This window comes from Manis pentadactyla, chromosome 5 (assembly GCF_030020395.1).
Source record: "Manis pentadactyla isolate mManPen7 chromosome 5, mManPen7.hap1, whole genome shotgun sequence".
NCBI lineage: Eukaryota > Metazoa > Chordata > Mammalia > Pholidota > Manidae > Manis > Manis pentadactyla.
The window spans coordinates 160545262-160617350 of record NC_080023.1 but is presented as its reverse complement, the minus strand read 5'-3'; the positions used below and the strand labels follow the sequence as shown (position 1 = coordinate 160617350).

General features: G+C 43.3%; 2 long non-coding RNA genes across 2 annotated transcripts; one reads left to right on the top strand and one right to left on the bottom strand.

Annotated features, from left to right (window-relative positions):
* Positions 1-19261: 19261 nt before the first annotated feature.
* LOC130683953 (uncharacterized) lies at positions 19262-31670 on the bottom strand. Its single transcript, XR_008998089.1, has 3 exons — positions 31474-31670; positions 24415-24520; positions 19262-19593 (listed from the first exon to the last, which is right to left on the bottom strand). It is a non-coding gene; the product is annotated as an uncharacterized LOC130683953 (long non-coding RNA).
* Positions 31671-36304: 4634 nt separating this feature from the next.
* LOC130683895 (uncharacterized) lies at positions 36305-66347 on the top strand. The gene is made up of 4 exons (XR_008997950.1): positions 36305-36690; positions 39259-39423; positions 62700-62881; positions 63359-66347. It is a non-coding gene; the product is annotated as an uncharacterized LOC130683895 (long non-coding RNA).
* Positions 66348-72089: the final 5742 nt, after the last annotated feature.

The following is a 72089-nucleotide window of genomic DNA, read 5'->3' as shown; positions in this document are numbered from 1 at the left end:
TGTCAGTGCACTTCTTGGGAGAATTAAACCTAATGATTTGAACATGGCTTAAACCAGGGCACAGATCAATGTCATGGTCACTTTTAAAGGGATGATATATATGAATATTTCTCATAGACTGCCTAGCTTATAGAAGGTGCTCAAAAAATTCCCTGGAAGGATAAGCTGTTATGATAGGATAAGGATAAGCTGATAAGTGTGGGATCTGTGGTTCTTAATCTTGGGTGTGCAGTGGAGCTGTTGGGAGATCTTGTGAAAATAAGGATTCCTTCCTGCTATTCTGATTCAGTAAATCACGGGTGGAGCCCTGGAGCTCCTCAGGTTCTCTGATGTGGGTTCCCTTTGGGTTACCCTTTGACATTCCCTGGACTGGGTTGATGGATTATATGGCAGGTAGGTCAGAGAGCCTAAGACTCAGGCTAAGTAACTCATTCTGGGTTATGCAACCAGGAATGAGAGACATAAGCCTTGAAAGAGGCACAGAGAGTATTCTAGAAAATGGGGTGGAGGTGAGGGGCAAGATGGTCCTAGGAGTAGGAAGAAGGCACTCCAAGGGGAACTGGTGGTATTCAAATGCACATACTTCCAGAGATTCTATGACTTTGATGCTTGTGAGGCCCTGTGCCTTTCATGTATGATCCTTGCTCTGCTGAAATAAATTCAAGATTCAGTTCAGCTGTTTCCTCCCCTAGGAATTCTGCCTTCTTCCCCTAAGGTTTAGTTACTTAGCTTATCCAGCACAAAATGATCTCTTTCATTTCTGTATCCTAATGACCAAAGAAAAGCTGTCATGTAGGAGCTTAATCAATTGATGATGGAGTTTGAACGGCTTAGCCGTTTTCTAGAATAGCTAGCAGGGACATTGAGGGGTTAAGCTCTACCAATATACTTTATTTTGTGCAAGGCTGCTAGGACATGCCACCAGCAAGGTGATGAGATTCCCTAATCTTGTAGGTTCAGAACTGGGGTCAGCAAAGTTGCTCTGGGGGAAGGGCTGAAATATTCCTGTTCAAGTGGAAATTGTGTGGGGATGGGCCATCAGGGAAAGCCACGGGGACCAATGGGGAGACTAGCAGTGTTAAGAAAGTATAAAGGGGAAAGGAGAAGGAGGGGAGGGAGAGAGAAAGAGGATGGAGGAGGAGGGAGAGAGAGCAAGAGATTTAATACTACTGTCCTTCTGTGTCTAAAATTACGTGTATTGTTCTCAAAGAATATTCAGAGCAGCCCCCATTTGGAATGTTAGCTAACTTGTCCGAAGCCCCATCATCCATGAAGAAGCAAATTCAGGATTTGAATTGACTCTCTGCACTCCAAGGCTGGTGTGCTGCCTTCTACACCCTGTGGACAGGAAAATGAGTAGCATGCTTGCCCTGGGGCCAGTGTCTCATTTCTGTGGCCACACTGGATATCACCACATAATCATCCTTTCTTTCTTTTCCCATTGATGCCAAGTAAGACCTCAGAATCCTTCACAACAACCATGTTCCTAGAACATACCACCTTCCTGTAAGATGTAGCATTTAAGATCAGACTTGCTGTTTATTTTGTTCAGCATTAACCCCTTCTAGAACTCAAGAGAATTTATTTCCAGTGGCTATTCCATTTGAAAACTCTGGGTATGCCTACATGCAATCATTATGTCGTGTATCTTAAATTACATACTGTTCTGTGTCAATTATATCAAGTAAAACTGGATAGATTCATATTTGTCTTTTGCCAAATTAAAATAAATAAAAAGTAAAAGAAAACTCTGGGACCCTGACTGTATTTATGGGGGGAAAGAAGAAAAAAAGAAAACTACAGTATTGAGCAGAGTTTGATTCTCTAAACCCAGACTGTGAGAAGATGGGAGTTATGGGGAAAAGGTATAAGCTATATTGGCAGCGAGAACTGCCAATGATCACAATGAAATAGAAATAACAGCAGTGTTCATTACCGAGTGCCAACTATGAGGCAGGAATTAAGGAAGTGCAGTATGTGAATTATTTCATGTACCCTTGACAATGACTTTATGCAGCTTACAGATGAGAAACCGAGGCACAGAAGGAATGTTTACTTTGCCCCAGGGCATACACCTGGAAATTAGAACCCAGATTCCAAGCCAGGTTCCCGAGCTGAGGTCTTTGGCAAAGCCCAGCATGCTCAGGTTTAGAAGGAAGGGACACTGTCAGATACCCCAGACGCCCTGAAGTCACTCCTGGGCCATTTCCCCTCCAGCCCCACTCATAAAAGGTCAGGGAGTTATGGGATGGGGGTGGAGATCCTAATCCCATCATCCCCATGGTTTATGCAGAAGTTAGTCATGATTTCATGGCAGCCCTGGCCAGTCCCTGCCCTGCTGTCACGTTGCAGAGCCCTGTAACTGGGCGCCCTGGGGAGGAAGTTAGCACAGGCAGGAAATGACTGGGCAGTGGGTTTCTGGGACCCCAGGGACAGCGATTTCAGGCTCCTGCCCTTCCCTTCCTTTTGCCACCACAGTGGAGTGGAGGGAGAGGACTGGGCATTAAGTGTCCCCTTCGTGTGGGGTCGCTGCAGGGCAGTTCCACTGAGGTTTCTCCCATCAGCTCTGTAACCTGACCCTTCGGATATCCCTAGTTTTAAAATGAGACAGCTGAGGTTTGCGGGGAGTGGGACGCGAACTCACTTCTGTCTGACTCTACACTGGGTCTCCCCAAGGAGAAATCAGGCCTGAATCAACAAGGAGCCAATCAGCACAGGCGAGAAGGACCGATACGTTCCCGAGAAATGATTTTGGGGCTTTGAGCCAGTTTTGGCCTCCCTGGGCTCGGTTTCCTCCCTTTTCCTTCGGGTTCCAGGGAGGCCTAAGTGTGACTGCACGTGCACAGACCTCCAGGGGAAACTTTCTCCCACTTCCTGCCATCATCAGGTTCACTGTGAAAGTACAAGTTTTTATTTCTCCTGGAACCATAAGATATTACAAAGATAGATGTGGTGGCAGGGACTAGGTTCGCCTCGGTGCTAGTTGAGGAAAATGTAAACATACTGACAAATCCTTACTTGTTGTTCAAGATGAAGGTGGCTGTATAGAATCCTATGGGGCTGGGGATGCATTTGCAGTTTTCTTGGGTGATTTTCTAGATTGACTAAGAGGGATCAGCATGACAATTGGCCTTCTCCTGACTGAACACACAGGCTTTGCGGTGAGCACTTTCAAAAACTATCATCTCTTTCCCAGGGGCTCATGTAGACCCTTGATACCCAGGGTGTGGTTAGGGGATCACCACCATTATCACCATCAGGACCTTGGCAGAAACACCGACTCAGGCCCCAGCCCAGACCTGCTGAATCAGAATCTGCATTTTTACATGACCCCTAGGTGACCTGTGTGCACATTACTGTTGGAGACAGGCTGATGCAGACAGCTTCCCCCCCGCACCCCAATCCCTTAGTGGAAGTTTCCATTTAAAATTAGGTTACAGCCTTTCAGGGTTATACAGCCTGCATGTACAACATTTCAGGGGTTAGGTGCCCCCCACACTGCTCGCCAGAGGCTTGTAGGGGCAGAGGAGCTTCCGGCCGTCATGACTGTAACTCTCAATTTATTTTTGTCTTTGTTGCATTAGAAACTGTCTAACATATGTGTCTATCCTAAGACAGAAGAAAAATGTCTTTACACCAAGATGGTGCATCAGTCAGTATTTATTATTATTTTTGTTCTTATGACTTTAAAAATGTTCCAGAGCATTTTTTTTTTCTCCTTCCTACTTTTGTTGAAGGGGAAACAGTTTGGCTCAAGGTTTGAGGATCATTTGGCTCTTCCATGGGCCACTAAAAGCTACAGAAGGAAAAGAAGAGAATTGGTCTTTGATGTGGGTGAGAGGCAGATAGAGTGGCAAGAGGCAGACTCTGTCTGGGGAGGTGCTGGGAGGGAGGACCAAGGAAAAGACCTCTGGGATGGAGGTGATTTGGGACTCAGCGACTGTGTTGGGTTGGAGTTCCAGCCCTCCATGCTCTGGTCTTTATTATGAACAGACATTTGAGATTACCCAGCCACAGAGCCTTCACAAAAGTGGGAATGTGACTCCCTTCTCCAAGTGCCCTCTATAGCCAGTGGGAATAGTTCCTGATCCATGCTGTGGGGTCTTCCTTCCATAGGAAACACAGACTCCATAGCTCTATTGTGGGTAGAATTGTGTCTCCCAAAAAGATGTGTTCAAGTCCTAACCCCTGCACCTGTGGACATGACCTTATTAGGAAATTGGGTTTTTGAAGATGTAATCAAGTTCAGAGGGGGTTCATACTGGATTAGGGTGGATCTTAATGCAGTGACTAGTGTCCTTCTAAGAAGAGATACCAGTCCCTTTGGACACAGCCATCCGCAGGGACAATGCCATAGACGATAATGGAGGTAGAGTTTAGAGTGGTGCAGCCACAAGGCAAAGCACACCAAGGACAGGTGGCCACCTCCAGGAGTGAGGAGGAGACCAAGAAGGTCCTTCTTTAGAGTCATGAGAGGAAGTATGGCCCTGCCTGTGCTTTCATTTAGACTTCTAGGCTCCAGAACTATGAGTAAATAAATTTCTCGTGTTTTAAGCCACCCAGTTTGGTAGTTTGTGATGGCAAACTAATCCAAGCCCCTAAGAATACAGGGGACTCCTGCATACCTAGTAGGTGGTGGCAAGGAGCCCCATGTCTCTCTTTTTGGGGGGCTCTGTGGAAAGGAGGACCCCCCTCATTCAGAGAGGCGTTATCCTCATAGGGATCCCAGCCACAACTCGGATGTTGATTTACCCAATTCTTGCAACCAATCTACCTCAGTTTGAGAACACCCATCATTCTACATGTCTAATCTTGCATGTATCTCACATAACTTATTGCCATTGATTTAGAAAAAAAAAATTCCAGTCTCTAGCTTTCTCTAAGGCTTTGATCATCTGTAACCAGCCAGAGGAATGGCCTTTGGGGGCCACCACTTAGTTACGGTTTTCAAGCCATTTCCCCTATTCATGATTTTGCAACTGCAGAGTGCAGACTGCTGTACATTTGCATAAAGCCACTTTATCCTTTTTCTTTCGGGTTCTGTAAAGCCACCCAGCACCCTCCACACATGAGTCACATGCAGCGGCCCCCGGGGTGGAGGTGCCTTCTACAGCTCCTACACCCTCCCCAGCAGGCCTCCCTTCCCTCCTCTTCAGAGCTGTGCCTCATTTGCTGCTGGGCAAAACTCAGTCTTGCTGCAAATTTCGGTGCCTGCCTGTTTGTGCGTAATTGGGTTGGATTTACATTAAGAGGGTTCCCTGTGGTGAAAACCACACTGCTATTTCCAATCTGAAGCTGCATAAAACATTCAATTTTCTAACTATCCGTCAGCTGTTAGTGCTGTGAAAAACGAAGTCTGCCCGGATGGATGGGAGGCTCCCACTCAGTCCTGTAAACCCCCGATTATTTGTGCTACCAGAGGGGATAATATTATATGGTTGTGGATAATGAAGTGTTATTCATCTAAGTATCCACTCATTCATTCAACAAGTATATTTGAGAATCCAGGCTGTGTTAGGCACTGTTCTGAGTGCCTGATCAGATCAAATCCTTTCTCGATTAAAAACTGGTTTCTTTTTGCATAATCTAAACTAGTGGTCAGCATATTCTTTTTGTAGAGGGCCAGAGAACGTATATTTTTGGCTCTGTGGGCTATGAGGTGTTGGTCGCAACTGTTCAATTCTGCCCTTACAGCTTGAAAGCAACCGCAGACAGTATGTATCAGGATGGGTGTGGCTGTGTTGTAATAAAACTTTATTTGTAAAAACAGATAGCAGGCCAGTCTTGGCCTGTGGGCCATAGTTTGTTGGCCTCTAATCTAAATAGCTTACCTTATCCTACTGAGCCCTGTGACCTGCTTCCTGCCTCCTTCCTTGTGTTCACCATACATGGCTCTCCCTCCCATTCTTTCCATTTTGGGTACAATCCCCTACCTTTTACTCCAAGAACCACAAAGCTCTTCCATGCCCCAGGATCTTTGCATATCCTACTCCCTCTACCCTAAGAAATTCTCTCTTCTTGGCTCTTTACAAAGAGAGTTCTTCATGTTAATGGGGTAATGGGATCACATCAAATGCCATCCTTTGTTTCTTATGTGACAGCCTCATTGGATGGAGCCTCCTTTGAATGCTTTTCCCACTGAAAGTGCCATCCTTCAGTGTCTCTTGCGTCATTCCTTTAGTTTCCACCCTTGGAAGGCATAATGCACACATTCATTATCCTGTTTACTTGCATTTTGGTTTTGGCTTCTGTGTCCCTTCCCCTTCCTGCCCTTGCATTTAAGCCCCAAGAAGGCAGGTTCCCTGCCTGTCTCATTCTCTGCTTTCTCCTATTCTTGGCTTGATGCTTAGGGTAGAGTGGTCTCTTGACTGACAAAGCAAATATTTAGGACCTCCCAATAAGTAATTATTTAATTAGTAAGAGACATCCCATGACTTCTGGGAGCTCACTGTCCAGTAGGGGACAGACAGGTGCACAAACTCAGCATACCATGTGAGGAGGATCATGGCAGAGGCATGCCTGAGTCAGGGGCTGGGGGATACTGAGCAAGGAGGCTGCCCGAGTCAGAGCAGCCCCACAGTGGATGAGGAATAAAGCAAGGGTCCAAGGCACAGACAGACAGTGGGAAACAAGAGTGTGGGGCAGGGCAGGTAGGCAAAGAGCTCCACATTGCAGGCAGAAGCAGAAAGGGAAGGGAGAAGGTAACTGATGTTTAGGGAACATGAACTAGGGGACAGCTACCCATTCGGGTATTCTGCATACTTTCCTTGCAATGGTCTTTCAGTATAAATATTATCATTGTTATTAACAAATATTATGTAAATATTATTATTGTTCCTGTTCTATAAATATAGAAACTGAGGATCAGAGAGGGTAGGTGACCAGGCCACAGCTACACAGCTGGTAAGCCAGGATTCATACCTAAGTCTTCTTTGATCTGTGTCATGTGACCCAAGATGTGTGGTAGGGACGATGTATGTATTAATTAGCCTGCAGTTATTGTTAGGAAGGTGTTTCCTGCTCCCCAGATCTTGCCCTGGATTTAGTTATCTTCTCTTGGTCTCTCTCTGATAAGCAGGTGAAACCCTTGGGGTAGCTGTTTGCTCCTCCAGCTGCCCCTTTCTCAGGCCCAGCCTGCTATGCTGGATGGGAGGGCAGAGTGGGAAGAGGCCTTTAGTGAGCATCTGAGCAGCTCATATACTCTTGATCTCATGGTTGCTTGTGATCTTCACAACAGCCACATCAAGATGGAAACTGCTGTCCCATTTTACAGAGGAGTTAACAGCTGCTGGGGAGGGTTGACAGCTTATAGTCTCCAGTAAAGGACCAAGAGCCAGATGTCCAATGCCTGCCCTGTGCCCCACCTCCACCCTGCACAGCTTGGCACCCTGAAGGCTGACTGAGGTGGGGCCCAGGGCTTGGAGAGGGTGACGAGGCAGCTGGCTTCAGGTGGCCTCTCTGCATGGTGATGGCCTCTTCCTAAGTAGAGACAGAGAGGGGACAATGGGAGCCCACCTGTGTAAGCAGGGACATCAAATTGCCTGAGGAGAAGCTATTAGATATATGAGGAAATTCTTAGCCAATTCTGCTAGAGAAAAAAGTGCTTACCATTTTTTTTCCCCCACTGAGTGTTCATATAAACCTTATGGGTGATGGAGACGAGAGGATGCTGCTCCTGAAAGCCAGCCAGTCTCCTCCTCCCCAGGGGGATTGGGAGTGATTTCATTCTGCCAGCTAACGTTGTTCGAGGCCGACTTTATCTCCCCCAGTGCTCATCAGAGCTGCTAATAGGCCCTTCAGAGCTCATAAAGAGATGACCAAATCTGGCGCTGGGGGCTCCAGCTCATTTATCTTCGGCAGGCCCGATCAGATCTGATTTTGTACGCTGACGGCTGGATGCTCAGGTGTGGTCTGGCCCGCATCTCAGACACCTGCTCAGTATGGCTGGGGCCCTCTGACCCCCAGGGCTCACTGCTCTGGCATGGCGGACAGACACTTACCTGCCTGCCAGCCGAATCGACCTGTGGATGAGAAAACAAAGGCATTTAGGTCTGCAAGGGAACATGAAGCCCACTGATGGGAGTGTCAGTTACCACCTGGGTACTCCACATGCCGCAGTTGTTTCTGGGAGTGTGTGGGTGTGTCCATCCCGTGAGCCCTTTGCCTCTTGCTATGTCTATTGTCAATCAGTTTGTAAGCTTATGCAGAGGGAGAATGTAAAACAAATGTGAAGTCCCAATACACACAGATGCATCCCCCACCACAAATATGTTTACCAAATCCCTATTTAGCACCTTTTAAAGAACCAGTAACATTTTGCAATCTTGCAGACAAATGCTTTTTAGCTGAAAGCTGGGCTCATCTTTTTCGTGAATATCTCTTCTTCCTCTAATTAGATGAGACAGTTTGCATAAAAAGTGATTGGGGGATTTCCATCAATATATTTAACACATATGTTCTTCAATTAAAGGAAATAGTGAGGGTGATGATAGTATCATCACTAGCATTTGAGTGCTTATGGTGTGTGCCAGATGCATGATGATCATGTACATCTCATAAAAACTCAACAGAGCAAATCACCATTTTACAGATGAGGAAACTGAACATTAGGAAATATTCTGGTGAATGTTGCTTTACTATTGCTAATAATAATGTTCTACTATTAGAGTAGTTAAGTTTCATTAAAAGAATGTTTGGCTACTGTTGCCTAACAAACTGTCACATAACACAATAGGATAGAACAACATACATTTAAGTAAGGGCATAGGTTTTGTGGACCGGGAATTTGGAAAGGGCATGGCAGGGCTGTTTTTCCTGCCCTACGATGGCTAATGCCTGGCCTGGAGATTCACGAATGGCTGGAGTAACTGGGAAAGCTGTAGTTTGGAACAGTTGGGCCAGAGGATTGGCTTCTAAGATGGCTTCTTCACTCCCATGCCTGGCCTGCACTGGGCTGGCCAAAGGCTGGGTTCAGCCAGAACTACAGACTGGAGCGTCTCCACGGCCACTCCAGCATGATGGTCTCAGGAGAATCAGCCTTCTTATGTGGTGGCTTAGGACTCCAAGAGTGAGTTCCTGCAGAACCAGGCAGAAGTTACATGGCCTTTTGTGATCTCTCCTTGGAAGTCACATGGTGTCACTTCTACTGAATTCTATAGGTTCAAACAGTTCCACGTTCACTCCGACTTGAGGGAAGGGAACAGAGTCTCCAACTCTCAATGGGACAAGAGTCAGAGAACCTGGTGCCATGTTTTAAAACTCTGTCAGAGAGGTTAACTAACCTGCCCAAGATTTCAGAGTGAAGAAGAGGCAGCCCAGGGATTCAAGGTCAGGTAATCTGACTCTAGAGCCTTCTTTCTTAGTGACCATATGATACCTCTAGTTTTGCTAGACCTGCAATAGATGCCAAATTTATTAAATAAACTATGATCCAGTTTAATTTGTATCAATCTGTAGGGAAGACAAAGAAATAGACAAGGAGCATTCTTTCAGGGGGTGGATGGGAGACTGGTAAGAATCTGAAATCAGGCTGTGAAAGGGAATTTTCAGGAGTGTTTCCTGCCAGGAGTATTTTCACGATCAGAATTAAATCTGAGATGCATTCAGACTATAGAGGAACAGAAGAGATTTTCTTTACCTAAGTTTTTGCATTTACTCTGTGGAAAGTTCTGCCCTCATAGCTGAAAATAAGAATGGTGGTCCGGTACCAGCCAGTGGGCTCAAAGAGTCTGTGGTGTTTCTATGAGCACTGGGAGAATCCATAAGACCTGACGCTGGGGTTTGCCAAGAACTTAACGTGAATCTGTGGAGCCTGTGTCTGCATGTGTTCAGCCCAGAAGCAGCCTTAGGGCATGTTGAGGGAGTACGGCGCGGGCACCAAAATGGCTGGGCTGGGCTCGGAGTTTGCAGGGTTTGCAATCTGCCTGCAAAATCGAAGGGTCTTTGGTGGTGATACCTCCTGCGACTCTCTTCGTGGGAGATAAAATTAGAGGAGTGACTCTTGTGGGTACCACATGGGCAAGAGGCAAAGAGATGTACAGACAGATTCACTGGAGTCATTTGTGCCCAGCTGAGGCACTTAATCCAAGCTTTGGACGAAGTGCCCTGACTTTGCCTTTGATTGGCATCTGGACCACAGGAGCAACAACTGGCCAGACCTGTTCTGGCCAGCCAGGGCAGGGCACGGGAGCCTCCTGCCTCACCTGGAGAGACATGTATTCACAGGCCCACAGTCAGCTTCCCTTGAGGCTGGAGGGTTGTGCCAGGGAGAAGCACTTGCACAGGCCCCCTCAGCAGGCCCTGAGTCGCAGCACCGGGAGGTGGCCTGGCTGGTGATACAGGCAGACAGGACTGGAGTTCGCTGGCAGGCCCAGGCTGATTATTCACTCTGATGAGCAGTGTGTCCCCTTGTTGGTGTTTGTGCAGCACAGAATGAGATCTCTCCCACTGAAATGAGGTGTAGTCTTCTCCTGTACTAAGAATCGCTGAGCCATTTAACACTGAGGGTTTATCAAGAACTATGCTGAGAATTTTCTCTTGGGGTGCTTTCTCCCAGAAGCAGACCCAAAGACCAAGATTCCAGTACGAGTAGTTTCTTTGGGAAGTTGAACACAGTCAATGAAATAGGGGAATGATACAAGGAAATTCAGGCAGCAATGAAGAGCGTAGTATCAAGCCAGCTGTCACGGTGGGCAGTCGGAGCCTACACCCATGGGGATGCTGTGGAAGACTGCGTAATGCACACTCTTCAGAATCATCCCACCTGAGGAGCCCGAGAGCTGGGGTATTCATACACCGGGTGCCGGGGACACTAATTCCTTAGCACTTCTGGCCCTCTGTATGCCTTCGCACACATACACATGCACACACACACCACACACACACACACACAATGAAACTTTCTGCAGTTTTGGCCACATTTTATAAATAAACTGACTCTTAGGCATACAGAGGCAGGGGTGGGAGCAGGAAATCCACCTGGGCTCCTTGAAAGCCCCACGGGGCTGGGCGGGGCCCCAACGGCATTATCTCACTTCATTCTTGTAGCAATCAGATGAGGAAGGCACTGTTTGTACCCATTTTATAGATAGGAAACTGAGGCTCAGAAAGAAGAGGTCTACTTGAGTGGAGTTGCTGGAGTTCGAGTTAAGAGCATGACTCATAGGTTTAAACAGTGAACTACACTGCCTCCCTAAGTATAAAGTTACAAAAGTGAATAGGAATTGGCCGCCCCAATTCCTCTTTTCAGAGGTGAGCAGACCTGGTTGTATTTCAGGAAATCATGGTTTGACTCCTAAGGGCAGAGTTCAGGTAATGGAGCATTCTTATTTTAAGGGACAAGTGGAGGTGGGAACATGTCATGCTGGGGCTAAGGGAGCTGGGATCTTGTACAATTGTCCTTGAGCTTTCACAAGAAGGGGCAGGGATGGGAGGCAGACAGAGCTGGGGATGTGAGCATGGAGCTGATGAGAATGGGCAGGGAGCAGGTAAGGGACAGAAGGCGGAGATCCTCTGTGTTCCACAGGGAGTTATGGGTTTGTCAGGCTGGCTCGAGGAAGAGGACAAGGTGCCCTCTCCCATCCATCCCTGTGCCATTTGCGTGAGCTTTGGGTGACTACCCGATCATTCATACCTACCTCTGCCCTACCACTTCTCTTGCTCTTCTAAAACTTCTTGAAGGTTTATCAAGGAGAGGCCCCTGAAGACCTCCCAAATGTTCCTTCTAAACCCTTAGTGTGCTACACTTAGTCTGAAGACCCTCTTTCCCCAAACCCTATTCCTTCCAGTCCCCCAAGCTACAGAGGCTGCCTTGAATTGAACCCAGGCCCTCCAAACCCTTGAGGATCAGGTGGTTTGGACAGTAGGCACACTCTCCAGCGGGCAGCCTCTAACTGTCTCCAGCAGGCCTTCCGCAGCTCTTATTCATATTCCTATTGGCCCCCAGGGCTATCCCAGCATACCTGGGGACCTCGAATACTGGGGAGGTGACTTAAATTCTACACATAAAGATAAGGCATTATGATAGTTATAAGGCCCTCTTACTTTTCTTCATTTATTCATTCGTCTAGTGTCCTTTCCATCTAACCACTCAACCTACTATGTGGCAGATATTGTGTCAGGGACTAGGCATGTGGCTGTGAAGAAATGTCAATGCCTAGGCTCCCCATGGAGCTTAGAGTCAATTTGGGGGACAGAGACATAAAGTTAACAAGCATAAAATATATTCTAAGAATAACTATTGCGATAAACGACTGCATAATAGAAAATAAATGTGATGAGGATAGGAATCTACCAAGATAGGATGGTCATTAAAGATTTATCTGTGGAGTAGATATTTTTAAGCAGACATCTACTGAGACGTGGCAAGGAGCTAACCATGTCAAGAGAGGGAAAGAGTGTTACAGGATCTCGGACATCGTGGATGTGGCCCTTGAGGTGAGAAGTAGCTGGGCAACCTCAGAAGCAGAGATGAGTCCATCCCATCCCAGTGGGTGAGGGGGAAGGTGGCATCAGATGAGGCTGTAGACGCAGAAAGGAGATGGGTCATGTAGGGCTTTATGAGCCACACCAAGGACCCTGGATTCTGCTGAAGGCAAATGAGAAACCATTGTGGAATTTTCAGTATGGTGCTGACAAGTTTTCTTCATTAAAAAGAAGTGACTCCAGACACTCTAGGAAAATAAGATTACAGCAAGGAAAGAGTGGACTCCAGGAGACCTGCTTGAAGTCTGTTGCATCTGTTTGGTGACAGATGATGGTGGTGGCCTGATGGAGATGGAGACATGACAAGATGGAGATGTGTTTTGGAAGTTGAAACAGAAGGATTTTCTGAAGGACTTTATAGGAAAGAGCTCAATTCTTTGGAAAGAATCAGGAGTCCACCTTGTTCAGATCCCTCAGGACAATAAATTAGACATGTGTTGACTCATTGCGGTCTGGGTAATAAATGGAAAACAACCAAACAAAAAGTCAGACTTAAATCACACACAGACTCTTTGATGGGCAGAGTACCCTTTCCCTGGAAAATGTACACATATGCTTACAAAAATGTTGGGGTACAATTTCAGGCGAGTTCTGGCTTCCTGAAGACCCTCCATGGACCCCCACCCAACCCACAGTGGACTAAGAGGGTCATATGTCTGTGGATCCAATATTTAAAAATACATGAACTAGAGACTGACTCTGACTCTCCATATTCTAGAAATCTGAAACTTGAAGAGTGGACAATGGCCAGCTTCCTTTCAGTCAGGTTTATACATAATCAATCTCCAGCCTATGTTCTCCAGGACAGGAATTCCATGCATCTCCTTCAGGGGGCCCTGCGGTGTTGTGCCACGATTAAAATGCAGTCCAATCCTGTTCCCATTTGCTCAGTCCCCTGAGAGAGAGGCGGGCCCAAGTGAAGAACATGGGAATATGAACATGGGGTTATTAGGATGGTGGTATTCCGGGTCATTCTTTTCTAATTTTGAGTTTTCTGTTTTGCTGGTATAACATTACTTGAGCAATACATTTTAAAAACAACCCCAATGAGATTGGAGTTCAGACATTACATCCAATTTCAGCTTAAAAAATAAACAAAACAAAATATCCAAAAATAATCAGTAAAGCTTTTGCTTTTCACCAGTAGATGAATTTTTTTTTCCCTCTGTGTCTAAATTTTTTAAAATTGTGTCTCTTTCCCATGTGTCTTTTAAATAAAAAAGTTAAGATCATACATTTCAATACATCTGAGATGTGCTTATGTTATGCATTAGTCATCAGAACTTCTTGCTCTTCCCAAGATTTGGGAAGGCTTGTCATGACTCCATACCTGGCATATGCTGTTCCCTCTGTCTAGAATGCCCTGTCTGCTATGCTTTCCTGAGAAACTTGTACTTGTGTTTTTTTTTAGGAGGGAAGGAGAGGTCCTCTTCTCAGCCTTCGCAACTCCATAGACAAAGGTGTTCCTTCTGTTTTCTCTACTCCACCACCCAGTATACTCTGCTTACTATGAGCAACTCAGTTTTCTATGAATGAGATGATAGGTAGTGTCCAGGTCACCCTGAGATATCAGAAAAATGACCTGAGGTCAAGTAAGACAGTGGCACGGGCACATCTGCATTCGGAATGATTTCTCTTACGGCCCTGCAAGGGTGGAGTGGAGGAGAACAAAGCTGGAGATGAGCATGATGGTCCAGACAAGACCTGGAGCCCTTGACTTTTGGGAAACCTTGCTGGTACCTACCAACCACGTGTCCTGGCTGGATTTCTTTTTGTTTGCTAACTTTGGAGGCTGATAGAGCGCCTGGGTCTTCAACAGATTTCATTTTCCTCCAATGCAGTGCTTCTCACTGTGTGATCTGTCTGCCACTGGGGCTTGTCTGTGGATTTTTTTTACCAGCCTTCCATGAGATAAGTAGAGACTGAGAATAAGCTTTCATAACCGCTAATAAGAACTTCATTTCCAAGTACACTATCATTCTTTTCTAGTAACTCATTTTTATTTTATTTTACTCAAGTATTGGCAGGCAGTGGATTAGAATGAAATAAACAAAAGACAACCACATAAAACCAGCCCTTTACCAGAGAGAGTTCTGGACGCACAGTGTCATGTCCCCTGTGGAGTTTTCTCTCTCTTTTTCTTTGCTGCGGGAGGAGGACTTTTGCTATTTGCTGGATTTTAATGAGATCGGATATCAAGCAAGCTGAGTTTTAGATACTTCCAATTGTTTTTACTTTATGGGTATTTCCTGGTCCCTAAGATTCAATTTCCCTCTGGTTATAAAACTGCGAAGTGTTTGTCTGGGTGGAGAGCGGACTGTTTAAATGTTTAACCCCACATTCCCACCTACATGTATCTCTCTGCCTTTAATTAATAGACGTCATATTTTAGAGTAGTTCCAGGCTTATAGGAAAATTGAGAAGAAAGTAGAGAGAGTTCTCACATACTTCCTCTCCTCTGGCACACAATTTCCCCTACTATTAACATCTTGCACTAGTGTGGAACATTTGTTACAACTGACAAGTCAATGCAAATACATTATTATTAATAAGGAAAGTCCGTAATTTACATTAGGGTTCACTCTTTGTGTTGTGCATTCTGTGGGTTTGGACAGTTGTATACTGCCATGTATCTGCCATGACAGTCAGGGTCACGCAGAGGAATTTCACTGCCACAGAGTCCCACTGAGCCACCTTGTCATCCTTCCCTAGCTCTCTCCGAGCCCCTGGTAACCACTATTCGCTGTCTCCATAGTTTTGCCCTTTCAAGAATCTCATGTGGCTAGAGTCAGTCGGTAGCCTTTTCTATGCCTCTTTCTTGTTCCTTTCCCCCCAGTCTTCAGGGCCCTTGTATCCTCTCAGTACACACAGCCTTCCTCTAAAAGAGAACAGAAAATTAAGAAACTGAGAAAAGCCCATATCTAACTTGCTCACAAAATCATTCAGTGTGAAAGGCATTTGGGGGATCATTTCCTACTTCTTCCCATCTTCCCATCAAGAACTAAGCACTGACTTTCTGCCCTTCTCGGGAGAGCCAGGCCTCTCCCTCCGGCTTGGTCTGCTCACTTCTTGTTTTCCTAAAAGCAAGGGCCTCTTTGCCTGCGCCGTGTCTGCGGGGTAATTACCTTGTGTCTGTTCTGCTGCCTTCAAATAATTTTTCCCACCTTCAGAGCAATTGCTCCCACTTCTTATCTCTACCATGATCCTCTGCAGGGCGCAGGAGACCTGTCTCTTGGCTCTTATATTTTCGCTTCTGATGTTAAAATGTCCCCTTGAACCTGCATTTACAGACACCAGCAAGCCCGAGTGTCTTCGCGTCAGCTGACACATCTTGGGGGCAGGGTGTTTGCAACTACAGCCTGAGCCGGCTGTGGGATCAGGGAGCTGCCGAGGCCAGGGGAGGCCTGGCCAGGGAGCATGTTTGGTGAGTGACGGGGTTATTATTATGAATGCTATGTGCGTGCAGGTAAAGTTCTGTGGCAGGGGCACTTACCTCCCTTTATCTTGTTTAGCTGTAAAGACAGACATCCATACACATACACATATGCAGAGACAGAGACTGGGCCTGTCCACGGAGGGGGAAGTGGAGTCAGACCGAGGATCGCTCCCACGTTCCAGAACCATCCTTCCACACAGCCTCTGTCTTCTCAAAGCTTCCTCTTTATTGCTGGCAGGCCATCCTCTTCCAGGGGGCATGAGTATCTCTTAATCTTAAATTGGAGGGCTGATCTCCCTTCTTCTCAGCTTTCTGGTTCTAATATTCCTCCTCTCCACTTATATTTTTTCTTAAGATGTAAATTTCTCCCTCTGGAATATTTTCTCCCACTTTTATTTCTTTCAAGGAAAAAAAAAAAACAAAAACCCAGCCTAACAGTGATCTTAGCCCCCTTGCCCAGGAATAGCACTTCTCGGGGGAACCCACCTCTCTTGCTCTTCTGCCACGTGTGTCCATATTCTGTGTTGCAACGAGTTGATCATCATCCCTTCAGGCCTGCTTGGGAAATGTGGGTCCTGTGTGTGGGCCTCATGTCCCCAGAAAGAAGGAGAGTAGGCATACCCAGTGTCAGTCATCTGGGGGCCAGGCCATACTTAGCCGGAAAATTCAGCCTCAGGAGGCACAGCAAAGACCTCCCAGTCTGTCCACTTCGGTTTCAGCCTTTAAGGAGACTGGTTGTCTTTAGGGTGGTTCATGTGTCAGGGGTTCAGGATGGCGTCCTTGATGCGAGGTGTGGTGGGAACTGGGAAGAGGCCCCTTTGCTAATGGCCATAAGCCGAAGGTGGGCAGCAACCTTCATCTTGGGAGGGAGCAGTTCTGGTTATTTCTTGCCTGTTCACTCACTCCAGTGGCCTTCACTTAAGACCTTTAGGAAAGCCTTATTGGAACCTTAGAAACTTGTCTCAAAACCCTGCTGAATCCAGGGAAGACCTTGCCTTGCCGTTTTGGGGGAGCAATAAAAATACCTGTCGAGGTCAGCTGGAGCAGCAAGGAAGGTTCTAGAGTTCATGTTTTTAAAACATGCCTCCTGTTCTAAAGTAATCACAATATGCTGATCACCATTATCTTCTGAATCTTAGACATCCTACGAAGTGACACTGCTCTTGCTTCTATTTTACAGATGAGGAAACAGGACATTTGAGAGTGTATATTCCAACTGCCATCTGACATCCTCTATTTTCTGTTATCCTGGGAGGATCTGTTTTGCAGATTAAAAGAGAAAGTTGAACATTTTTGTTACATTTCATAACGTGCAAAGCACCTTCATGTAAGTGGTCTTACCTTGCTGGCTGAATTCTGTGTAAAGCACGATAGAGTCTTTTATCTTTGTTTTTTTTTTTTTTTTTTAATTTTAAAAGCAGAAAGCTGCAGTCCCTAGGGATTATGTAATTTGGAAACCACATGCCAATAGATGGAGGAGCTGGGACTCAAAATTATTTCAATTTCCAGACTAATCTCACCGGTGTTTATTTTGGCCTAATGAAGAACATAACCAGGTATGAAAAAGCCCAAGATTGGCAATAGTCTAATAGTGCAGACTGGGATACAGAAGGACCCCGAGCCCCACAGAGCTGCTCAATCAGGCTTTCTGTATATTTGCTTGGTACATCCCCACCTTGTTCTAGAAGTGACCACAAGGACTTCTCTAGCTGTGTCAGATATTTCAACGTGTCAGTTAATAGGCTCTGTCAAAGAGCCAACATAATGTGGAGAAGAGAAACAATCACGTGGATACCTTGGGCCTACAGCTGCTTTGCCAGTTCACAGAACACTAAGGGGAGCATCTGAAGGTTTTTTTTTTCTGCTTAAAGGAATCCAGTGATTGTTGTTTTTCTCTGTGTCAACCACCGCAGGCTACTGACAGACCGTAATGCCCTGACAACTCCCGAATGCCAGAGGAGAGAAGGGATTTACGTCTGAGGACCTTGACTACTTTCATGAGCAGGGATTACCAGCTACGCACAGTCTCAGAAAGAATATCTCTTACAGGTTGTGAGGATAAGCTGAGGAAACATTAGCCATAGCTCGCTGGATTCATAACGATATTCCAAGACAAATGTTCCTCAGGGGCTGGGCTTTTATCCTGCGTCTGTCACGCACTCAGGGTGTGACACGGGGGAATGTTCTTTCCCTCCCTGAGCCGCAGGTCCCCATCCATGAAGCAGGGAGTTTGGGAATCTGAGGTCCCTGATATCATGCCTTGAACAGGGTCAGGTTGGGAATCCAGACGCTTAGGCTTGTTGGGAAAAGAGGCAGCCAGGATGGGCAGGGCTTGTGTTAGGTGATGAGAAAGGGGCACAGTGGCCAGGACTTGAGCCAGTCCGGAAAGAAAGTCAAAAGAGGTTTGATCTGGGGGCTGAAGAGGACAGCAGGAGTGGTAGTCAGGCCAGGTCAGATTCTGGGCAGACCGCCTGGTTTGGGGAATGGCATCAATGTGTGGGGAGAGGCTGTTAAGGCCGGACAGGTGGCAGGGCCCAAGCCAAGTGGACTGGAGGTCAGGACAGGACATTAGTTCTAAACAAGGCGCCTGGGTACACAGGAGGCCTGGGTCCAAGCCCACTCATCCACACTTGAGTGGGTGGCTGCAGACTGACCCACTGTGGGTATGGGAGATCCCTACGGGAGTTCAAAACTGTCAGCCATTCTAGGCTCACCTGCTTTCTTGGGGCAAATATTGGGTTTTCTTGGTTAGAAGGTTGGAGAAGCTAGACAGACACCTATTGAGCTAAAATATGGTATTACCACTTTAAATTAAAAAAGTAATAGCTAACACATATGGAGTGCTTCTTCTGTGCACACTATAAGTGCCTCATATGCATGAACTCATTGGCAGGCTAGTTTTAAAGCTTTATCTTGTTAACCACTATGGCAACAGTCAAAAAGTATTTTTTTTTGCAAAGGTCAAAACATGACCCATCCCCTCAGCACTGACCCACACCACCATCGAAGAGGCCCAGCAAACCTAGGAGTGGAGAGGGGCAAATGGAAACCTGTTCAGACTGAAGACTCTCAGGAAGCAGAAGCCCTTTAAAAGGCTCCATCTATGTGCATTTCATTGGCTGACCTCCCTTTCCTATGAGGGTCAAGGGATTAAACTCACTCACATGCTTTCCAGTCACCACAGCACCTTTCTTGTAAGGAGTCCATGCCCCCAGGCTAGAGGTGACTCCAGGCACCATTCCCCAATCTCCCCTATAAATAAATATCCCTTAGGTTCCTTTAGGCTTTGACCTAGGATGGCTATGGAGAAACTGACATGGGAAATTAAAAAACTACAAGAAATGTTTTCTAAATGTTTAATTGCATTTATCATAGGTCTGAAAATGTAACAGGGGTAACACATACTTCCCTATAATTTTCTTCCTTTCCCACCAGGCTCCTTGGGAATCAGATGCACCAGACACGTGGTAGCTCTCCAATCCTGATGATATATCCACAACATCGTCTCCTTGCTGCTGCTTTCCCATCTCTTGAACCCCAGTAAAAATGCCCTTGTTCTGGCCTTCACTCTCTCTTTAATAGCTTCTTGGACTGTTCTCTTCAATTTCCCCTTCATTCTGTCATCAGCAGCAGCACCGTCTTCCTGCTCAAAATCACCCAAGAGTTCCCGTCACCTGCAGATGAATATCCAGAGTCCACATTGCACATCCAAATCCCCTAAGATCCACCCTTAAAACCACCTCTCCTGTCTCAGCTCTCTCTCATGAGTTCCATAATCTCCAGGCCCAGCAGGCCTGATCATGTTCTCAACTTCCCTAACTTAGTCTCTTCCATCTGTCAAAAACCTCCTTTCCAATCTCCATCCGTGACTAATTCATACTGGGAAATCCATCTCGCTTTGCAGCATCCAAATCAAAGGCCAGCTCCTCCAAGAAGCCTTCATATCCCTCTTGTCTCCAACCTCAAACCTCATCATTAGAAAGGACCACAGCTACTCTAAATTCTCCATTTCTGCTTTCTTGCCTCTCTTTGAGCTCCTCTCAATTACCTGTGCTTATGTCCACATTAACCTCTGGCTGGGATCATTCTGAGTGAATCACTCCAAACCCAAAACTGTCCTGGCACACAGTAAGCTCATGGGAGTTTGGCAGATTGCAGCAGTGGCCCCCATTCTACACCTCTGTCTGTATCTACACCCTTTGCCTTATAATTTTGTAGCACCCAGGCATCCAACTGACTCTGGGTTTGAACATGACATTTCCTTTGACCAGCAGAATGAGATGGGAGGATGATGTGTTGATTCTAAGTTCAGACCCAACATGCATTGCATGTTTCCAGTCGCTCTTACGCAGCGTTGCTATCGTCACAAGAACATAGCTAGGCCAGCCTGCTGGAGGGAGGGAGATAAATGGAGCAGAGCTGAGTCATTCCATTTGCTGTAGGTGAGAGCAGTGTAAATAAGCCATGTGAACTTGCCCAGCGAAAGATCCGCAGGGCCTCTAGATAACCTCCCACCTTACCCAAAGGCATAAGCAAAAAATCCTTATATTGGATGCCTCCAAGGTATTGTGGGTGTTGGTGACACAGCATTTTAACTGGAGATAACTCACGCAGATGGTAATTTGAACCAAAGTGCACCCAGCCAACAGCAAGGGTTGGTAGATAGATCAGCGCAATGTTCCTCCTTTAAAGTCTTAGATATAAAGGTGAAAAAAATATATCTACGCCCACACACACACATATTGGTGTATATAGATATATACCAAATTATGTATGAAGTTAAAATAATGTATACGTATACACATACTATATGCATACACACAAATATATGCTGTTCTATATATATATATATATATATAAAACATCTGTTTATTTTCATTGATTTGTCTCTGGAAGCACACGTAAGAAACAGCAATAAACTCCTACAGAATGGGATAGGGGCATAGGGCAAAAGAAAGAATTTAGAGTTTGTTTTATATTCCTTCATGTATTTCTTGACTCTTAACAATGAATATATCACAATTAATTGACAATCAAATTAAAATAAATAATTCATGCTAATGTAGAAAATTTAAATCTGTAAAAAAGAATGAAGCAAAAACCTTAAAACTTCTCAAGCATTTTCTTTACATATTCCTTCTTTGCTTTTATTATTCGGACACCTCCACTCTGAGATGAAACATGCATTACTATGATTTTGCCAATTATTTGAACATTTCATCTTTACTATTTGAACTTTTTATCAACTTATATCATGTTAGGACAATTATATAAGGTCAAAGGGTGGAGATATTTGCCTTACTTACTATAACCCCCAAATCTTTAACCAATCATCTGTGCCATATTTATTTAATAATACTACCCCACATTTTGAATTATTTAAAACTCTTTATTTTGCATTTGAATTACTGTAGTTTTATAGTATGTTTGACATTTGGTAAGGCAGATTTCACCTTTTTCAAATTTAGTTTAATTTTTGCATTTTGAGCCATTCTCATGCATTTGTGTCTAGCTGAATCAGAAACAGGCTGTCAAGCTGTCAACAAAGATTCAAACTGAAATTTGAAAATTTTGTCTCTCACTAAAATCTAGGAGTTTTGTTCCTTCCCCACACTTCTCCCTCCTTTCCTCTCCTCTTCCTTCTTGATTTCATCTTCTTGTTTTCATTGATTACTATTTAAATAATAATGCTTTTCCACATCCAGAAAATAAAAAAGAAACACACTGATCAAATCTCAACAGGTTGCATTTTGTTTTTGTTTTTGCATGATGCTTTAGATATTTTAAGGTGGAGATCTGAAATATAACAGAAATAAGCATATTCTTCTACCCAAATTTCCCTTCACCCTCCACAGTTATGACAGTTAGGAAATTGGTGTATTGTTTTTCTTTGCATTTTTAACCTGTATTTTTATAACACACATTTATCCACAATATACAGTATTGTTTTGTATATTTAAAACTTCTGTACATGAAGTGTCCTTTTGTAATGAAAGTTTTTCTTCGGCCAATACTACATAAATTTCCTTCTTAAAGATCTTGTATATTTCTTGCTTAGTTTACTCTTGGTTATTTAGAATATTTTCCTTGTTTTAATGCTAAATTCACTTGACATACATTTTATTGATGGCTCGTACAGCCAAGATCCCTAATGAGATTAGCCTCTGCTGTCTTTCTTTTATGCTTCCTAAGTTAGTCTGATGAGCACTCCTGGTGGAGAAACAGGAATTCAGAAGAAGGAGAGCCTAATATCATTTCCACCCAGACAAAAGAAGAATTCTGATTTCATCACGTTCACCTGGTTATCCAGGCTATGAGGGAACCTGCTCTGTCTGGAGGATGCTCATGATCAGGGCTTCTTGCTTCCTATTGGGAAACTCCAACAGGGGAGTCCTGCCTGAGATCATCATCTGGGGAACTAGTGCCTGGTTCTCATCAAGTGCCTGTCCCTTGAGCCTAGGACTATGCCTGTCTGAGCAGAAATCTGGTCAAATTCTGGTCTTACTCTGAATTTGGCACCAGTATAGTATAACCCTAAGACCCTAAACTATGCACCAACTAGATTTTCCCAGATTATATCTGCATAGATATTTCTGATCTCATCTTGAGCCTACATTGAACCTTTGTCCTTCAGACTGGCTGCTGTCTCACCATGTATTTTGGGCATGTAGTGACTTATTTGGTTTTCATATATTGCTTTGAGTTCTTACTACGTCTCCATCCAGGTTCAGTTTTTTTTTCCTGCTTCTAACATCTTGATCCAGCCAGGCACATAATCAAACTACGCTAGGGATGGCAAAGCATCCCCCAACCCCCAAACCATGATAACCATGAATTATTGGTGAATGGAAAACTATGTTAAGAATAATTTAGAGGTAATATCTGATTTCAATTGGAAAGGACTGCCTGCCACTGGCAGGTGAAGTGATGGTGCATGCTTATGTTCTATCATTTGTCTTATGCCATCCACGATGACAAATGAAGACTGTAAATCCTTTGACTATGAACAAATATACATCCAATGAAGGTAATAAGCAAACAACAAAGTAAAAAAAAAACCCTTTGTAACCAATTCTAGGTGGTGCACTATTTTACTTTTTCTGTATATTCACATATGCATAATGGTGTACAGCATTTCTTCTGTGTGTAAAAATATCACACTATAGTAGGTGTAGAGGGGTGGAAAGGTAGAGGACAGTACCCAGAATTATTGAATGTGGCATATTATGTCTTCCAAAGATGGTTGTAACTATATCTCCCATATCTCAGGCTCCTCTGGAACACTGAAATTATGTCCCATATCAAGAGGTAGTGTCTCTATCTGCTCCCCTTGAATCTGGATGGGTAACTGTGACTTCAATCGATAGAGTACCATAGCAGTAATGCTATCTGACTTCTGAGGCTAGATTATGAGAATGCCATTCATTTTCATTTTGTTTTTTGAGGAATTCCGGTTCTTGGAAGCCAGCCCCCATATTGGTAGGAAGCCCAAGCATCTATGGAGAGGTTCACATGGAAAGGAACCTATGTTCACTGACCCACAGGCCTGGATGAGGTCCCAGCCAACAGTCATCATAAACTTGCCACCCCTAGAGTGAGACATCTTAAAGGTAGATCTATCAGTGCCAAGACAAGCATCTACATTATGCCACCAGGGACCACCTTGTTCTTACCATCTTCCTTCTGAGACTGGATTAAAGCTAGTTTGGAAGCTGTGTTTTGCTGGTCCTGAAGATTCAGTAGAAGGAAGCGTGGTTCAAGTTCTGGATGATGAAGCTGTTCAAGTAATCTCCTGTCCAACTTTCCCCTCGAGGAATCCTTGTCTATTTGCTCAGGTACTTCATGAGCTCTCTTATCTCAGCATCTTAAAAATACTTATTGTGAGTCTGCTTACTGACTTCCAGCTGCCTCAAAGTTTTGTTTCTTGCTTTCAGGTAATGTTTTCATGTTTTCCTGCTAATATTCCTTCAAAGGTGCAGGTTAGGTAGCATTATGTTCAATAAAACAATCAGATATCACTAAGATGTGTAACAGAATTCATATTTAACACAAGACATCGGTCAAGAAAAATAGGTAAAAGTTCATGGGTATAAGTATAAATTCTTGCATTTAAACTAATAAGGTCTATTTTACCTACCTTGGTGCAGGAGATACGTAATTCCATGCATGGCAACTTAACTGCTTAAATTGCTCATAAAATCCAGGCAAAACCAACTATAAATAGAATCAAAACTGAAGAAGAATATGAGAGTCCCTGTGTTTGGCCTAGGAGAGACTAAAATTTGGTTTCTGTGTTCATTTTTCAACACAAATTCAGGAGGCAACCATAAGAAAGCATGCTGAAAATGGAATGGTTTCCCATTCAAAGCAGTAAGCTCCCACCTAGTTTACTAGAAGCTTAAATGTTCTGTTAGAAACTTTATATAGTTTAAGGCACTAGTGGTCTTTTAGGTCCCTTCAAACACTGTGATTCTGTGTTAGAATTGAATCCTTACCCCAAGCTCTACTTCTTCACACAGCCACAGAGCAGTCTTCCTGGAGACCAGGTCTTCCAAGAACATAGTGATTCTCATGCTTCAAGAGCGAGGCACTGATACCTTCCTAATTTAAAAGGGATGAGATATGAATTTCCATAGGCAAAATACTCATATGCAAAAATGTAACTTCATTAATTTTATTATTACTGGAATCAATTGGCTCTTTAGCCCCCATTTCCACTTAGCAGAAAACTTAATCCTGCTAACCCAAAGTAATTTACAGTTCCATTTTAAAGTTTAGTTTATTTTAGGTAAATACTTAAACTCATAATATTATTCCTGACCTCTATTCTTTCACAAAAAGGTTGTTCTTCCTTCCTGTTGAGTTTACTTTTTTTGTTGTTGCACCCTTTTAGAAAATAAGAATTATTTGATGGGTGTGTAATTATGGCATATAATGTACAGAAATACCAAAGTCACCCATTTTTAGTGTACAGTTTGTCAATTTCTATATAAATAGCCTGCTGGGGTTTTGATGGAGATGGTGTTGAATCTCTAGATCAGTTTTGGGAGAATTATCATAGCAATCTTGGATCTTGCAATCTACAAGTATGGTATATATCTCATTTTATTTAGGTCTTCTGTAACAACTCTTAGAATTGTGTTACGATTTTAGGTTTAGAGGTCCTACGTATATTTTAACTTTCCCTAAGGATTTCATCTTTCAAAATGCTATTGTAAATGGTATTGCATTTTTAATTCCAGTTTTAAGTTGTTTATTTCAGATACATAGGCATAAAATCGATTGTTGAATGTCAAACTTATATCCTGTGACCTGGTTGGAAGCCCTTGTTAGTTCTAATAACATTTTGATAGATTACTTAGGATATTCTATGTACATTATCATGTTGTATGCAAATGAAGACAGTTTGAATGCCTTATTTTATGCCTTTTATTTGACTTCCAGAACAATATTGAGTAGAAATGTTGTGAGAGTTGGATTTCTTGCCTTCTTACGGAAAGTAGGTGTTAAGAATTCAGTCTTTTACCCTTGAGTATGATATTAGCTATAGATTTTTCATAGATAATCTTTACAACATTGAAACAATTTTCTTATATTCCTAGTTGTCTGAGGATTTTTATCACAAAAAGATGTTGAATTTTGTCACATGTATGTTCATGTATGTATACTCAAACATGATTTTTTTACATTTAATCTGGTTATATAATAAAGTACAGTGAATAATTTTCAAATGATAAATGAGCCATTAATCCCTGGGATAAATTCCACCTTGTCATGATATACTACCTGTTAATATATAGATTGAACTATAATTTGTTAATGATTAGGGATTTTCTGCCTTTAATCATAAGAGCTATTGGCCTGAAGATTGCTTTTCTTGTAATTTCTTTTGTTTGCAGATGAGGGTAAAACTGGCCTCCTGACATGATTTGGGAAACCTTCCTCCAAATTCTCTTTTCAAAAGAGTTTGTGCAGAACTATTATTTATGTCATAAATGTTTGATAGAATTCACCCATGAAGATTTCTTGGCCTGGAGTTTGCTTTTATTTTGGGGGGGGGGGAGGATGTTTTTAATTAAGTATTTGTTTTAAAATTTGATATGGATCTATTCAAGTTTTCTACTTCTTCTTGGGTCAGTTTCTGTAATTTGGGTCTTTCAAAGAATTTTTTGGTTTTATCTAAGTTGTAAAATTATTGGCACAATTTGTTTATTACATTCCCTTATTATTATTTTCGTAATGTTTATAGGATATATAGTGATGTTCCTCTTACATTTCAATTATTGGAAATATATCTTCTTTTTTATGGACTCAAGCAGTCTATTTAAAGAAACAACTTTGGGTTCATTGATTTTTATCTACTGTTTGATTTCTATTTTATTGACTTCTCTTATTTTCATTACTTCTACTTACTTTGGGTTTATATTGCTCTTCATTTTTGGATTCTTGTGTTGGAAGCTCAGATCATTTATTTTATACTATGTTTTCTAACCTAAACATTTAATATTTTATACTAATCCCTGCTTTAGCTACTGTCCACAAATATTGATATTTTCTGATGTCATTTTCATTCAGTTCAAAATACTATCTAAATTTCCCTGTGCTTTATTCTTTTACTCACAGGTTATATACATCAGTGTTGGTCAATTTCCAAATGTTGGTGATTTTTTTATGTACGTTTCAGTTCTTAGTTTATAATTTAATTTTATTTGTTAGAGAACATACTCTAAATAACTTTAGATCTTTTGAACTATTGAAACTTGTTTTATGGTCACCATATAATCTAAGTAGTGCCATATAATCTTTCATGTGGACCTGAGTAGAATGTGTATTCTCCTGTTGTTGGGTGGAGTATTCTAGGGATGTTACTTAGGTCAAGTTGGTTCACAATATTATTCAATTCTTCCATACCTTTACTGCTTGTTTTAATAATCATTTGACTAGTTATTCTAATAATGACTGAGAGAGTAGTGTTGAAATCTTTGGCTATAATTATGCATTTGTCTCATTCTCCTCTTAGTTCTATACATTTTTGCCTCAGAAATTGATGAAACTGTTATTGGTTGCATATGCTTTTAAGAAATACTATGCTTTCCTGATGTATTCACCATTTTTTCATTATGGAATACTCCATTTTATCTCTGATAATATTGCTTATCCTGAAATCTACATTGTATAATATTAATATAGACATCCCAGCTTATTGCCTAGTGTTCACATGGTATATAATTTTCTATTCCCTTACCTCAGTATGACTTTATATTTAAAGTGGGATTTCTGTAGTTACATATATTTGGGTCTTGTTTTTTTTTTATCCTCTCTCACAATTTGTCTTCTAACCAGAGTGTCACAATGAGTAAAATTTAGTGTAATTATTGATATGATAGGTTTAAATCTGCAATCTTCCCCTTTGTTTTCTATTTGTCCCATATGTTTTTTTTTCTGTGTTCCTGCCTCCCTTTCTGTAAATTATTATTTTAGTGTTCATTTATTTCCATTATTGACTTATTAGCTTTTCCTTGCTTTTATTTTTAGTAATTGCTCTAGGGAATGCAATATACCTCTGTAACATATCTCAGTCTCCCTTTAAGTAATATCATTATCACCTCATGAATCATGTAAGAATCTTACAACCATACACTTCCATTTATCCCCTCCCATCTTCTGTTTTCATTCACCTTTTATTTATGCATATGTTATAAATAGTATTATTTTTACTTTAAACATATGCCTTTTAAAGACATTAAAAGTTAAAAGAGAAAAAAGTTGTTTTATATTTACTCACATGTTTATCATTTCTAATGCTTTTCATTCCTATTATGAAGGTCTGAGTTTTCATCTGGTATCATTTTCCTTCTATCTGAAGAACTCCCTTTAATATTTCTTGTACTGCAGGTCCACTGGTGTTAGATTATTTCAGCATTTATCTGAAACATTATTTCATCTTTATTTTTGAAATATACTTTTGTTAGTATGGAATTCCAGGTTGGCAGTTTTATTTTGCACTTTTCCCCATGGAGGGAAATTGGAGGGTGTAATCAGGGAGTTTCTATGTGCTGTGGTTATATTTATATTTCAGAAATATTTTGTGGACAGTATTATGAAGTATTGTTTGGCTTGGGGAAAGTCTGCAAGCAACAGAAACAGAAGACTTAAAATAATGCAGGAGAGATTTGTTGTGGCCTCAAATGGGTCAGAAGAGGTGGAGACGGTAATAAGAAGGTTGGCTCGGAGGTTCTATTACAGTAGAATGCAAAACGTGGTGGAGAAGATGAATCCTTGCACCTTCGTTATGGCATGTGAGTGAGGAGAGGTCCCATTATCGAGATGGGGATTTACAGGAGGAGGAAGAGGTTTGTGAGGTCAGTGATACTTAGGTTCTTGGTCTGGGTGACTGTCCCAGATGTCAGCGTCTCCACGGAGATGAACCCCTCACCCATGTGGGGACGAGGTACAACTTCTAGCTCTTGCCACACTGCTCCTCCAGTGAGATAGACCCTTATTTTTCTTCAAGCTAATGAGAATGGTATCTCACTTTGTACTCTGTGTACACAATAACGAGGGTCTCCCACTTCCAGGACTCTAGCTCTGTCTTCTTCGAACCCAGACTGGGCAGGCCCAGCTTATGTCCTTAGGCTAAGTTCATGGTGCTTGTCCTGTGGCCACGAGTCAGAGGCATCTCTAACAGTGTTGGCCTCATCAGCCTCTTGTTCTGTCTGCGTTGACCATCCTTCTGGTTCCAGCAAGTTGCACAGCTGAGTTTGCCTGAAGTTATGAGATTATTTAGACTTTTCTTTTCAACTTAGAATATGAAACAAGGATAAGTCATTCAACTTCCATCACCCACTTAACCCCTGTGTAAACTGTCTGCGGGATAGAATAATAATTACCTTTTTTCAAGGACAGAGTTGTGGTGGGGGAGTCAATTAAGTTTCGCACTGTGCTTTGGGATCTTTCAATGAAAGACTCGGGGTTATTACTGTTAACAAGATACCAAAGGGATATTTGCCAGCAATGACTCCCTTTGAGCCAGCATGTCTGTCATTAGTAATTTGGGGGCTTGGCACAGAGTCATGGGAATGTTTTAATGGCTTCTGTTCAACCCCAGAAATAGATCTTGAAGTTGCAAAAAGAAATGCTTGTTTTCTCTGTTCTCTATTTCTGTACACGTGGTGACCCTCAGGGGAGATCTCAGGTTCCCTGGAAAGGCCAAAAAAGTGGGCAACAGGGTCTTATGCTGCCCCAATAAACTGACAGCTGATAGTGCCTGGCCTTTTCTAGAGAATGATTTAGAGTTGGGTTTTACTACTAGATAGAAACTTTGGCCTAAGCTGCATTTCTGGAACCACCTGGACATCTTGCTAATTCATTGAGTTTTGGGAATGGTAGGCAGGAGACTCTTTCTCTAAAAAATACTTGGAAAATGTTCATTAGTTTGAACAAGTTATTTGATTCCTAAGCCAACTCCCAAGTCTTTTCCAAAACTGTCATTATGAGTCAAGACAAAAAGTTGTCTGTCTGGGACGCCTGGATTGTTCCTAGAGACATGGGCAAAGCATATGCATGTCCAACCAGGCTTGTTGATTGGCCCCTCTTTGGAGAATCCATGCTATAGTTTATTTTCAATCAATTAATAAACTGCTTTTTAAACACTACCTGTGTTCCTACTGCTTTAGTGTTTTCCTTCATTTTTGCTCCATTCTTTGCTTTATGTTTAATCAGTTGTTTTCTCGGCATGATATATTGGAAAAAACAGTAGATATACTCAGATGAGAAATAGCTTGGACCCTTATTGATGGTGATCCTGAGGAAGTCACTTAACCTTTATGTGTTTCATTTTACTCTTTGAAAGATGGTGCTCAGCAGGATAGTTGAGATGACTGGGCCAATATGCGTAGCTGTTTCAGATGTTGTAGTCACAAAGGGTCCTGTAAACCTGTGAAGCAGCTGTATATCAGGCAATAAGGTGTGGCGGGGACTGTGGCAAAGTGTAGCATGCATGCTCCATTCACTGGAAATAGCCATTACTATTTATAGCAAATGCTTTTCAGACTTTGTTCCTTTTCTCTTTTTAAAAACAAACAGGGAATTCATAAATTTATATAAAGTCTCCTGATTTTTAAATGTTGGAACTCATTTTCTTTTGAAAAAGAGTGTGGGACAATAGCAAATAGTTGTGGGCTGGGTATTGGTTTGACATTTGTGGTTTATTTGACTCTTTGTTCATCAATTTCTGCCTTGTTCCTCTTCCTTCTCTAAGACTTTGCTTTTTCTACCCATTTTCCCCCTGACATCAACAATGTTTTCTTTGCATTCTCCTAAAGTAACACCAGATTCTTTGCTTGGGACATATTCACACAAACCACGATTTCCTCATTCTTCCTTCAGGCTCATTCCGATTCCCGTACCTTCTCTCATAGCCAACGATGCAAGACATCACCAAGCCCACTGAGTTTTGAAGCAGTTAAGTCTACTCTCTCATTCCCAAAAGTAGAGAACAAACCTTCCTACTTTTACTTAAAAAAAGGAAAAAGTCTTGGCTGTTGATATGATCACCAAGAATGCCAACTCATCAGCCACTTAGGGTCATAATGTGGCTGAGTTTGCCAATCCTTGGTCACATAAATGATGCCAGTCCTGACCCTGGGAAGGAGTTGGGCTAAAGGAATCACGACAGTGTGGCTCCATTGCCTTTCCAGAAAAATATGCTAAGGAAGCCCCAACCACTGATTGTTTAATAATAAACTATGCCATGGAAGGTATGTTCTTCCCCCAAAATGAGCATGATTCTCCTTAGTTGCAACATCTTGCCTTCCTTTAACTCTTTTCTCAGGGAAAATGTGATATTCCATTTAGGACAAGAAGATACTTCTTTGGAAATGGTGTAATCACTCTTGGCATGCATACCACAGCTTTCTACTCCTTCACCAGTGGCAGACATCACTAATGGGTAAGAGCCCTCTTTCCACTGCATCTAGATATGGCCACAAAATCTTTAATATACATGGCGGTGTCTCCGGTCATTTGGGGTCAGAATGTGCATTAAAAATACAATAGGTCAGAAAGTAAAAATAACCCAAATATCCACAAACCAGTAAATGGAGAATAAAATGTAGCAATTCATATACTGGAATGCTATTTGCCAATAAAAAGGAATGGAGTATGAATACATGAAGCAACATGAATGAACCTCAAAACATCATGTGAAGTGAAAGAAACCAGCCACATAAGGTCATATATTATTTAAGTCCATGTATATAAAATATTCAAAAGAGGCAACTCTATAGACAGAAAATAGATTAGTAGTTATCTGGGCCTGGGATAGGAATGAGGAGTCGGCTCAAAGTTGCTATTTTAGGGTGATGGGAATGTTCTAAAATAAGATGGTAATGATGGTTGTACAACTATGTAAATTTACAAAAAATCATTGAACTTAATGCCTAAGTGCACTATAAACTTAACATAAGTGCATTCAATATTATGTAAATTCTTACATCTCAATAAAGCTGTTAAAAAATCCAAACAGCAGGCTTGTCTGTTTGTCAAGATATTACCTGGGGTCAGGGAACCAAGGTGGACAAGCGACTCCAGAATCTTCCACTGACTTGCTGTGTGATATTAAGAAAGGGCTTCCTTTCTCTGCCTGAAGTTTCTTCATCTGTAATTTGAGGTGTTTGTGCTGATACTTTCTCAGGAACTTTTAAGCTCTACCAGCACCTAAGAAGAGCAAAAGCAAGGATAGTTACCACTGTTGTTTTGCCACAGTTGCGTACAGGGCTGTCAGTTTTGGGGAGGAGCTTGCTCTTCTGTCAATGCCTGGCTGACTGCCCTGCACGGGGTGTGGAACAGAGCTTGACTATGGGTGCGAGGGGATTCGGAATACGAACACTTAGGGCCTTCAAACACAGTATTAAAGCTATTTTCTAAGAATGTCATGTGCAGTGGACATGCAAAACAGCGACAGCCCTGCCCTTTCCATTGTGTTTTTAGTTCTCTTCAGAGGGTATAAAACAATGGGGGCAAAAACATCATCACCTATTGTAATGTGGTCTGCTTGGGTAAGTAGTTACAGTGATGAAAAGTGGTAGGTGTGTGTGTGTGTGTGTGTGTGTGTGTACATACCCTTGTGTTGGGTGTGTTGTATGGGATGAGGATGGGCTTTAGAGAAAGATAAACCTAAATTCCCTTCCTGGTCTTGCTTTATATCCTGTGGAACCCTCACTTAACCTTTCTGAGTCATCTGTAAAATGGGGATAATCTGACCTATCTCACAAAATACTGTGACGTTTAAAAGAGATCTTCTGTCAAATATCTAGAGTAGTTCCAGAAACAAGTTGGGTGGTTCCTAAATGTTTATTTCCTTAAATTCCTGTTCTTTATGTCCCCTTTACCAAGGCCAGGGTCTGTCTGGAGATGGCTGGGCATAGTAGCAAAGGCTAAAGAAGTTGTATAGTTATTTGGTTAATTAGATACACAAGTGCAGTCAACTGAGGGTAGGTTAGTTGAAAGGGAACCTAGATGTTCTGAGTGACTGTTAACTCAGCCCTCTGGGTGGTGACTCTGGAAACGACTCCCCTGAGTTGCCACTGTAACCTTCTTTACTTCTGCCTTTGACTTTAAACTTCTCAAATTGGAGTTGTAACTTTTGTTAAGACTTTTTGGTTAATGAATATTCCTTGGCACCAAGGCCAAGTGAAAACCTCAGATGAGAGTTATTTTGAAGGCAAATGAGCCCCAGGAGCCCACCCAAACCTTTTACTTCACATTTAGCCAAAGCATCCATGGTCTGTTTCTGCCTTGGGACACACCAGGGGCTGACCTTTCAGCCCCTGTATTCTTTCAAGACAAAGCCAGAAAAAACCCTGGAAGGCTGGTGCTATCAGATTTTCCAGGGCCACACACGCTGAGGGACAAACCCACTTCAGTAGGACTTTGCAGATCTTTGCGTGTCTCATTCTGGTCACAGAGATGCAGAGATGTGACAAATATTCTTTAGGGGCAAGGGAGGGATGGGGATGAACACTTATGGGGCCTCTTTTATGCAGGACACTTGAGATATTTGTTTAAGATGGAAGAATAATTCTGAATGTCTTTTTATATATCAGAGTATCTCAGACTCTGTTGAAAAAAATTAAGCAATGCAAAAGGGCACTGGGTAAAAAGAAAAAATATCCCCACACCAACCCCACAGCTCCATCTCCACTCACCCTTCCTTGTTGAAATTTTAATCTCAAGTGGAAGAAACCACTCCTAGTAGACTAGTATAGATTCATCTCTTGACCTTTTTCCAGGCATGTTACCAAAATTGCAAATTGTTTTGCCATCTCCCTACTCCACCTGCCCTACTTAACATTTCTACATGACTCCATACAGAGCTGCTGTGCTCTTTTTCATGACTACCTAGCATTCTAGTCCATGCAAGCCCTCACATTTGTTGAGCCACACCCCAGCCATGGTCAGATGCACTGTTTCCTGCTGCTTGTCTGTATAATCCTCTTCATGTATAGCTGTGTATACTGACAAGTAATTTTGTAAACTAGATTCTTCAATAGAATTCTACTGAGCAAAGCATGTATCAGCAGAGGACTAGATGCAGGGACAAGATATAGCTGCTTCCTGCCTTCATAGTGTTTGCATTCAAGGCCACCAGTGCATGTCAGGTATACATCCCATCTTGCCCCCACTCCTGCCTGGCTCACTTAAGTGATGCTAATTATCTCTGGTTTATAGATAAGAAGCTTATGGCTCAAAGAAGTATATGAACATTACCAAGGCCGCCAGACTGTTTGTTGCATGGCTAGGAAACATTCCCAGGTCTGACTCTAAAACTCCCACACTGCCTGTTACTTTGTCAATGACTAGGATTCTGTCAGTCCCAAGCACCCAAATGAGATGTGTTAAATGTTCATATCTGGTGTTAGAGCTAAAGCTTTAGAGATCCAGGTGAAGGTGACAGAAGCAGAGAGATTAGTTCCTACTGTTTGTAGAACCCTGACCCAGAAGCCCAGGGAGGAGCAGGGAGACCCCTGGGCCCCTGTCCGTTGGAGCATCAGTCCTGGGGTTAGGCGTACCAGATTTGAATGAGGTCTGGAGGTCTGCCACTTTGCATCTGAATAGCTCAGGGTAAGTCCCTTCTCTATCAGACTCAGGCTTCCTCATCTGGGAAGTGGAAAATATCAATACCACCCTTCCCTACTGGTTGTGAAGTTTCTGTGAGCTCATGCATGTAAAATGTTTAGCATCTTTCCTAAGACAGAACCAGAGCATCATACACGTCAGCTATGGTCATTGCTTTAATTTAAATTTTCTTTCTTGTGCTATATCTGATTGCCCTTTGGAGTCCTCAGTTTGTTCTGCCAGCTCTGATCAAGTACCTGCTTTCTTGCCCCCTTTGTTGTCCTCAGGAGCCCTGATCTGTCCCTGAGGTAGCCCAGGGGTGCCAGGGGCCTGATTAGAAATGGAAGGGTCGGCACAGCGAGGGGTTTTCTCAGTAGTCATTTGTGCTCACAGTTTGGGAACTGGGCGTGATTTCTTCTTAGAAAAACTCCTTAGAGATCTGTGGCCTGTTCTGGTGTTGCTATCCAGTTTCCCAAGTCTCTTCTGTCCTGGGGAGACCCAGCTTGGGCATTTGGCTCTGGGGCCCAGCCCTCACTGCCAGACTAGAGAACTTGTCATGTCTGGGCAAGGCTGCTGGGTTGGGACATTCACCACCGGGCCATCCTTTTACCGAGCTGGGCTCTCAGCCGTGGCTGGAGGGATGCCAGGGGGAGGAGGCAGGGCCTGTGCAGAGCTCTGGGTGAATACTGCTGGGAGCCCTGGGTGGCCTGCAGCTATGCGCAGGATGAGTGACATCAGCCCCTCCCAGGCAGCAGGTTCCAACAGGAGGGGAGGGACACCTCCCTTTGGGGTCAGAGGGGGCACTGGCAGCCAGGAGGGTGGGCCTCCCAGGCTGGGCTCCTTGGGGCCTGCCCGCCCTGGCGTGGCTGTTGGGGAAACCTGCTGGGTGAGCTCCAGTGTATTTCCCTGTAAGGCTGGGTCTTGCAGTCCAGGCTGGAAAGTGGGGTGAGGGGAGGGAGCGCTTTATGGGCTCTGACATTTACTTGAGAAGCTGCCAAAGGGTGGTTTATGTTTCTTAAACAGAGATGTGTTATGATAGCAAGGCTGCTTCTGTGGAGGTGATAGCGAGCTCTGCCCGAGGCTAGGCCTCCCCGATGAGTCCCTTTGCCAAGCCATCAGGCAGCCTGGTAAAGGGAGAAGCTGGCCGTGTTTGGCGTGTAGCAGGTAGAGCTTCCCTCAGCAACAGTATGTGACCTTGGTGTAGTCTGCACATGGCCCTGAACGCCATTCCCCTTGTCAGTGGGATGGGAATAGTGGCCTGCCATCCTCAGGGCTCCTCAGCACATGCTCCTTAGCTACATGTTCACACTGCACCATTCCAGGTATTTCACAAAAATGATCTCACTTAATCCTATAATGACCGCATGATGTAGGTGCTGTGATTATCCTTGTTTTACAGATGAGGCACAGAAGGACTTGGCCAGGGATCCACAGCAGAGCTGGCAGAGCTGGGATTTGACCTCCAGCCTTTTGGCTCCGACATCTCCAATCTTAGCCACTATGCTGTGCTTCCCAGAATCTGCCTAGGATGCTGGTCCTCTCCCTCCAAACACTTAGCTTGCTTTGGAATAGAACTTCAGTCGATGTCATTGTCTGCTGAACGGCCATCTCCTTTATCAACTTCTGAGTTCCCTCTCTTGGATTTTGCTTGCCACCATATCCCCCAGCCCCTAGGACTGGACCTCGTAAGAAACTTCCCTGCGTTACATGTGTGAGAGGCTGCTGGGAAGATCAAATGAAATAAAAGACTTGAAATAACCGGTGGTTCCCTCCAAAATCACCCAGCACTGGTCTGACCTCACATTAGGCACTTGGGAAACGTCTGTAACTGGGGCAGACTCACTGTGGGTACTTGAAAGGGAAGGTCCTCAAAGGTACCTGCTGCTGAATCTTGACTTAGACCATCTTTCTGCCTTGGGAAGGAGCATTTCCAGCTCTCTGTTCAGTGATCTGAATCCTACCTTCAGTTTCAGCTTCAGGCCTAACATGGAACATCTGCAAAGCGCCGGCTGGTTAAATGCCCTCAAGAAGAGGAGGTAAAGAACTTGTCTCCCAGGCTGCTCCTTCTCCCTTCTCTTCTCTGGTTGGTGGAGCCTGATGGAATGCGAGGAGTCGGGGGCCCCTGTGAACCGTGGTCCTCAGAGAGACACTCTCTGCAGCGTGTTCGGGTCCTTCCCCCAGGCTTGTAGCTGACAGCAAAGGAATGAGGCACGTGTCTTATCTGTGTGTGGAGATACAGAATGTTCCGTTTCTAACCAATGAATCAAGTGTAGAAAATCTTACGTCTTTTCAAAAATGGCTACATTTGGCAGTATTATTTTCCTCTCCTATCATGCTTACCTTGAGCCCCCTTGTTCATGTTTCTAAGCATGTTGAAACCTACTTTTGGGCGTGGCTAAATTTGCAGAGGGTTTGGTTACTATGATGCAAACCTGCTACCAGTCCATCAGACAGACTGACAGACAAGCTGCAAGGAAAGCATAGGTCTAATGGATCTTTAAGTTGGAATGGAAAATTTGTTTCGAAATCATCAGAAAAAAAAAAAAAAACACCTGCCAGAATATTGCATTTAGATGTATTTAAGTCCTATTAGCCAAGAGAATATTGAAGGAACAGGTTTGAAACCATACTCCGTTGGAGTAGCATCAGACAAGGTAAGAAATACTTTGGTTTCTTTGTTCAGAGTGGAACACAGCCAATCAGAAAGTTAGCTCAAATTTATTGAGTGCCTACTACATGCCAGGTCCTAATCTGGGGCTGGAGAGGTCCTTCATTGGGACTCAAATGCCCCCAGACTAAATTCTGTTTCTGGAGTGAAAATAAAGCCAGAGAAAGAATGTGTCAGTAGGAGGAACTGATTTGGTTTTTCCTTAGTGAATGCCTGAATTATGTATTTGAAAAGTTCACCAGGACCGGGCTGGTTATTTAAGATAGAAAGTTATCTTACTTACTTTGGGGTAAGATAGTTTTTGGCATTTGTAGCTGAGGTCTTTGTTTTTCAAGGAGGTGTCCTCGTTGGCTAAAGACAATTTCTTGGCTCAAACAAGCCAACTCAACAGTCACCTGCGTTCCTTGACAGGACTATTGCTCCCTAGTATTGCCACACCTGGGGCGTGTGCTGAGGCCCTCTATTTGCTGCATGAATACTTCATCCATTCAGGGTGAGGTGGCAGCAGCTTCGACTACACTCCCCACAGGTGGCTTGGCTCTTAATCAAACTCCTTTTGATTCACATGAGAAGTCTTCTTTAGGCATTTTTGATGGCTGCCCGAAAGCATACGTCCCATGGATGTGGGTGGCAGGAGTCTCAGAAGATCTGGGGCTAGCTTGCTGACATGAGGCTGTGAGCTTGTCTGCAAAACCAGCATGGAAACCTGTGTGATTAAATTTATAGTTTGATAAGATTTTTTTTTTGTATAAATGCTATTCCAAAATAGAAAAAGTATAATATTTTGTTAGATTATGTTGATCCAGGAATAGTGTCATTAATTTTATAGGCAAGGGAAATCGGAGTCAGTCGTTTCAGAAATGTTAGAAGTCCTGCATTGTGGAAGGATCAAATGTATGAAGGTGGTTCTGCACCATCTTATCTCTGAATGGCTACAGAGCTTGGATGTTCATGCATGCATGTGCAAACACACACACGCACTCGCTCACATGCTCATACACACACCCACATTTCCTCTTCTTCCTGGTCTCTTTGGACATTCCTCTTTTTTCTCTGGGCAAGTAGTTCTGGGTCTCTATCCCACTGTCTGGCTGTTGATGCTTTGGGGGCTATTGACACTCGCCTGCCTGACCTTGTTTCTTTAACAGGAGTTCTTCTGTTTAAACTTTTGTTTACTCGACAGCAGGTTTCCAGTTTTCAGGAGGTGGCCTCCCCCAGGTCATTGGGCACCTGTTCTTGCTCTGTCCCAGTGCTGCTCCGGACCTGAGCTGTCACTTTAGCCCTTGACCTCGTAGAAAATTTCTGCTCTATAAGCCTTCAAGTGCACACAGAGGCCACTAGAGGATGCTTCACCTCCCTTGGCTTGATGGACCTCAGAGCTGAATGAGGGTTGCGCTGCGTGCCAATGATCATCCCATGTGCTCTTACCAATCAGACTGAAGCGAGTGCATCCTCATTAGCAAATGAGGCTCAGTGGTGACTCATGCCCACCCCTACAAAAGGCATGGCAGGAAAGCCTCTTCAGGCCACATTACCAACCAGGAGGAGAAGACAGAGAGCAGCCACGAGAAGAAATAGAGAGTGGGGCCAGATCCTGGGCCATACACGAGCCACCTTGAGGGATGTTTATATGCCATTTTTGGCAAGGTCCTTGGGTTTCAGGTTAATTCTGAGAACCATCTGTAGCCCTAGTTGATGGAGAAACTCCTTGGGCAGCAAATATAATGTTACATAATATTCACAATAATAACCATTACATTGGTTAACACTAACCTATGGCCTGGCAATATGCTGTGCACTTCACTAGACTGGCCCATTTTTCTTTCATCAGCCTAATGTGATAAACTAGGATACCCACTTTACAGATGCGGAAACTAAGGTGCAGATAAGTTAAATAGCTTGCTCAGAGTTTTAAAGCTAGTAAGTGATAAAACTAGCATTTAAATCTAGGCAGCCTGGTTCCCAAGCCTTTGCTTACCCATAATACTAGAATGTCTCATGATAGTATAAACCAGAGGTTTATACATTTGTGTAAAGGACCAGACATTAAATATTTTAGGCCTTGTAGCAACTATTCCACCCTGCTTTTGTAGCACAAAAGAACAATAGTCTGGCTGTGTTCCAATAAAGCTTTATTCATAAAAATAAGCCATGGGCCAGATTTGACCCATAGGCTATAAATTGTTGACCCTTGGCATCAATCAAAGAGGGACTGAAGTTTCATATTCAACAAACTTTCTTTGGAACACTTATTATGTGCCAGGTACTTCAATTAATTTATTTTACTGAATCCTTCAAAAGCTGTGAAGCAGAAAAGGAATTCTCAGTTTACAAATGAGAAAACTGAAGCTCAGTGAAGTCAACTTTCCTAGAGACATACAGCTAGTAAATGGCGAGTGATCACTGAATATAACTTGTCATAATTCTTGTTCCTTTGCCATTTTTCTCTGTAGGCTTTCCAAGTAGACTGAAGCCCCATAAATAATCAAGTCTCCAGAAGCTATATTGCTGCTATATATATATATATATATTGAAGCTATATTTCCTTTTTCAGGGAAGTGTGAATGTGTCATAACTTGGCCAGGACCAGCTGCAAAGCATGCTGGGACCTCAGAGCATGAAGCATTTGGAACAGGAACAGCTGATGGGACTAGAGTGGAAAGATGGCCACTGGTGGAGAGAGGGGCCCCAGTCGGCCAAATGGACATAAGAAATTCTGGTAGGTGCCAGGTTAGTCTCTCTCTGCTGTGGGGCATTGTGGGGATGAGGCATGGGCAGTAGGATCAGATATCTCCAGGACATGATTATGCCAGGGTGACATCTAGTTTGGAGCAGGACCCTGGTTAGATGTGCTGGGGAAGAGGGAGCTGGGAGGGCTTGGCCACAGGAATGAATTCTAGGCACAGAAAGTTGTCAGCTTGAGAAACAGAAATCCCAAATGGAACAGAGTCAAAGAAGTCATGTAGGAACACTGCCTTGGTGTCCTGCTTCATCTTAAAGATCATTTTCTCACAGAGGTCTTTGTTGAGCACCCCAAGTGGACACCCCAGCTCTGCTTTATCACTGTGCTGAATTTTCCTTTACCAGATATGCTGCTGCCTCAGGGCCTTTGCACTTGCCATTCCCTCTTGCAGGAGTTCTTGTTTCTCAGGTATCCTCATGCCCTGCTCTCTCACTGTCTCAAGGTCCTCTTATAAAAGTCACCTACTTAGGGAGGCCATCCCTGACCCTCTCATTCATTTCACACCCTCTCCCTCCCCTGTTATTTAATACCCTCTTTTTCTGCTTAACATTTTTTTTCCCTTAACATTTACCACCAACCTACAATATGTGTTACCTTTTTATTTTGTTTCTTGACTGCTCTCTAGAAGACCTAGGAAGATAGGAAAGGTGTGTAGCTTTGTCATTGTGTCCACAGTGTTTAGAGCAGTTGCCTGGGATATTGCAGGCACTCGATAAATATTTGTAGAATTAACAAAGTAATTTATCAAACAACAAAGTAACTATGTGATTAGTCATTTACTATCTGTCCCTCTCACTAGACTGTAAGTTCTGTGATAGAGAAAAGTATGTCTGTGTTTTCATTGCTGCATTCCTAGTGTCTGGAATATATTAGGTGCTCAATAAATGCTTGTTGAGTGAAAGAATGAGTGAGAATTAGGAGCAGGTGTGGCTCCTAACTGGCACAAAAGCCCAAAACATATATATCACATTAACTGAGCCCTTAGCAAGTTGTATTGTGTTTATTATAATTATTTGCAAATGGGTTTATCTTTCCCACTAATCTAAAAATTCTTTAAAGAACTTATGTTGTGTCTGATTCATCTCTGAACTCAAGATGCTTACCACCACCTGGCACTTAGTAGGTGATGGTTAATTAGCTGCCAAGTGGATAAGGCACACCCAGGCCAGAGAGAGTAAACCTCATCTGAGAACCCACTTCCTGGTAAGGATGAGCCTGCTTTGTTTGGGTCTGATGGAGGGGAGGCAAGGCTGTATTTGTAACTGGTGTCAGAGATATTATCTGGGAAGGACTGGGACAAAACAGACACAGAAGACCCTGAGGGGGACACAGGAAGATCCCTTAGAGTCCTGGAGGACGGGGCCCTTCCAGGCAAGGCTCATGCTGGCTGGGGTGGTCAGAGCAGCCCAAGGAGAGGAGGCAGGTGGGGTAAGTGGAGTGAGGTGGCATCATGCGAAGGAAGGTGTGGCCAGGTGAGCTGCTCAGGCTCAGTCCGTGAGCAGGAGAGGTAACGTGGGAGATGTGGGTCCCTGTGGTTCTAGAGAAGAGGCCAGGAGTCAAGGTATTCTTCACATCTCAAATACATAAGATATGACACTCTCATTCTTGCCCCCTTCATGAAGCACATGTCCCAATGTGTTTTTCTGAATACTCTAAAACCTGTGGAACGCACTGTCCAATACGAGTTGCTGACATAAAGTTGCTAAATTGCAAACCATTCATGGGGTGGACTTAATCCAGAGTGATTCCTGGAGTGAGCATTAGTTATCAGGATGCCTTTGGGGTTATTTTTCTTAAATGAATGAATGAACGAATAGCCCTTTGAACAAATGGATTCATGAGTGAAACAAACTTTCTGACAATTTTTAAAGATAGGGCATGGGGAAAGGGTGCATTTAGGAACATCAGAAGCTCTCTCTATGAGAGACGAAGCCAGCTGGGCTTTAGAGACATAATCATGTCCATGCTGCAGGGAGATCTCGGAGAAGGTTCTCTGAAAGAGGAAGAATTTGAATTGGGCTCTGAATAGTGCAAACAATTTTTTGCTGTCAAATTGATTTCTGAGTTTGGAACTTACTGAGATTTTCTGTGTTGGCTAATATGTGGGTGATGTTTATAGATGTTATATGGATGTCTTATAAAATCATCTTTTCTATTTTTAGCCTATGTCTATTTCCTGCAAAAGCATATCAGCCTAAGGAAGGTGAGATTGTGTCCTTGTTTTATGAATGTGTTTCCATTGATGCCTCCTTGTTATTTCGATAGTTGCTTCATTGTATATTTGACACCATGCTACTTGGTGTCCAAGTGTGTGTAAGTATAATCTGAATTTTATTTGCTCCCATTGTCATTACAGGGTGGATTGGTTCAACATATATCATTAGTGGGGGAAAAAATAAAGAATATGACAAGAGGAGGCTGGTGAGCAAAGAAATGACATAAAATGTAGGGGCAGAGAGAATACTAACCAAAGTACAGCCTAGAAGTGGAAAGAGAGAGATGGGCATTTGTTGAGCATTTTCTGTTGGTCACTGGGGACTTTGGCTCTGTTTTCTTATCTAGTTCCCACAGTGTTGTCTAAATGGGTATCAGCAGCCTCCTTTGATACCAAAAGAATGGATGATGGAGTGGTTTATTGACTTAGACATTACTCCTTAGAAATGAGATTCAAACCCTAGTCTCTGTGAGTCAAACACTTTTTCTGGTGACATTTCAGTGTTTTAAGATGGAAAGGACTCCAGACTGCAAAGACAAGAGTAGATAAAAGGGTGGAGATGAGGAGAGCAGAAGAGAGGGGGCCAAGATTGTGAAAGGTCTGAAGACTGTGGGGACGCCTTTGCAGCAATGGCGGGTCTGACAGCAGGACTTAGACGTGTTTAAGTATAAGACAACCCCAGCTGCCCTGCTTGGAAGGAGCTGGTTCGGAGGCCTGGGAAGGTGGCGGTTTGAGCTGGATCCACAGGGGTAAAAACCATCTGCAGCTAAGAAGGGCTGAGTGCTGAAACCCAACTAGGGAGAGAATGTCCAATTTAGGAAAATGAATCTGATGTACAAAAAGGTGAAGGTGAGAAGCTGAAAAATCACTTGGGGGATTATTATAAAAGTTCAGAGCTAAGCACTATGACCTTGATTTAAAAGGAGCAGTAGAAATGCAAGAGAATTAGGAGCATATGAGAGTTATTTGGAAGGAAAAATTGGTCTGATCTATTTGCTGAGTGGATATCTGAAACAAAAAAGAAATAATATATTTGGGAAAACAAATCCAGTGAGGAAGCACTGCATCAGGCCTTTTACATTCACCTTCTCTTTCCATCTTTGTAACAACCCTATGAAGTACATGCCATGCCCCCTATTTACAGATGAGAAAATGTCTTTGGAGAGGAGAAACAGCTAGCACATATGGTTTGCGGTGGAAGCCTAGTCCACTTACTTCTTCCCAAATCTAACTTTTTTACCCAAAGAGACTTGAGAACTGTAGGTACTCCGCTTATAAGGGAAGCATAAATGAGCATCTAAAGGCCATGATATTGCAGGGATTATGTGAAACAAATATCTGGTTTCTAAAACACACACACACACACACACACACACACACACACACACACAAAACCCATGAACAAGGCAGAGTGCTGAGTCACTCACCCCAAGTAGCCTGAGGGAGGTAATTATAAAGAGCTGGAACGGACATCATGGGGCTCCGCTAGAAAAACCAGAGGAGAAGCAGAAGGGACTGGCTTCGGAAAGGAGAAGGAGAACCGAAGCGAGGAAGTTATTTCAGAGGACAGAGAATGGCCAGACAGGACCGGATAGAGCCAGACAGAGCAAAAGCCTGGTGTTGTGGGATAAAAAAAAAAAAGACAAGAAATTAAATTCTAAAAACTCAAGAGCTCCTTGATCTCTGTTGTCTCTTAGTAAACAGGAAAATAATAGATACATGACCCAAACCCTGAAGCTTGATGCACCATCTCATGAAAATCAGTTTTGAATTTAGACAATGAAAGTCACTGGGAAAGAATAAAATACCTAGGAATAAACCTAATCAAAGAAGTGAAAGACCTGTACCCTGAAAACTGTAAGACACTCTTAAGAGAAGTTAAAGAGGACACTAACAGATGGAAACTCATCCCATGCTCGTGGCTAGGAAGAATTAATATCGTCAAAATGGCCATCCTGCCCAAAGCAATATACAGATTTGATGCAATCCCTATCAAATTACCAGCAACATTCTTCAACGAACTGGAACAAATAGTTCAAAAATTCATATGGAAACACCAAAGACCCCGAATAGCCAAAGCAATCCTGAGAAAGAAGAATAAAATGGTGGGGATCTCACTCCCCAACTTCAAGCTCTACTAAAAGTCACTGGGAGGCCAATGGAGAATCTGCAAGCAGAAGGGCGAAGCTGAATGATGAAGTGCCCAACTTGTACTTAGAGATTATTTTCTTAGACTTCTTTCCTGTAGGCGCTGGTGGCGTATTTATCTTGAACAGCTAAGTAACTAACTTTTTTATTGACCAGTGGACTCTTGATATACGACCACTGAGTTAGTTTTCTCTTCCTGAACTTACTGCACCTCTGAATTGTCATGCCAGCTCAGGTACTACCATTAATGACCCTGGGATCGTCCGGGCAGCTCCTGAGGTCCAGGCCCTGGCTAAGGGAGGACTTTCAGACCACTGGCCCTGCAACCTCAGCTCATGGCAGAATATCATCCCATTGACCCAAAACTGAGAGGTCAGGAGGGGAAGTGGCTTGGGAGTATGGGGTGAGGCATGCTCATTTTCAGCACCCAGCCAGTGTGGCTTGGCACCTCCCCTACTCCATGGACTTTTCTAGAAGCCCAAGGATAAGTTGGATTTGGGGCATTTCACTTCAAGTGAAAAGGAAATAGAAGTGTCTGCTGCTGTCCTCTAGACTTAGATGAGTAGCAAAGGGTAAACAATTGGGCATGAAGATATTAATTTCTGGCCCAGTTATAAATGACTGGCCCAGCTGAGTGAGCAGGGTCCAGTTGCAAATGGAAGTCATGTAGAAGGAGAAAGACAGAGTACCGTGGGGCACAACAGGAATCTTCCCTTGTTTTTGGTGTGTGTGTGAAAATTTATAAGTGTGCTGCAAAGGTCAGAGACAGCCTGACAAACATCAGCTAGACTGGTTCTGACCTGCAGCCCTTCACTTCAGAGCTGTTGGAGATCAGATAACATTCAAAACCTCTCTGAAACTTATTTATATCTGGGGTTAAAGATATGTAGGATGAGGATGAAACTGGATTAATGCCTGTACAGTGCCTGATACGGTGCCTGGTACAGAGTAAATTCTCACTGAGTATTCGTTTCTTTTACCTTCCTTCTGAGGAGCATATAAATAATGAAGATACCATGGTAGCCAAAGCCTATGTTTAGATCTGGGTTGGAAAATTCCACATTTCTAACAATTTAGATCAACAAAAATTATTAGGTGCCAGCCACATTAATGGTGAAACCTAAGCACAGCATAATAAAACAGCTTGTTCAAGGTCATGAAAATGTTAGGTAGGACTCAAATTCAGTTTCCCCCAAGCTGCTTTGAAGGCTGGCCCTGGGTTCCTCATTCTCTAGTTCATCTGTGTTTTTAATTAAAACCAAAATGCTTCCAGTCGGTGAACATACCTCATATCTCAGCAGCCATGAGGAGCACAATAGGTCCTCCCCGGGGCTTACTAGGACTGAGAAAGAAACCACCCTAGCGGCTGCTGTCTCCCCTTCTCCCTCGGCCCCACAGCTCGCATCTCTTTCTCTCTGGGAAGTCTGTGAGTCAGGATCCATCCCCAGGGGCACCAGCCCGGGAAGCTGCACTTGATGTGTGTGTGTGTGTGTGAGTGTGGGAGATGGGTGCGGGTGAGTGTGGGTGTGCATGCGCACGCATGCACACGTGCAGAGGACTTGGTCCTCTCAGGGACTCCTAGGACAAGGCACTTGGTCTTAGGCTGGGTACTGAGCTGGCTTCTTGCGTAGAAGCTGCCTTTGGTCCTTCAGTTGCTATCTTCCCAGCTCAGGTGCTCACACCTGCCTGCAGTGTACCTGGCGTGATGGGATGACTGAATTCCATTCCTGGTAGTTCGGTTCTGCGTTTGCTCAGTGAGGAAGGTGAAGGCCTGCAAAGACTGGAGCAGAGGGAGGAAGCCCCTTTCCCATCATTTTCATCACCCAGAGACACAGGACAAAGAGACCTGTGTGCCTTTAGTTTTTGTCTCTTTACTACTACTTACCAATTGACAGGTTCAATTGTCCATCTGCAAAATGTCCAAGTGAGCTAAACTCTGGCTATTGGAAGTTCTGATATTTGAGGGGTGTGGAATGGGATTCATGGGGACACAGGACCTGCTCTGGATCAGACAGACCTGGGTTAAAACTCCAACTCCTCTACTCACCAGCTCTGGTATCTTAGGAAATTACCCTTCGAGTTGCCATTTCATGGAAGGATATTGCATGATGAATGTAAATACTTAATATATAGTGCTGGTGTATAGTACATGCTCAATAAAGGGCGGTTTAAAAACGCCCCCATATGTTATCTCAACACACACACAGATGTAAAAGAATATATATGCCCTGCCCTTCACTGCTAGCAAGAAGAACCCTTAAAATCTACTCAGAGCCATTTTCTGTTGTTCAGACCAAACACAACATAGTATCCATTGTGGATTTCCTCTGAGGCAGCCCCAAACAGAAGAGAGGGCTGCAGGGACCTGAGGAAGTGGAAAAACAGCATTTCTGCTCCTGAGGTCCATTAAGCAATAGGAAAACACACGTTAGGGGTGACTGCTGACAAAAAGTTCTTCCTGTTCCAAACTGGAGGCAAAGACTGGAGCAGAGGCAGGAAGCAGCCAGCAGTGGTTTTGTTCGGGACCAGCTGGCTCATCCGACTGAAGCGGTGACTCAGGGCTGGGCTCTCCTTTCCCCACCCCTTGCATTCTATGAGGAAAGCCATCAGAATGGGAGGTCGCCATATCGGCCAAAGACTTGTCCCACGGGGCTTGGAGAGCGACAACAGTGGCTCAGCGTTCTTTTTCAGGGTGGTCTCTGGCGGGAACAGAGAATCCAGGAAAAGCTTTGACGAGAGAATGTTAAAACAGAAACACATTTTTGGGGTGAGATTTCCAACTTGGGGTCCAAGCTCCCAGACAATACTGAAGCCTTAGTACAAAGAAAATGCTCTTCTGGGTTCAGATTGCATAGGTTTCCTCCCTATTACTACTTTCTTTCCTAAACAAAAGAAAGTTAACTCTGCGCTCCAGGAAGAAGCTAGAGAGAATGATCTGTTTGTTTAGATGAGAGGAGATGGCTCCAGAGAATCTGTAGGAAAATGCCCTTTGCCTGGAGGCCCTTGGCGTCCTGACTGGGCTAAGCCTATTAAAGCTCCGTTCAGAATTGCTATAACCCAAAGCTATGCTGGGGCCACTGATGGGCCTCAAGATTAGCCACTAAACTGATCGCTAAACTGATCACTCTCTCCGGGATTGTGGCTGCTCTATTTTTGGAAACTGGACACTTAAAAATTTTTTTTTCTATTTTCTCATGGCTCTGCGTGAGGACCTCATTAATTTCCCAAAGTCTCGGCAGAAGAACAACTGCTCTAATTCCATCTGGCAAGGTTCTAAAGCTTGAAAATTTCTCATATAACGTTAAATATATGGAAAATGAATGAACACACTTATATATGACCTCTGTAATAGATGGCTCAATGTACATAATAGGCTATACCCCATATACAAACACGCACATATGTGTATATAAATATTTTTTTTCTTGCCTTCCTGCCCTATCCTGGAATTCTTAGCAATTTGGCCTGTCCCTGCTTATTAATGATGTTTCCAGAGCCAAGCTCATTGGTGCATTTTTAGCAATGGGCTGATTAATAGGTGGGCACGGGGGAGCTCTTTGGGAGCCTGAGCATTGCCGGCTTGTTGACCTTGATGCTCCGGGAATAGTCTAGCTTCAAACTATGGAATCTCAGTTAGCATCATAAATTGTGGAGCCACTGGTTTTATTGCCCTTCTACCTCCTGCTGGGAATGTTGTTTCTCTTTAATGATGGGCTGAGCAGCCGCAATGAGCCCTTGCCCTCCTCCTCCTTCCGCCACAACTTGCCCTGTCTACTCTTCTCCCGGGCCTCTGCTCTCCACCTCCCAGCCCTGGTAACCAAGGTGGACACTCACCTGCACACACACATGCACACGCGTGTGCCCACAGGCTTACATGCATTCATATGAACCAAACACACCCACATATATACATATAGAAACCTATCACTCCCCCTCTTTTTATCTTCAGGACTTAGTAAGGACACATCCCCCTTTCCTTGGCATAGCTAAATCAGGCAGGAATTTTCAAAAGGCACTTTTCTAAACATCAAAGAAAAATAGAAAGCAGCCAATCTCAGAAAATATAAAAATAGGCTTATTTTCAAAATAGGAGATTTCTAGAATCTCAGTAGAAATAGAGAAAAACTGGCCAGCCTTCTAAGTCTGGTCTCCACAGAAGGGCAGAGACAACTCCCCTTGCTTCTTCATTTCCTGGCTCCGCATGGTCTCCAAGAGCCGTCCACTCCCTGGGCTCCAGGAACTAATCTCCACGCACAAGCTTGCCTGGGAGATGGACCCAGGGGAAGATTACTCTCCTGCCTGATGTCAGTCCCTCCCACTTTTAGGTCGATCCACTCCCATACCTAGAAAGCTCCAACTCGATGCTTCACACCTCTGCTCTGTTGTCACTTCTTTAGAGAAGCCTTCTGGAGCCTGCGTGTGTATCAAACCCCTGTCTTTATATCCAAGAGTACTTGGATGTCCCTTTTTCTTTTCACTGCAACCATCACAGTTGTGAATGTATGTTTATTTGTGGGAGCATTTGGTTAACTTCCGTCTCTTGAGTTGGAATGTAAACTCCTTTGGCGTAGGAATTCCACACTGATTGCATTCACCCTTAAATCCTCAGCATTGCCCCTGTGACCAGGAATGTAGTTCATATTAAATAAATATTTGTTGATTGAATAAACCCCACTGGATGGTGTTACACACTTAGGAGAGGTGGCTTTCTAAATCTATTCTAGTTCAAATGTCTAGGACAACAGTCTGTTTCCGTATTGGAGTAGATGCTGCAGTGTCCTAATCAGATGCCCCTTCACTGATGGTGCATCCATCTCTCAGCAGCACTGGACATCAGTGACTCATAGCTGGACACTTTTATAGAGAATCATTCTGAGATTAAATACTGTCTCACCCAGAAATGCCTGGGAGGCTATATTCTCTTCTGAAGGTGGTCAATAGGCAATGGCCAATTAATATGGGGGAGAAAAGCGTGGTCCCCTTGCCTCAAGGTGGGAACTCTCCTGTGGTACTGTCAAGCTGCAGAACCGGCTGTGGGATCAGGCTGAAACAAGCCCTCCACTGAACCCGTGTCTTTGCTGGCTTCTTCTCGTGTCATCTGCTGCTTCCCTTCCCTCCCTTACAGATCTGACTTGAGACCACTCACTTAATAACTCATCTGCATATGAATCTATCTCAGGAACTCTTTGTAATGGACCTAAACTAAAACACATTCAAAATTCTTAACCAGGGGGATACTGGCAAAGTGACTCTGGGGAAACATACCTGCACACACAGGTCTGATCTGTAGCATTTGCTGGTTTCCGTGGTGTAAATACCTCCTACTATGGCCAGTTTCAAGCTACTGGTATGATGTCACTGGAAACAAAGTTGGAGAGAGATGCACATAATTGGTTCATGGGAGTCAGTCAGTCTGAGCTACGTCCAGCATACAAAAGCTCACAATATACATGAAATAAAAGTTGTACACATACTATTAATATTATTAGTAGTACCATTTTGAGTACTAACTATATGTTAGGCATTATGCTAAATAATTTATATTTACTTGAGTCCTCACAACAACTCTAGAGAAGTTTGTACTATTATTACCCCCATTTTATAGATGTAGAGACTGTGGCTCATAGTTACATGACTTACCTAAGACCACACTGCTAATAAATGCTAGAGCTGAGAATCACACCCAGACCTGACTCTAGAATCTTATAGTATGCACATATTTGCTGCCACCTTTTAGAAGGCAATCAATGATTTCTTCATGTATATGGCATTTTATATTCACATAGTGACTTTTTTCGGCATAGTAATTTGCATTTCTGCATAGTAATTACCATATTTATTTCAATAATGTAAACTATTCAAGGCAAACAACTATTTGCAAGGCAAGGACATTGAAGGTCCACGTGACTTGTTCAAGGGCTCTGATGAGCAGACCTAGAGCTACAGATCAGTGTTCTCATGATCCTGACGTCTTTTCAGAAGTCCCAGCTCTTTCCTCCCCAGAATCTCAACTTTCAATGGCAACCTCACTATCCTCTGAATGTGCAATCTATTGCATCTTTATCCGCAAAAAAAAACAGCATTTGAGGAATTGTAGGGAACCTCGTTTACCAATTCTTCAGCAGATGGATGACTTACACTTGTCAATCTAGAATGGAAACTATAAAGAAAGATATGACGAGGGCTTCTAAGGAGGATTTGGTTAAACATGATCACCAGCTCCTGTAGCACCTGCCAGGGAACTCTCAAGGAGTTTCTGAGACTTTGCTCTGATACAAAGCACTTACTGATGAACTTGGCACATGACAGACAATTGATATATTTAACTTAGACCCCTTCTCGCTCCTTGGTCCAAAACTGTTAGCAGGTCCTGCTGGAGAACGACAAGGCATTTATGCAATGGTAGAACTGTGCACAGAGGACTTCCAGACCTGGAGGTTTTTGGTTCACCCCTCAGTGCAATCTTGTGGGTGACAGAAACTGCCAGGGTTTGGGGAAGCCTCCCCAGCCATCACGTGGTTTGACTTAAAATCAGTATTGCATAACCCCTATGGTTCCAAAAGGAAAATCCAGAGATCATCTCCATGTGCGGAAGTAGAGTTCAGGGATCAAGAATAAAGAAATCTTCTCCTGGCACCATCGTGGGCATAGACTTAAGGCCAAGCCACCTGAGTGTGGTAGGTTTACATTTACTTCCCAGCACAGGCTCTGGAATCAGGCAGATCTAGGCTTGATTTTGTCTCTAGGGCTGTGTTCTAGGCCAATGCCCTGAGCTCCCTCAACCAAGTTTCCGCTTCTGAGAAGTGGAGATAAAATTAAAGCTTACTTTACTGCCTTCTTGGGAAAATATTATGAGATTATTCATAATTAGCAATCTGTCCAATACTTGGCTCTTTAAATATATTCATAAATGGTAGATATTATTTGCATTATCATTGCTATTATTATCACTTTCATGATGGGCTATCAGTTTCTGGTCTCTCTCCCTCTTAGAGTTGCCATCTAGATGGTTATATACTTGTAAGTCTAAATCAAATTCTAGGTGTTATTAATAGCTATCTTTCCTTTCTTTACTGTAGGAGAGAACCTCAGGACAAGAGTCACTTCTCAGAGGCTGAGCCTGTGGATAAGTTAGGTGGCTTATTAAGTCAGACAGGAAGCCAGTTTTTAAGTGCACTGCCCACTTGGCACCTGTAAGTCAATTGTCAGTGGTCAGGAGGGTCTAATACTTTGCCTGACACACATATCCATTGAGTATTTGGTGTATGTAGGCATCTAAAGATGCCTTAGGGTAGACCTTTCTTCAGGAGCTCACCATTTAAAAATCTGATGAAAGTTGTCTGCCTCTCCTTTGGAGGGCAGAGGGAACCATAAGAGCTTCTATATACACCATTTTACATACACCTCCAGGCTAAACTCAACCATAGACTTTGAAAATAAATTCAGTTAGCATCTATAAAGAACCCCCTGGGCTCCTGGCATTGTGCTAGCTCCAGTGGTGGATGCAGATAAAACTGTACTGTTTTAAGGTGGTAAATCATGAACTTAACTGCAGACCACAGCCAGAACTGAGTAGGGTCAGAGAGGAGGAGCCCTTTAAAGGGCTGTGGGACTAATCTATAGGGGGAGAAAAGGTTCCTGGCTGGTGATGGTGAGATTTATTAATCACCTGAGACCCGCAAGGAAACCCTGTTCTCTCAGCTGTTCCGTGGCCAGTCTGGGTGGCATTACCATCGTGTGGCCAGCCTCATCTTCATGTTGGCTGTCAGTCTGACATATCCAGATCACTCCGAGCCCAACCTTCCTCCCATCTCAGTTTGCCCTGGGTGAGCCAGAAAGAGACAAATGTAAGTAGCTGGACTTTGTGGAAATACTTCAATGAGCCAAGCAACCTGGTAGACACATATATATGTATATGAATAATGCAGTGGGCATTATTATACACATTCTACTGCTGAGAAAACCAAGGCTTGGAGAGTTTGAAAAAGTTACCCAAAGAAACATAGAGGGACGGTAATGTGTTTGACTGTGATTTCCCAGTTTTCTTCCACTACAAAGGCTGATGCTGGGAATGTAGAGAAAACACCTCAGTATGGATGCAGTTGAAGATCAATGTCCCTGCCCTCAAATAACTCACAATCAGGTAGAGAGGCTCTCAGCTTTTCAGGGAGAAGAGTAGGGTATGACAATATTACACAACTTTGAGGATCTCCCTGGATAAGTACTGAAAACCTTGCATTACAGGTTCAGAGGAACATTTGCACCCCTTTTCCCATCTCAAGCCTCAGCGAACACTCTGGGCCCAAAATACCCTAGAAGCAGACTCTTTAGTGATTCTAAGGCACCCATGCCCTGTCAAAGAAATGGTTCCAAGCACTGTACTGGAACCGCTGTGAAAACAAAGAAGTGGAGGTTGTGGAAATCACCCATTCCATGCTGGCTGCTGCCTCAGAGCTTAGAAAGATGATGTCCAGGGCATCAGTCAATCAAAAGGATGCAGAGCATTCATCCAGGCACAGGGCCAACTTCAGAGCGACTGCGCAGCACAACAGTCTCTGCAAAGGGCTGTGTCCATTCTCTGTAGTCAAAATGAACCTGTATGGACTTTGCTGGGCAAGCTGGAGCAGGGGTGTAATTCCCTTTGTGGAATAGATCTGTATGGAAAGTATGCAGGAGAGTGAGAGCCCAAACCGTGCACAGTATTTCCTTATTTGTTTTCAAGCTGAATCAGAAAGGTATTTCTTGGAGTAGGCACAGTTGCTAAGATAAAATTTTGTTTTAAATTAAGAGTTAGCATTATAGGGATTCCTGGAGGGCTGGTATGAAGTATTTCTGGATTTGAGTGCTTGTTACATGAGTGTGCTTGGTTTGTGAAAATTCAGCAAACTATACATACGTATATTATGCTTTTGCATATGTTTATACTTCTAGATATATGCATATCAATATGTATACATATGATATGTATGTATATGTATATATGCCAAATGTATATATATTTCTATATGTATATTAACATGTTTTTAAAGAGACTGAGGCAAGCTATCTAAAACTCATACTTTTATTGGGAAAAATAATGTAATTATCTAACATAATGTAGACGTTCAAAGTCACAGTCTGCCAAATGCCCGCCCTAGTAATGCAGAGATTCTGTGAAACTGGACCAGTACAATGCTACACACATTAACACACTGAACTGGGAGCAGCAGCAGATCTGCTAACTCTCTTCTGGTGCAAATGGTGGCAGGGACACTGAGCCCCTGTCTGGTGCCTTAAGTGACTCCAACCTTTATCTCTCTCTGGGGTCCCGCCTCCTAGCTCCTGGCTCCTCCATGCTGAGGTCTGGCTGCTATGTGCTACAAGGTCAGATTCATTCATCCTGCCCTGAAGAACCTCGCAGGCCCACGAGGTTGCAGAATGTGAAGGAAGCCTGCTGCCAGATTTCTGGCACCATTTGCACTTGGGTGTTGGTGTGCAACCTGAAAATCTCACCCCCTTCCATCTTTGTAATGGGCTCCCTGCATTTCCAGGTGCTTCAGCCTCGGTTTATGGAGGACTCCAGGGTCCTGTCGGAGCTTGCCCCACCCCTTGACCATCTCTGTCTAGGAAGGGGCTGGATCCTGCTCCTTCTATACCCCAGCTCTGGTTGCCCTGACTCCAGATTCCACCTCCAATGCCTATGCCCCAGACTTTAAAACATGAGGTGTCAGCTGGACACCCAGCGCTGCGGCTCTTGTGCCTGACACCCTCAGCTTCATCCTCCCAAGGCTCCCACTTACACCCGTGCCTCCTCCAGCTTGGCCACCCTGCACCATTCCGTTCCTTCCTCCCCTCCCCGGCAGCTCCCGCTGTTTGGCGTCTGAGTTATGACATCCTGCGTCTGTACACTTAGGGGAGCTGCTGACTTCGGAAATAAGAAGGTCTGCCTAAATTACAGGACAAGGGACCCAAAGGAGGAGCCGAGCTCCCAAGTCCGCAGCAGCAACATGTGACCCCACGAGAGACGGCGTGAGTGCTGGACCCCCGGACGTAGGAGATGCAGCCCCACTGCGAAGGGAACGTGTGCTGGCTGCAGCCTGGACATCCCCGGGGCCTCAGCCCAGCTGCTCTGTCTGCTGGGGGCACGGGGAGAGGTGGGATGCAATGACACACAGTGATGTGTTTCTCTGCCTTTCCTCTCCATCACTGAGAAAATGCCCTCAATACCTGGTTTAGTCCCCTATGCATTTTTTAACTCACAACCCAAAGGGTTTAAGGAAGTTAACTCTCCATATGTTATGGGTCATGTGGATCCAACATGCCCCTCAAGGACCCTGTAGAGCATAATTTCTGCAAATGTATCTCAGCAGACACAATTCCCTAAGGTCAGGGTCAGGTAGAGAACAACAAGTATGTTGCAGGATGTCAATAAATCTGCAAGACCTCCGACATTATTGAGCCTCTCTGAACCCATTTCCTCCTCATCTGTAAATAGAGATAATGATCTTGGCCCTGCCTGATTCTTGGTGGCGAGGCCCCAATGAGATGGGGGAGAGCTCTTAGTAAACTATAAAGTAAGGACTTGTTAAGAGCAGAATGTCAGCAAATTTCAGGAAATGAGAAGCTGCTGGATGGCAAGAGCCTGCTGATACATGAAGTGTCTCAAAGCCTGGCTTTTTGAATTGTTATTGCAACATGTATGTAGTGAAACCTGTGTAGCTTTCTTGACTGCTGGGGAAATGACTTTGCTTTTCCAGGCTGCAAAGGCAGGATCCTGTTTATTCTGCCCTCTCTGTATTTTCTATATTCCTTGCCAATCCTATTTTTTCTCAGTTTCCACCACTACAACCTTCTCTCTATGTGCATCTTAAAAAATTTAGAGTAACAAGAGTTCAATTCTCAACCTTCTTTTGCTTCTCATTCCATCTGTTCAGTCTGGGTGGTCTTAGTCTCCCCCATCCAACTCCTGATAACCCCAAAGCCGTAACAAACCCCATTCTCTCCCCTAATTCCAAACCTGCATATCTTCCTGTCACCCCCTTCTATTACCCTCATGTACCCCTAACTGACCTCATGAACTTCCCCCACAGAAATGTTCTTCCCCTAATGTTCTGTATCTGAGTGGATACCACTGTCCACTCATCTGCCCAAGACAGAACAACTGGCTAAACTATAAGCACCCTCAAGGATGGCAACCACATTTGTCTCCTTTCATTATGGAATCAGTACCCTGCACATGATAGGGTCTCAGAAAATCTTTTATCTTTCTAAATATATAAAAGACTCATTATCTCCTTCTGCGTCATTCCCTATTAAATGATAATCAAATAACAAAATTATATAAATTATATGGAGAGATGATTAACATAGCACTTAACCCATAGCTATGGGAGTGTTTCTGGGTGTTAGGCGCTATCAAGCACTTTACATAATTATGTTATACACACATACTATACATATACCCATACATGTATACATATGTATGTACATATACTTTTCATATATATAATTCTCAGATGTGTCATTTGCCCACTTTGTAGAGGAGTACGCTGATTTTTCTTACAGACAACAGATGGTAGAATTGCATCTGTATTCCATTTCTAGGTGATTTACAAATAGTAATTCATTTAATACTTGTAACAACCTTTTTGTGTCAGAGAAAATTTTCTACCTTCCCTGCTTTATAGATGGGGAAACTGCGCTAGGGTGAGGCCACATGCCTCGCCCGGACTCACTCCTGGTAAAACTGCAGGACAGGGCTCCTGCCCGCACGGTGTGGCTCCAGAGTCTGGGCTGCTCTGCCCCTCAGATGCTAACGTGGGTATCCTGACCATCCTGGTAAAACATCTCCATATTCACCCAAGCCCAAGTCCCCCTGATGGGACTTCTTGAGCGTCATCTAGTCTGTCTTTTTCTCCCCTCCATCAGGCAGAGTGCATCCTACACAAATTGGGGGTAGATGTTGAAGAGATGAATAAATGGGTTAAACAAACAAATAAATGAATGAATCTCCACATTATAAATGAATGAACGAAATAAATGAATGAAACTCCTTCATTGGGTCTATTCCTCCACCCTTTTTTTCCTACAGGGCATTTTTCCTCCTGTTTAATCTTTTATGTAGCTTTAACATTGCTTTCCAAAGATGATGATCATTATTCTTCAAGGCCTCTCATCCATTATCATTTTTCCTCTAAACAGCTGATTGAAAAGGATTTGTTTCCTTTGTACAGGTCATTTTTGTCTAGTAGTGAGGCCAAATGTTTTCTCCCACGAGAATACATCTTCATTTTTATAATGGAAGTCAATGGGAGTTAATAAAAGGAATGGAAAAAGCCCATTGCTGCCAACTGCTTAAGTATGTATCCATTCCATTCCATTCCGAGCACCCCACCTGTCCTCACGGCATGCCTCTCGGGGAATCCTACAAGCAGCTGGAAGGACGTTAGAGCAGACGGGGGTTCTGTGACCATCCGGCCTCACAGTGTCATGCTGGGAAAAACTGGGACACTTGGCGGATTCACCACAGACCCCAGTTCATCAAGGAGGTCCTGGTAGGCTTAACAAAGACCCCCAGTCTTTCTTTTAAACCCAACCCAAGACACCTGTGAGCCTAGAATTCACTTCCTACTCTTTTCTGTCCAAACCAACTCACAGCCACTGCTGTGCTCAGGGCTCCATTTACTCAACACAGATTTATGAACTTCCACTGTGCTCCATTCTGTGCCAGGCAAGGGGCACAGTGGCTCTGAAGACGTAGCCTGTCCTAGAGCCAGGCTCCCTAGGGTTTTAGTTCTAGGATCTGGGGATTTAAGGAAAGTTATTTCATTCCTCCACGATCCCATATTCTCGTCTGCAAGGAAAGAGTAGTAAGGAGACCATCCTCGTGGAGTTTTGGGCTGAATTACAGGAGATTAGACGATGAAAGCCAAGAGCCCTGTGCCAAACAAAGGATAATGCTCACTGGGTGTTAAAATTATCTGCGATGCTGACGACAGTGATGGGGATGGTGGTGGTGGTGGTGTCTGTGGTGGAGAAGATACAAAGCTAACTGAGACGCTCACAGGCCAGCTGACCGTGGCCTCATACAGTCGTGTGTGAGGAAGGCATAAATAACAGGTGAAACCCTTTGGCTGCAGAAAGCATTCCTAGCTACGGTTATCAGAAAAGGCTTCCCAGATGTGTTAATACTGAAGCTGGACCCTCCAAATACATAAGCTTTGGAGAGGCAAGGACAGACTGGAAAACCAGTGTTGTTGAAACAAAATCAACTCTGGCAATAACGCCTCCTGAAAAGCCGAGATATTTTCAAGTTGTCTTTGCTGCATGTTCTGCCATGAAAAATTGTGATTAAGAATTTCATTTATGCAGCACATTTATTTTTAGAGGCTCCAGTGACATTATTAAAAACTAGAACCTTCAATTTTAATGTTGGTCTGTCTTAAAAAATATATGTATCTTTTCTTCCAATGAGCTCTCTTACTCATGTAAGCATTAGTGGGATGTTTGGACTAACTGTGAAATCTAAAATTATTCAGGTATTATAAATTAGAAAAGTAAGTTTAAAGAAATCTTTCAAAATTGAAGTTTGTGGAAAAAGCCCTGGTAATGAAGGAACACCAATTACATTCAGGATTGCCAGGGAATTGGAGAGAAAGGCATTTCAGATGTTGAGATGAAGGGTATGTTAAATATGCTGGTAGGGTAACCTTGGGATGCCATCCACTCAGGAGGCAAACAGCTGAGGATCCTGCAAAACAGGCCAGATAGTGCTGGAGAACGTCCATTGAGCATTGTACAGGCACATAGCAAAAGGCACTTTTTCCAGTGCCCCGTGATGACACTGTGAATCTGGGATGACTGTTTTGTGCTAACAGCATGCTGTGTGCTATAGCATGGTGATCATGCTACATTTTGCACGTGATACCCTCTTTGGGGGAGCATTGTTGAAATCCTGCCTATTGTCAGTTCAAAGCAAAATCTGTCGGCTTTAGATACACTAACATCCTATGAGTTTTAACACCACTAATTGTGCACAAGTATTAAACAGTAGCAGCTGAGATAGGAGGAGACACCGGGACTCGGCTGTCTGCAGAAGTCTCACCAAATCCCTCACTGCTGCCCACTTATGCTGCATCTTATCACCTTGTTTTTAATATCAAATGCCTTTTCCTTACTGGGAGTATTTAGCTGAGTGGTTGATTATTTAATCTCTCTCTCCTCCACATATTGTAGATTTGGGTGTCCTTAGCACTTAGGAGAGTGTTTGCTGCACAGGTGACCCCTCACAAAAGTGGAATGAATGGGTAAGTACTTCAGTTATTTCCCTGGTTAAGGTCCTAAAAATTTTCAGCTGGTTTACTGCAATAGCCTTATTTTTAATGATCTTTAACTTATTTTTTTAAAAAACCTTTTAATTGAAGTGTATTCAGAAAAATGCACATATCTTTAGTGTACTTTTCTCAGTGCAATGAATTTTTACAGACTGACCACACCCATGAAACCAGTTCCTAGAACAAGAAATGGAATATCACCAGCATTCGAGAAAAACCTTGCTGCCACCTACATTGTCTCCTACCCAAGGGTAGGAGAGAACTCAAGTAACTGCCGAGTGTCATTATCTAATAGTTTTAGTTTTGCCTGGTTTCATATTTTTTATGCGCAGCCTCATTCAGCATGTACCCTTTAGAGTTTGTCATCTTTCATTCAGCATTATGCCATGAGATCTCTCCATATTGTTGTGCACAGGCATAGAGTATTCAGTTGTATAATAACCTACTGTGTGAACATATGGCAATTTATTTATCCACAATGTTGCTTCCATTCGGGTAGTTTCCAATTTGGGGCTATTATGAATACTGCTGCTATAAATCATCTCGTACTTGACTTGGGGTTCACACATGTACAAAAGCTGTTGGACATAAACCTGGAAATGGAATTGCTGGGCCGTAGAGCCTGTAGATGTTCAGTTCAATGGCTATCACCCCAAAGTTTTACAAAGTGGTCGCACCAAATGATACTTCCGGTAATTGTAGTATAAGAGAGTTTTGGTTACTTCACATCCTTGTAAACAGTTATTTCCTGTCTTGCATTTTACTACAGTAGCTTTTTAATTCTTCTTTCCACATAAAGCCTCACATCCTGTTATAGACAACACCTTCTCCTGCCGGCCTCCTGAAGGGTTTGATGAAACCAAGACCTGGTAGAAACTCTTCAGCATCTCAGTAAGACTAAGCTGGGTTGCAAACTCAAATCCATAGGGATGTGCGGGGAGGGGTTCAGTGTAAGGCAATGTCACGGTGGGCTCTGTAGCTAAACAGGTAGTACGTGCCCCACATTAAACACAAACTTGAAAGGCACTGACCTCATGAGATCAGCATTGCCTGGTGGCCATGTGTTTAAAACCCCTAATTTCTCTAAAGATGTCCAACTCCTTCACTTGGGTTTCAAAGTCTTTTCTAGTCCCTGCTTGCTTTTCCATTCAACTTGTTGCAGCCATTCTTCCTTACATACCCTTTCCTTTTGCCAGAGCCAACGCTCCAGCCTCTCCTGAGTAAGGCATGTGTGTTCCCCCCTCTACGCCCTTGAACATTCAGTTCTCTTCGGCTGGGCTTCCCTTTCTCCTCTTCCCCTGCCTAGTACATTCAGAGCTCTACTCAAATGAACCAGGGGAGCCTTCCTAATCCCAGAAGAAAGAGCTAATCCCATCTCACTCGGCTTCCCGGAGAACCTTGCTCTTGATTCCAGTGCCTGCTTACCACCTCGTTCTGAAATCGTTTGTTTACTTGCCTGCCTTCCAAATTAGAACTTGAGCAGTAGGATTTAAATGACCGAGACTGAGTTGAAGTCACAATTATATCTCAAGAGCCTAGCACAGCATCTGAGATCTAGTAGATGCTCAATAAATATTTGTTGAATGAATAAATGAATGTGTGAGCATGGTGGGAATGTAGTCCTAGACCTAAGACGGATGACAGTTATGCCAGGAAAATGCCATTCATTGTGTCAGATATACTAAGAATATAACTTACAAAATGCTGCTTGGTAGAACAGAGAAAGACAGCATGGAGAGCATGACTGAATTAAGAAGAGAATGTGGGAAAGAATGCTTGAATAGTAGGACTTTGTAATCTGGGTGTACTCATGGAAACAAGTTCCAGGCCTTCTTAGTGCTTGCATGTATTATATAATCTAATTCTCATAATAATTCTCAGAAATAATCTCCATTTTACAGATGGTGAAATCGAGCACAGAGAGGTTAAGTAATCTTTGTCAAGGATGCACAGCACAGCTGTGTAAATAAGATTTGAATCCAAAATGTCTGGTTTGTCTCAGAATCTAAACCATCTCTCACACTGCCTCTAAATTAGTTGAATTTCTCTTAGTAATCAGTTACACAGACAGAACAAGCATTGAGCCAATTTTCTAGGTGAGAAGGTCGGCACTCATGGACTTTATGTGACAGCCATAGCCATGTAGCAATTTAGTAAAAGGAGCTGGAATTCTCCAAGTCCAACATGCTTTCCATTTTTCCAAAGTGTAGGTGGGTGTTGATGGGAGGGGAGTGGCAGCTCCATAAATGAATCTCACGGCTCCTTCACTGTCCTCGGCAGAGGCAGCAAGACTAGTCATGCTCAGAGCTGAGGCCAGAGCAGAAACAAATTAGGAGTCATGGCCCTGGAGCTGGGCCCCTTTCAGGTCTCAGCCCCCCTTCAGGGCTCCTCGGCATCTCCAGGGGCCTGACCATTGCAGGCATTGTGCCAAGGAGAGCCAGAGGTTCAGTCTATAAAATGCTTTTTGGAAATCCTTCTCTGGGGAAGACATTTCAAAACAAATTCAAATCATTCTGTTGGAGGCAACCTGGGAGAGCTGAAGGTCTTGTTATGGTTCCCATCTGTCTGGGTGCCTATTTAGAACTCAGCAATGTCATACTTACACAACATACACACATTTGAAAAATGATGACTTACAGCCATTCTCACTTGAAGAAAAACAAGTTTTGGAATTGAATAATGTGTCATTGTCTGAAACTGATTTGAGTTGTAACTCAGATGTTCCAACAAGAAAATCTAGCATGATCACAAATGAATGTCCCACTTTGCCATATTTTTAACCATAGGTTTCATTGTTCGTTAATAAGGTTTAACATTCCTCATCTGTATTTAATGGCTGTACTTCATATTTAGTGAGCAGTCCTTTTATTCAGGCCCTTTGCCTGTTGATCTGTTAAAGTGGTGTGTTTTTCCTATCAATTTAGCAGGCCACTTAAATAAGTATCCCTTTGTGGAATATTATGCACCCGATAAAACGGTGTCAAAGAGAATTTTAATGATATAAAATCATACTTATGTTATATGTTAAGTAAAAATACAGTACAGTATAGTTAAGTCACATATTAAATATCATCTTAGATATGTTTTAAAAACTATGAAAAGACATACCCCTCTTCCCAATAAATAAAAGTTTTGGAAAATATTTATTGAAATACTGACAGATGAATTTTTTGGTTGTGTACTTACTGGTGATCTCAGTTTATTTTCTTATGCTTCACTGTATGTGTTATTATCAGTTTATGCCTCTCAGCTACACAACCACGCTTCCTTGCCCTGCTTACGCCCTGCAGCTGGGTCTTTGACAGCTAACACAAGGGTTAGATGCGTCAGTAGGGGGCGCTGGGGAGACACTGGGCTTAGAAAAGAGCTGTTCATCCCGGTTCTGTTGGGTCTTGTCCTATAGCAGGAGGTGGCTCTCTGGACACCGAGTGACCCTCACTTTCAGGGAGTTTCAGCCACACTACCACCAGGGGCATGACATTTTACCCCAGCCTCCCAGGGTGTAGACCCCAGGGAACGGCTCCTCCATCCAGGGGGTCAAAGCCACCCCATGATGAGCCAGATTGGATCTCGGCTCTGGGAAGTGCCAGTATCTTCCAGATGTGTTCCTCTCTCAGGCTCTGTGCCTTAGCCCTAGAATTAGGAGCTGCTTCCTACTTTGCCATTATTTCATTCTTTGGAGTTCTCTTTATGCCTTAGTATGTAATCCCATGTTATAGTTAATAATTCTTTGAATTAAACTTTCCTGTTCAAATTACTATATGGTTTTTGTCTCCTGTTTGGACCCTGACTGGCTGGTATGTTGTATTTTCCACATTTTCTGCAATTCCCATCAAAACCAGAAAACAAACTAGTGCTTACTTTCCCTTTATTAAAATGACCAAGCCAATATATATGTATGTATAAATCATATATATATGACACAAATAATATATAAGCAATAATACAAATATGTAAAAATGTAAATATGAATAACACAAATATAACACATAGATATATAATTTACACACAGATATGTATGCATACGTATTCCATACACACAGACCTGTTATATATAAGTGTGTGTGTGTCTAATACAGAACTTCTTTTTTTATTGTGTAGGATAAAGCTTTCATTTTATGGTAACAAATAATAAAATGGTGACAAATAACAAAAGTACTCCTTTTCATAAACCATTCAGTAATTTCAACTAATTTGGGCATAGCACTCTTATGACTGTAACAGTAAGTGACAGTTTTCTTTGGGGAGATTCATTTATCAGGTTTTACCTTGAGGATTTCATTCATTTTATTGAATTTGTAGTTTTCTATCAGTTTACATGTCCTGGGGAAAATGAATATGCTGTAGAGATCATCATAGGAAGTTCTAAAGAAATCACCAGTAAAACCTCCTAGATTCAAAAATGTGCAATAAAGTCATTTTTCTTTGGTTTTTCTCACAACTGTGCATCAGGCTGATGATGGAACCGTGCAGTGGATCTGAGGCCATGAAGGGTTGTCACGCAATACAACTCAGATTCTGACTGAGATTCAGTGAAAAGTATAGTAAATTTCACTTTCTTCTGTTGTTTAAACAAGATGGACACTTCTCTCTTCTGAGTATTGCTGAGTCAGTTGGAGTTCATGACACTTTTTGATACCACTCTGAAGGAGCCAGGGGAGATGCTAAGTCATACAAGGCCTGAACTTACCCTCAATGAGTTAACAGTGCAATTGAAGAAAAGAAGTTACTCTGCATTCACTGTGAGCCAAACATAATGGTAAATATGTTCTATCTAGTGCCTCATTTAACCCTCAACCAGTCATAAGAGAAGTAAGGGTTATTCCTTCTTCTTTGCAGGAGAGAAAGTACACTCTCAGAGAAAGTTGTCCAATATCATTCAATCAGCACATGGTAGACATGAGCCGTAAATACGGGTCTACTGACTCCACACCTGTTATTGTTTCCCCTACACCATCATGTTTCATAAACATACAATTACCAAGCAAATCACTGGCTTAAGTTACTGGTTAAGGGCCTAGAGAACCAGGGGGGCTGTGGGGTGAGCTGGGAGGTGCTCATGAAGAGCCATGTGGCCGCTGTCCTCAGGTTCCCTGGAACATTGCTTTATCGTTCCACTAATTTGTCAACCCTTACTTGCTGATTTGTGACGCTGCTTGTGCTGGTATCTTGGGTGGTTGCCTCTACCTTCCAGTATGCATTAACTATTCGTGTCTTGTCTCTCCTTCCCAGTGAGGTTGTCAACACACAGGGACTTGAGCACAAGACTTTGGAATACATGTCCAGTTCTTTCTCCATCGGGGTAAATCCTGTCTGAAGGCCAGAGTCTGAAGTGACTGGATTCCTTGGAAACATCTGGAGTACTTTCCTAGCCACAAGACACTGGTATACTACAACTTCACATTTGTACTGAAATTCCTTTTTATGTGGAGAAGATTGGTTTTAACCTTCACTCTGCCTTGACTAGGTGAACTTGGGCAAGCCACATGTCTTTTAGAAGCTTCAGTTTCTGGATTTGTAAGTGATGGGTTGATGTTCATACTCTATCAGTCCTTTTCTAGTGGCAGCCTTGTATTTTTCTGGCAAATTCTTTGATATAGAGCTCTGCAGAATTAGGAGAGTATATAAGGATCTCTCGACTCCTCCCACCTCATTCCCTCTAGTTGCCTGTGAGGGTTGCATTCTCTACGGAAGAATTTTAAAGAAATCATACAACTAACTAAAAGCCTACCTTCTTTCTCAAGTCTAAACAACATTAGTGATAAAACCTTATCCCCACCCTGATATAAATAGCCCTGTCCCTCTATTTGTTGATAGGCTAATGCCTTATTCACAGGGCACACTGCTGTTGCTGGTAGACACTGTTATGATCTGTCTTATAAACGAATGGGTTAAAGACACAAAGAAGGCAACTGTCAGAACCCATGCCAAGCAGAAAGGGCCAAGGTTTGGATTTCCTAAATCTTCATCCAGGGCTCTCTACTCCGAGTCATATCTTTTGTGAACTGATCATTCCTACTAATGACAATGACCTTGCCAGCACAGACAGAGGAAAATCCTGGCCTAGAGGACAGCATTTCCTGGCTCTTTCAATAGAAAAGTCTAGAGGTGAGGTCTGGTTTTATAATTTTAAAAAGGCCCTTGAGCTTAGTGTCAGTTTAAACTGTCTCAGTTCCATCAGTTAGAAACTACCCAATAGTGATTTAGGCTTCAGACAGAAGAGAACAGGGTTCAAATTCCAAACCCGGCATATATACATTCACATAACCCTTGAAACCTCTGTAAAATGGGGATAAGATGACTAGAACCAAAATATTGTTGGAGAAAAGGGATGGATAATTTTCATTAAGTCTCTAGTTCAGGGCCTGGACCACAATAACAAATGTTGGTTTTCTGTTTCTGATGCCGTGGTTAAAATTAACAACTGGCTCAGTGCAAGTATTCAAGCCCTAGGAGGGTGAAGGATGCCTCTTGCCCTGGGGTTCAGAGAGGGAGAGAGTTATGGAGGCCTTGGCCTCAGCAGTTCTGTGCATCCATAATTCAACCCACGTGGGTAACTTGGTGTATGGACGCATGCCGTGCTGAGGCTGCAGAGCGTGTGAGCTGGGAGCACGGCTAGGGAGGCCACCTACAATTTTAGCTCCAGCGTGGAATTTCCTGGCTTTGGGGGGTCTGGAGTCCGAATCTTCTCTGGTGCCTGTAGTGCTTCTGTTGCCAGAAGCAGGCGGCAGACGCAGTTTATTTCCACCCGACCGCCCAGGGGGAGGCAGGAACCCTCCTCCGTGGCCCTCTAGCACTCAGTGCTAGCCAGGCTCCTGAGCAAGTTCCAGCAGCTCCTTCCTGTGCAAATGCATGTGGGCTCAAACAATCACATTGCTCATTCAGGCCTGGGTGGAGAACTGTTTGTCTCTGCCTGGGAAAGAGAAGGCAGGGTTCACAGCTTCCCTAATAAAAGGTTAATTATGCTGCCCTTGGGTCCTGAAATCCAGTTAAAGAAATTGTGGCTTCCTCCTACCTTAATTTGTACATGGAGGGAAAAGACCTCATGGCTCCTGAATAACTTATGGTCCCAAGATTACAAGAAATAGAATCCACATCAGGCTAATGAAAGCAAATAAAAAAAAATTTTTTTTTTTGAAGCTCATAGTCGTTAGTTCAGAAAAGTGAAGGGAAAGCTGAACTTCCAGGCTTTAGAAGGACAGAAATAAGGACAACTTGATTCAGGAGCAGGAGCTTCTGGGAAGTCTGAAAAAGTGCCTCTAGAAATAATTAGTTCTAGTGATTTACGACTTCTTTACTTGGCTCAAGAGTCAAATTCCCTCAAAAAGGGAGTCCAACGAGTGAAGAAGTAAGAGCTCCCTCAAATGTGCAAGTCCCAAAATATGATTTGATTGGTGGTTGTTCACCTGATGATCAGACTTAGCACCAATTCACAGTAATCAAACTCATAAACAATTGATGTATAGATCTGACAACATTGAATCAGTTTACAGCATCACCTCTACCTTCCAGGTGAACAGATTACTTCTGTTTTTTATCAAGTATCTCTTCCTCCACTTCTTTCCTGGTGTCAGCACTCAATGAAAACTGAGTTAGGCATTAAAAAGTTCACTGAACTTGGGGATAGGTGATCTTAAGGGGTAATTTTATCCAGTCTGGGGAATAATTCTGACCATCTGGCTTCTTTGTTCCATTTTTTTCAAGGATCCATTCATGTTACTCCTCATTGCCACCCCATCCACTCAACAGACATGATGTCACTTGGGTGCCTGAATTTCTAGGCTGGAGGGCTCACTCAGGCTACCCCAATGGGATGCACAGTCTATTCATGTCACCTTATGAGAGGGTTTTTGCCTCTCCTTATAACTGGAAAATGTCTTTGTTAACACAGTTATTCTTTCCTGAGCTAATAGTGTGCAGAGAGACATCTGTGTAGTTGGAAGCCTTCAAGGAGGGTTTTAGAAACTATCTGTAGCCAATAGTTTACTGATAGAGGGTGGAGAATAATATAGCACAACAGAAAAAAACAAAATGTGTCATTGTTATAACACTTCACGGTGTTGTCTTAGTAAATCATACACTCCACCCAGTCCAACATCAGAACAAAATAAAATAAAAAACAAAATGAAAAGATCTCTTCCCAGCCATTATTCTTAAACACATATCAAAGACAACAATTAAGAATGGTGTCGTCCTTCAAAAGGAATAAAGACTATTGATTTGGACCAGTGTGTATATTTTGAAATTGTGCTTGGTTGTGTGAACCAGTTAGCTCCTCACATATTTACTCATTCAAATCAGCTTGAGATTGCTTCAAGAACTGCAAGACTATTAAAAACGCATTGATAATATGTAAAAGAGACATTTGTGCAGGTTAAGTTAAACAGGAAACATAAGGCCTTAGGCTGTGTCTGGTTCTGTGTGATGCCAGGAGAGTAGATATTTCCGAATATAGACAGATTATGCGACACCTTAAATCCTGTTGAATTAAATAATGCCCCCCTCTGTAAATCAGAGTTCAGACTTCTAGCAATCCCAAACATCCAGATGAGAGCACAGGTAAATAATTTAGGAGATAGACACAGATGGAAGCACGTCAGTGATGAGTGTCCACAGGTCAGCAGTGGGGATATTAGCTCTTGTGGAGCAGCATACCTGGGCACCGTGAAGAAACTGGAAGAAGATGGTATGAGAGAACATTATATGAAGTAACTGTGTCCTAGGAATAAAATTCATCTCTCCAGGGAGTTCTCAGCAGGTTAACTTGAGGAAGATGGCAGTGGCTGCTTCAAGCTCTGGACACCCACTGACCTTTTCTCTCCCTTGTTGGTCTTGATGCTGTTCAGTTGTGTTGTTTGAGGCCCAAGGCAGTGGATCACAATCATAACGCCACCGGTTCAAGGAGGTCTCTGTTGCACCGTGATTTAGGAAGATTGGGAATAAGCGAAATCGTACTGATGTCTCGGAGGACTTCAACATGTTTTAGGATGTCTTATAGTAAGAGCACACACACCAGCCCATATTTGTCATCTGGGGGTGCATAGTGGCAAGTTTAATCCTTTATCCTGTGGGAACATACACCATCCTAATGCTGCACAGATGAGACCCAGTGCATGTCTGTTTGTTCCAGAGGAATAATTCAAAGATGAGAAAGCCAAGCTTTCTCAAGCACAAAGAAAACTAATAAGTGATACAAATACTCACAAAGGCAAATCTGTGGGGAAAGAACAACTAAATCGTTCTTTGATGAGAGCTCCATAATTTTTCTGGAGAGGATATGCTGCTATCAATTTATTAGAAATGTTGTTCTTGAGAAGAAGGTAACATGAAGAATAATGCTGCAGCTGTATCCTCGGAAGTGAGTGTGAATGGTCGGCAAAGAACCAGCGTCCCTGTCCCCACACATCAGCCTGGCATACGTTTTATTGAAGCACCATAACTAAAGAGAATAATCAAAGTAGCTGTGGAGGTTAAGCCAAGAGTATAATGGAGAAGATAATGGGGAACTTAACAGAGTTAAAGCAAAATCGTGGCAGGAACATTGGAGGGAGAGTGGAACGGAAGGGAAGGAGGAGTGTGAATTTGAAATCAGCCAGGCAGAGCAAATGTGATTCAGGTCTGCTTTCAGAGAGAGTTTCATGACTGGGGCTTGGTTACAACCCTCTTCCTATCATTTAGAGGGAGGAAACCAAGAACTAGGCATAGAGGGACGGGAGCTGTGCTATATGCATGACAGCTGCTGAAGGACAGGAGTTTGGGTGTATTTTCATGCATGGAGTATTTGTTGCTGGTGTGTTCAAATGTTATCACAAATCAGTTAAGTTTCTTTCTTCTGTGTGGAGGTGAAAGGGGCTACCATCTCAGGTCTCTTCTTAACTCCAGGTGGTCAGTGAGCTACTGAAGGGTGACTTGAATTTATACCCTTGCTGAGCCTTACAGAGAACTGCCTTCATTGGTAAACTAAATTTAGTTCTGTAATTAGTGATATGAAAGATTGGACTTGCCCCATTCTAGTTGCCATGTCTTTACTTCCTGATGAAGGAGCATGAATTATGTCTTGCGTGCTCAAAGACAGACTTCTCTGTAGGGTCCTGTTGCAGTTTTGTACTATGAAGGAATGTCTACTCATAGCCATAGATTTACAGAAGAGAGATTTCTTCACTATCAGGTGGCCCAAACTCTGGAACTGGAGAAAGATGCTCCTTCTTACATCATTACCTCTTGATGTACAAGTGAGACAGGTGAATGGTAACTGAGGACCAAAGGGGAGATATGCTTGGCAACTTGAAAGACACTGAACAAAAGGGGCATTTCTGCAAAGTGAAGACACCACAAGGGGCAGGGAAGCCACTTCTCTGGCCCAAATGATGCATTCTTGTTAAGAGATAGCCACATGACCCTTTACTTTCATGAGAAAGAGAAAGATTATTGGAAAGACATTTCAAGAGCATTGGCCTTTTAAGAAAGATCTAAGGCAGAGAGGGCATACAGATTTTATCTCCCAGGAGAATCCAGAGGATCCATAGGAATTATCTGGAGCCAAAGAAAGAGGGAGATTATTCTGTGATCGATTAGCACTGCCTGGCTGAATGTGAACTCAGTGTCCTGCTACATGGCTTCTGTATGTGTGGCTCCTAGATCCCACTGAACCTGAGGGCCACTCTGAAGAACATTAGCCCTTAAGAAGTGTAGAACAAGATAGGAAAGGAAAGGACAAAGACACTAACGTACTGAGGCTCTGCCAAATCTGGTCGTGGTTTCTTCCACGTGTTAAACAGTCTCTTTTATATGCAAAGGTAGATCTCTCTGTTTTAAGAAAAGTAGGGAGTTGGGGGCTGAGAAAGAAAAAAGAGTCCATTTGGGCTGCTATAACAAAATACAAGCCTGGGTAACTTCTGTTGTTCATCACAGAAATTTCTCTCTCACAGTTCTGAAGGCTGGAAGTCAGAGATCAGCCTGCCGGCTTGCTTGGGTTCCAGTGAGGCCCTTTGACATTGAGGTGCAGGCTGCCTTCACACCGTGTCCCCTCTGGGCTCTATTAGAAGGGTGCTAATCCTATTCCTGAGGACTCCATCCTCACCACCTAATCACCTCCCAAAACCCCACCTCCTAATACCATCACCTCTGGCATTAGAGTTTTAGCATATGAATTTGGGAGAGACACAAACATTGGGACCCCAGTAAATGCCTACTGATTCTCTCCTCTGGGACAGATTCTGGATGGAGACTGGGATAACTTATTTAGCCCCCCAAAAGAGAAAAAGCCTTAACTTTTTATTTAATTATTATTTTTTTTAATTTTAAGTTTCTATTCAGTGGAAAGGCTCAGTTGCTGTTATGGGGAATTTTATGTAGAATACTTGATGCCCAGCAGGTGGCCCTGAGAGGGGCTGACGGGGCAGATGCCTAGCTATTGTGAAGAGTTTTTCACTTTTAACCCCAAAGCTGGGTGTTGCATCCACACACTGAGAAGCCATCTGCTCTTCTCCTTCCTGTTTGCGCATCTTGCTCGCCGTCAGCAGGCAGAAGGGGTCAAAGGACGCACAGAGGCCGGGAGGCTGATCCTGGACGCTAAGGAGCGCCCACCCCGCGTTTGATTTCAGAGCCGTTTCTGTGGGTTAATGAAGATGTAAGCCCCAGCCTCAGCCACGCTATGTAAAAGAACTACTTACTGCCTGTTCCATCTCACTGACTTTTATGGTGATACTTAAACCAAAATGGTGAACTATTACACTTCATAGCCTGCAAATAAAAGCAGGATGTTAAAAAGTAGGGGCCGTAACCCCGATCGGATTGACATGGTTTGTAATCTTGCGACGCATGTGTTGGGCTCTCCGGGGCCAGGGCCCAGGGCGCTGGGTCAGAGCCAGACAAGGAATCCCTGGGCTTGCCGGCTCGTGGGAAGCGAGCATCCCTTAGGAATGGCGTGGTGAGGGGCATAAAGCAGCGTTAAATCAAAGACGGTTGACAGGAGGGGTGGGGACGGAAATAAACAAGGGGCGGGACACTTTTGCAAGGCGGTGTGTACAAATCCTGCCTTCCAAGCCGTGCTGGAGAGACCCTCTACCCAGGACCCTGCTTTCCTCAGAGAGTGTTCTTGTCCCTCCGCAGAAGCCAGGGGGCCACGCAGAGCCTCAGCCCCAGGCCCAGGCTGCGCATCAGCATCAAGGCAGCTGGTGCTGATGCTTGAAAACCATCTCCTCTTTAGTGATAGATCATATTAAATTAAAGGGACTGGGGGTTTTGTTTGCTTATTTAAGTGAAAGTTACAGGGGCGCACAGCAAAAATTCAAATAGAATTTGCCTTAGTTTGGGTTCTCCCCAAAGCAGATGAAACAAGGATACAGAGGCAGGCAGCTCATTCGGGAGGTGACCCCAGGAAGCACGTGGGGAAGTGGGTCACAGGCCCCCAGGGACCCGGGAGAGACTGTAAAGAACACACCTCAGAGAAGTCAGGGAATTTATCCACAACTGCTCTTCCTCATTGGCTGAGGTGCTTCCAAGGTGCTTCTGACCTGCACCAAGCCCGCAGAGCAAGAGAAATCCTGGGAGAGATGGAGAGACACGCAGAGAGAGAGACAGAAGAGAATACTGAGGTCTGAAGCCAAAGGCATATATACGTGGGATCCGTAGACAAAGCTGTAGGTAATCTTTGGCGTGGGCTGAGGAATATGAACAGGCTAGAACAACACCTACTATGGCACTAAGTAAAGTAAGAAAGGAAACAGGATTATTCTGTCTTCTTGTCAAATGAACTCAATTCCCATTTTCCCAGTATGAACTACCTGTAATGGCTTCTAATGTATCTTTTCATGGAAATGCTCTCTCTCTCTATATATGTGTGTAACATATTTGTAGTATATATATATATTCTATGTGTATACATACATTACATATGTATATATATTCATACAACTTCTTCAAAAAATACATAACACCTCGTTTTTATGATAGTTACACAGTATTCCATAGAAAGGGTATCACACAATTTTTTTTTTGTGGTCTATTTTAATAAACTAGAATGAAACCAACTCATGAAATGTATAATAAAATATAATTTAACATGTTTATGTTTACATATTTTCAACTATGTAGCAGCTCAGAGCTGAGTTCTGTACTTCTCATCCATTTGCTACCTACATGACCCAGGATAAATCACAAAACTCTCTGAGCTTTATTCTTATCTGGAGAATCCAAATACACAGGGAACGTCTCTAAAATTTTTTGTGGAGAGGATCAAGTTAGATTATTTGTGGAAAGAGCTCAGCATATTTGAAATACTCCATAAACATTAGCTGTTAGTATATATATATATATATATATATATTCCCAAAACAGAAAAAAAAAATCCTTTGTCAGGCCATGTGTGTTAAAGAAAATAGGGGAAAGAATCAGGCATCACAACCACATAAGCTGTGCCCCAGTTTTAAGAAGTTTTTGATGTAGCCGTCCAGTTTTCTCAGCACCATTTATTGAAGACACTGTCTTTTCCCCATTGTATATTCTTGCCTCATATGTCAACTATATTTCAATAAATAAGTAAATATATAAAATTCCCAATAAGAAAAAAAGAAAATTCTGAGGACAGATGAATGAACACTCAGAATTGTCATGAGATGAAGGTGAATATACAGTTTATTTTATGAAGAAAAAAAGACATATTTAACTGTATGAACTTCATGTTACCGAAGCCCTGATCAGTAGAAGAGCAACAGCATCAGGTGCTGTCAGTGTTATGTCAGTTAATTCAGATGGAAGCTGATAGTTGCCTTCAGCTGTCTCTCTGTGCTTGCGATGCTCCTTGGTTGAGAGGCATCCAATTCCCATCCTCTTGTGTCTGGACTGGCCCTAGTGATCTTCTGGACCGCCGGAAGGTAGTGGGAGCAACTTTCTGGGACTTCTAAGACTCTAAGAAACCCTAGCACTAACTGGTGAGTCCTTTGGAATACTCACACTGGGAGGAGCCA